Source organism: Tenrec ecaudatus, chromosome 11, assembly GCF_050624435.1.
Source record: "Tenrec ecaudatus isolate mTenEca1 chromosome 11, mTenEca1.hap1, whole genome shotgun sequence".
Taxonomy (NCBI): Eukaryota; Metazoa; Chordata; class Mammalia; order Afrosoricida; family Tenrecidae; genus Tenrec; species Tenrec ecaudatus.
Genome location: NC_134540.1, coordinates 13,447,499 through 13,519,587, shown reverse-complemented (window position 1 = coordinate 13,519,587; position 72,089 = coordinate 13,447,499). Strand labels below are relative to the sequence as shown.

Sequence of the window (72,089 nt, the reverse complement as noted above, 5' to 3'; positions counted from 1 at the left end):
TAAAGGTTCCCAAATAAGAATATGCTCAGACCTATCAGCAGAAACTATGAGGAAGAGGAGAGAGTGGAGTAACATATTCCAAAAATTGAAGGAAAACAACGCAAACCCAAGAATACTCTACCCAGTCAAATTATCGATCAAGATAGATAGAGATGTCAGAGTCTTCCCAGACAAGGAAAAACTCAAAGAATATGTTGGGAGAAACCCAGCCCTACAATAAATCCTTGCTGACCCAGTATGGGCAGAAGAACAACAGTCATACATCATAAATAAGAGACTGCCACATAGAACAACCCCACCCAAAGGACAACAAAGTGAAAATGCCCCCAAGATAGCATGGGTTTAAGGATGGAAAGAAGTCAAGAATGATGTGCGTACACCCCCCCCCCCCACATACGCAACACACTAATAAGGAAGGAAGGTAGGAAAATACCCAACACAAAAAGTATAAGATGACATCTCAGATCCCACAGATGGAGATAATAGCCCTGAATATCAATGGCCTGAACTCAGGCATTAAAAGAGTGAGTCTAGCAGACTGGCTTAGAAAACACAATCCTGGAGACCCAATTCCCATCTGTAGCCAATTGGACATCCCTTGCAGAGGGGTAGCGAGGAAGAGATGAGTCATTCAAGGTTCAGTGTAGCAATAATGAAACTCAAAACCTTCCTCTAGTTCTTAAAGGCTTCCTTCCCTACCCCCCACTATCATGATCCCAAGTTTACCATGCAAATCTTGTTAGACCAGAGGATGCACAGCAGTATAGATGGGAACTGGAAACACAGGGAAGCCAGGAGAGATGAACCCCTCAGGACTAGTGGTGAGAGTGGCGATACTTGGAGGGAAGAGGTGGGTAGAAAGGGGGAACTGATCACAAGGATCTACATATAACCTCCTCCCTGGGGGATAGGCAACAGAAAAGTGGGTGAAGGGAGACGCTGGGCAGTGTAAAATAAAATAATAACTTATAAATTATCAAGGGTTCATGATGGAGGGGGAGCAGGGAGGGAGGGAGAGGGGAAAAAAGAAAATGAGGAGCTGATTCCAGGAACCCAAGTGGAAAGCGAGTTTTGAGAATGATGAGGGTAAAAAAATAAAAAATAATAAAAGAGAATGATGAGGGCAACAAATGTATAAGTGTGCTTTACACAATTGATGTATGTGTGGATTGTGATGAGTTGTATGGGCCCCCAATAAAATGATTTTTTTTTAAAGAAAACACAATCCATCAATCTGCTGCCTATAGGAGACACATCTCAAGGCTACAGACAAAAATAGGCTGAGAATCAAAGGCTAGAAAAAGGCATACCAAGCAAACAGCAATGAAAAAAAAAGTAGGGGCTGCAATCCTAATGTCGAATAAAATTGACCTCAAAGTGTAAAACATAAAAAGAGATAAGGAGGGGCACTATATAATGCTCAAGGGAACGGTAGGCAAAGAACCATTAAGCATTTTGAACATATATTCCCAGAATGAGAGACCCACTAAATACGTCAACCAAACATTCCAAAAGATGAAAAAAAGAAATCACAGCCTCAACAATTATAGTGGGTGACTTCAATACACCACTCTCTGAGAAAGATAGATCACAGGGAAAGAAACTCAACAAGGAGGCAAGAGATCTAAATACTACAATTAGACAATTTGACCTCATAGATATTTACAGAGCTTTTCATCCAACTACAAAAAAAAACCCCACATTTTTTCAAGCCTGAATGGCACATATTCAAAGATAGACCTCGTACTGGGACATAAGGAGAAGCTACATAAATTTAAGCATATGATATGTATGATATCATACATACCTCTCTCTCTGACCACTGTGCCATAAGGCTGGAAATCAACAAAAGGAAGACGAAGAAAACAAAAGCAAACAATTGGCGGATGAATAATTATTGCAAAAGGAGTGCACACTGGCACAGATCAGAGATGAAATTAGGAAATTTCTAGAAACCAATGAGAATGAGAACACGTTGTACCAAAACTTATGGGACGCAGCAAAGGCAGTCATCAGAGGACGTTTCATAGCAATACATGCACACCTGAGAAAGCAAGAGAGGCTCATGACTGATATGCTGGCACAAAATTTACCACTAGAGCACAGTCAGCAGGACAATCCTACTAATAGGAAAAGAAAAGAAATAATAAAAACCAGGGATGCAATTCAGGAGAGGGAAAATAAGAAAACAATGGGGGAAAATTAATGCTGCTCAAAGTTGGTTCTTCAAAAGGATAACCAGAATCGACAGACTGGTTATCAAATTTCAATAGCAATAATGGGGATGAAAGAGGGGACATTACAACAGACCCTAATGAAATCAAAAGGCTAATTACAAAGTACCACCAAGGACTGTACTCCAAAGAATTCAACAACTTGGAAGACATGGATATATTATTGGGGGGAAAAAATCCCTCCCTAGACTGTTCCCAAAGGATGTCAAGACTCTCAACAGACCCATAGCAAGAGAAGGACGAGACAATGGTATCAAGAGATTATCAACAACAACAAAAATCCCCTAGACCAGATGGTTTTACAGGAGAATTATACCAAGCATTTAAGGAAGAATTAACACCAATCCTACACAAACTCTTCCAGATCATAGAAGAAGATGGCAAACTCCTGAAATCTTTCTATGAAGCTAGTATAACTCTGATACCTAAACTGGGCAAGGATCCCACAAGAATCGAGAACTACACACCAATATCCCTAATGAACATTGATGCAAAATTCCTTAACAAAATACTGGCCAATAGAATATAAAAGTATATAGAACAAATAATTCACCATGACCAAGTGAGACTCATACCAGGGATGCAGGGATGGTTCAACTTACGAAAGACCATCAATGTTATTCGCCACATTGACATGAAAAACTGTAAGAACCACATGATAATATCGATAGATGCAGAAAAAGCATTTGACAACATCCAACACCAATTCCTTTTTAAGACACTTGAGATGATAGGAATGGAAGGAAAGTTCCTCAAGAAAATACAAGCTATATATGAAAAACCAACAACCAACATGGTAGTCAATGGAGAAAAGACAACACAATCCCACTGAAAAGGGGGACCAGACAAGGATGCCCCTTGTCCCCTCTCTTACTCAATATCATGCTGGAGGTTTTAGCTAACTGCATAAGGCAAAGAAAAGACATCAAAGGTATTTGTCTGGGGAAGGAAGAGGTGAAACTATCATTATTTGCAGATGATATGATTTTATATATGGAAAATCCCAAAAGCTCCACAAGGGGAGTACTGAGGTGTCTTTAGCAATGACACACCAGACAAAGGCCTTATTACTAAAATCTACAATACTCTGCTAGCTTCCAAAAAGAAAAAACTAATTGCCCACTGAGGAGGTGGGCCAAGGACCCAAACAGAGATTTCACAGGGGCAGAAATCTGAATGGCCAATAAACATATGAGGAAATGTTCCCAATCTTTAGCCATAAAATGCAAATTAAAACAACAATGAGGTACCACCCAACACCCTCAAAGGTAGTCCAATTCAAAAAATCAGAAAGCAACAAGTGTTGGAGGGGCTGTGGAGAAACAGGAACTATCATCCACTGCTGGTGGACCTGTAAGTATGTACAGCCACTATGGAAATTGATCTAGCAATACCTAAAACAGATGGAAATTGAGTTACTATTTGACCCAGCAATCCACCTACTGGGCATATACCCAGAAGAGGCAAGAAACAAACCAAGGCCAGACATCTATGCTCCAATGTTAACTGCGGCACAATTCACAATTGCAAGTTGGAAACAAGCCAAATTTCCATCAACTGACGAGTGGATTAAAAAGCTATGGTACATACATATAATGGAGTACTACGCATCACTAAAAAGCAGCGATGGGCACATGAAGCACATTGCTGCATGGGAAGAACTGGAGGAAATCATGCTAAGCGAAGTAAATCAAGCACAAAAGGAGAGGTACAACAGGAGTCCACTGAAGTAAGCTTTAAAAACAAATGCAAAAGGGACATAGGGGAAAAGCTAATGTATACAAACATTCCTGGGGTGAGGACCAAGTAGTATGGCAGGGGCCAAACCAAATCCAGGGATACATACGGTAGGCAACTAAAAAGGAGGGAGGGGGAGGAAAAAATAAAATAACATAATAAAAAACAAAAAGGTAGTGGGGGCACAGGGCACTAACCCACCCAAGGGGAGGGTACTGTTTATATCTCCGCAGGGAAAGAAGGACCAGACTTCAAATGTGAATGCAACATGACAGAATGGATTAGGGAACCAGTGGAGAGGTCAGAGGGGCTGGCCTGAATCCCAACTACGTGGACACCTTCCCCTCCCCCCAGAAGAATTTGTTTTAGAAGACAGCACTGAATCTGCAGTTCCGGCAGAGGGACATGTGTGATCAGAGCACACGGGAGCAAATGAAGGGGGAGGAAGAGAGAGTGGAGCACATCCTGGCCCACCAAGCCTTGACGACGAGATTCCCGCTCAGAGCATTCAATTCACAGAAAAGACCATATGGCCGGTCCCACTATGAGACACGCCATCCCTCACTGACCCATAGTCCTACAGGGACAACACCGGAGACACAGTGCGGGAATTGCACCCGATCTGATCCCACAACGCAGAGGCAAAACACTAAGAGCTTGGAACAGAACAGCAAGGGGAATAGAGCAATGAAGTCCCCAGGGAATACCAAAAATAGACTTTGGGTCCAGGGCTTGACCAGACTTGACCAGAAAACACTCCTAAAGGGCAACAAACAGTCCTTGAACTAACTACAAGCTTTTCATTTTTGTTATGTTTTGTTTCATTTTGGTTTTTGTCATTGGATTATTGTGTTGTTTTATTTTGTTGCTTGGCTTTCCTCTGTCTTGTTTTTGAACATGTTATTGTCTCCTAGTTCTATCTAAATAAGATAGGGTGGATGAATAATCTGGAGGAGAAAACAACAGGACTGACAGTTCTGGAGGGACATGGGAGAGGGGGAGGTGGGGGAAAAGGTAGTGGTGTTAACAAACCCAGGGACACGGGAACAACAAGTAATGCAAATCAGTGGTGAGGAGGGTGTAGGAGGCCTGGTAGGGTGTGACCAAAGGTAATGTAACCGAGAGGAATTACTGAAACGCTAATGAGGGCTGAACATGATAGTGGGACAAGAGGAAAGTAAAAGGAAATGGAGGAGAGAACTAGTAGGCAAAGGGCATTTATAGAGGTCTAAATACAGGCATGTACATATGTACATATATTTATATATGATGATGTAGAAATAGATCTATGTGCATATATGTGTACATTTAGTATTAAGGTAGCAGATGGACAATCGGCCTCCACTCAAGAACTCCCTCAATGCAAGAATACTTTGTTCTATTAAACTGGCATTCCATGAAGCTCACCTTCCCGACACAATCGCTGAAGAAAAAGCAGGTGCATAAGCAAATGTGGTGAAGAAAGCTGATGGTGCCCGGCTATCAAAAGATATAATGTCTGGGTTCTTAAAGGCTTGAAGGTAAACAAGTGGCCACCTAGCTCAGAATCAACAAAGCCCACATGGAAGAAGCACACCAACCTTGCAATGGAAAGGTGTCGAAGGGATGAGGTATCAGGCATCATCAGAACGAAATATCATATCATTGTGAATTAGGGAAAGGGTGGAGTGAAGACCCAAAGCCCATCTCTAGGCAACTGGACATCCCCTTACGGAAGGGTCACAGGAAGGAGACAAGCCAGTCAGGGTGCAGTGTAGCAACCATGAAACATACAACTTTCCTCTAGTTTCTAAATGCCTCCTCCCCACCCCACTATCATGATCCCAATTCTATCCTACAAATCTGTCTAGACCAGAGGATGCACACTGGTACAGATAGGAACTGGAAACACAGGTCATCCAGGGCAGATGATCCCTTTAGGACCAGTAGTGGCGATACCTGGAGGGTAGAGCGAAGGCGGGGTACAGAGGGGGAACCGATTACCAGGATCATATATAACCTCTTCCCTGGGGGACAGACAACAGAAAAGTAGGTGAGGAGAATGCCAGTCGGTGCAAAATACGACAAAGTAATAATTTATAAATCATCAAGGGTTCATGAGGAAGGGGGAATGGTAAGGGAGGGGAAAAATTAGGACCTGATGCCAGATGCTTAAGTGGAGAGCAAATGTTTTGAGAATGATGAGGGCAATGAATGCACAAATGTGCTTTACACAATTGATGTATGTATGAATTGTGATAAGAGTTGTATGAGCCCCTAATAAAATGATTAAAAAAAAAACACATGCCAAGGCTTAAAAAAAAAAAAAAACAACAACTCACTAGTAATACCTTGATCGCCTTCCCGGTGGTAAGCAGAAATGCTTCAGGAGCCGATCAAGATGGAACACCTAAAGGTAGTGGCTTTTTCTAGAGAAGAGTTTCCTAAGAAGCTCGCTCACCACCTCGATCAGAGCATCCTCAATTAGGGCTTCCAGCTGCCCCTGAAGAAGCACATATACGAGGGGGTACCCCCAAAATAGACTTATATATATTTAAATGTTTTTAATCAAACAACCTTATCACCTTCAAAGTACTCTCCATTACACTTAATACATTTGTCAAATCTGAGAGTCCATTCTTGGAAACATTGTTCACTCATTTGTTAGGATGGCTGACAGCACCTCCTTCTTTTTTTCTTCACCGATTCTACGTCATCAGGTCGCTGTCCTTTCATGTCCCTCTTCACTCAAGGAAGCAAAAAGAAGACACACGGAGTGAGGTCAGGTGATTTAGGTGCATGGGGCAAGAGAGGCATGATGGTTTTTGCCAAAAGCTGGCAGACTGAGATGGCTGTGTGAGCACGTACATTGTCATGGCAGCAAAACTAGTCCCCTGTGTGCCACAAATCAGGCCTTTTTTTGGTCTCATGCTGTTACGCAATCTTTTCAGAACCTCTAGATAGAAAGCTTGATTAACAGTTTGACCTGGTGGAATGAACTCCAAATGCACTAGCCCCCTTACATGCAAAAAACAAATGAGCCTCATATTGATCTTTGATTTCACTATACGAGTTATTTTGGGGTGAGGTGATGATGGCATCTTCCACTGGCTTGATTGGTGTTTGATATCAGGATTGTAAGAATAGCACCAGCAATGACTTTGACGGGGGGGTCAAGGGAGTCTGTGTCAGTTCAGAGCTGTTCTTTCAAAGCACTGCATATAGACAAGCTCCTTTTCCTGGTCAGTCAGAACCCGAGGCACAAATTTCGCAGTGACCTTCTCATTCCCAAATCTTCCATTAAAATTCGCTAAACTGAGCTCCAAGAGAGGCCAGATAACTTCCCCATCTCAACGGTCCATTGTTGGTCTTCAAGCACAGGTGCACAAATTTTGTCAACATTTTGGTCTCTTTGATAAGTTGACGGATGTCCAGAAGGAGGTTCATCATCCATTGATACTTCACTTTTGAAATGAGAAAACCACTCATATACTTGAGTTTTTCCCTAGCACTGTCCCTGTAAGCTGTGTTCAACATCACAATAGTTACTATGGCACTTTTCCTGAGCAGGAAACAAACTTTTACAGCCACATGCTGTTCCTTTACGTCAGCCATCACAAAAAACAAGGTTTGAGTGTTTTTACGAAAAAAATTCACTGTGACCAGAGAAAAACTTCCCAGGCAATGCCACTGGGTGCACTAACTCAGAGCAAGTTGCTATATACGAGCCCAGTGGGAAGAATGCATACTGTGAAAGCTCTGCCCAGTAGAGCTTTTCCCCAGATATTTTTGGGTACCCCCTCGTATGCTATCACATTTTATTAGGGGCTCATACAACTCTTATCACAATCCATGCATATACATACATCAATTGTATAAAGCACATCTGTACATTCTTTGCCCTAATCATTTTCTTTTTTTTTCTTTTTTTACATTTTATTAGGGGCTCATACAACGCTTATCACAATCCACACATATACATACATCAATTGTATAAAGCACATCCGTACGTTCCTTGCCCTAATCACTCTCAAAGCATTTGCTCTCCACTTAAGCCCTCTGCATCAGGTTCTCATTTTTCCCCCCTCCCTTCCCACTCCCCCCTCCTCATGAGCCCTTGATAATCCACAGATTGTTATTTTGTCATATCTTGCCCTATCCGGAGTCACTCCCCCTTCTCTGCCGTCCATCTCCCATGGAGGAGGTCACATGTGGATCCTTGTAATCAGTTCCCCCTTTCCAACCCACTCACCCTCCACTCTCCCAGCATCGCCCCTCACATCCCTGGTCCTGAAGGTATCGTCCACCCTGGATTCCCTGTGCCTCCAGCTCCCGTATGCACCAGTGTACAACCTCTGCCCTATCCAGTCCTGCAAGGTAGAATTCGGATCATGGTAGTTGGGGGGAGGAAGCATCCAGGATCTAGGAGAAAGCTGTGTTCTTCATCGGTACTACATCGCACCCTGACTGACCCATCTCCTCTCCTAAACCCCTCTATAAGGGGATCTCAAGTGGTCGACACTTGGGCCTCAGGTCTCCACTCTGCACTTCCCCCTTCATATATATATATATATATATATATATATATATATATATACACACATATATATATATACATATATCCACACACATATATATTTTGCATGATGCCTTATACCTGGTCCCTTTGGCATAAATGAGGTGTTTTTAAGGAAATTATACATAGAGCAATATCCTTAATTGAGTTTTCCAAGCACATGTACAAATTCATTTGCACACAGATCACATTTAAAATGAAGAGACACATGTATTTCCCATTGCACTAATCAAGGCTGAGAATTATATTTAAAGTTCAGTAAGTTTGGGTCAGATCACTTACCTATTGTTATTTGAGTAATATCGAAGCCAGAAATATAATGAGTTCTTGTTTACTTTTTCCATGGTGTAGTCTTATGGTTGAATTTAATCTATACTTGATCTAAAAAGAAAAAAAACATAGATGCATTTAAATGCAATACGCTGAACACTGGTGGTACAGTGGGTACGTGCTCTTCTGGCTCACCAAATCTAAAGGAATAAATGGGATCAGAGCTTCAATTGTGAACACCTGTTTGCAGATGGCTCGGGATGACAGTGGAAGCCCAAAAATCCATTTGCAGGGTCCCCACGTGGATTGAGCCGCCCGTGATTCTCCCCTGATCATAGTGGAGAAGTGTGAATAGCCCTGTTATCAGACAGAAAGCTCTGCCAAATTCATTCTGGCAGACATATCCTTCTGCAAACCCGGTGCTCACAATGCAAGCCCAATATCTATCTGCAGAGTACCTATGCTGATGAAGTACCTGGTAACCAAAAGGTCCATGGGTTGAACCCACCAGCCACTCTTGGGGAGGGAGATATGTAGTCCGTGTAACAATTTATAGCCTTGGAAAAATCTAAGCAGCTATGAGTCAGAATCGACTCGATGACAGTGAGTTTATGCTTTTGTGGTGTTTAAAAATCCTTTGCTAGCCTCTAAAAGAAAGTCACACATAAAACATATGAGGTATGGATTAGTATTTCTCTGATTGGAGATGGATCAGTACTTCTAGAACCTTGAATCCAGAAACTTATTAAATCTACAATATTGTGCAATTTTATCAATCCTGTGAAACATGCATTCTGTACTCTGATATTCTAGCTGAGAGAGAAATCGAATGTTCAACAAAATTTAAATTGAGCTCAAGGGCCTTTGGAAGAGTACCTGTTTCTTTCATAGGGCCCAGAGACTGAAATAAAGCACCTCTGTGCCAGTTTTACATCATTATACAAAATATATTTTACCCGGGAAGAGTCCATAGATAATAAACCACAGAATGGAAGAGCAGAGCTGTGCTCCTCATTTCACGGAACCAGATTTATGCCACACAAGAGCACTGGAAGGCCCTGGAGAATAGGATGGCATCGCAAAGGACCTTGCTAAATTCAGAAGTAATAACGTGCTGTCTTCACTGTGGCTCTCACTGCCATTGAGTTGATGCTGACTCATACTGAGTTTCCGAGACAGTAACTCTTTTACAGGACAAGGAAGCCCCATCTATTTCCTTGAGAGCAGCTGGTGGTTTCGAACTCCTGACCTGGTGGTTATCAACCCAACTCGTAACCTCTATGCAAACACCTAGAAATGAGCCATGTTATTGCTGTTGTTAGGTGCTGTCAAACTTAGTCCTGCTCACAGCGACCCTACGGACAACAGGATGAAACACTCTGAGGTCCTGCACAAGCCTTGCAATTGTTGTCTTAGTTGGGGCCATCGTTGAAGCCACTTTTTTCCTGACTCCACTTTACCAAGCATAATGCCCTTCTCCAGGAACGAATCTCTCCTGGCAATATGTCCCAAGTGAGGCACAGTCTCCCCATCCTCCTTTCTAAGGAACTTTCTGGCTGTCCCTCCAAGACAAGATGTGTTTCTTCTTCTAGCTGCTCGTGGTACTTTCCATCTTCTTCGCCAACACTGTAATGCAAAGGCCTAAGTTCTTCTGTATCTCCCTCATTCATTGTCAGCCTTTCATGTGCACAAGAGGCAATTGAAAATACCACGGTTTTGGCCAGGGCACACCTTTAGACCTCAAAGTGACATCTTTGCTCTTTAACACTCTAACGAGGTCTTGGGCAGCAGATTTGTAATATAAAGTTTGATTTCTTTCTTTTTCTTAAAGATAATTTTAAGATCTTTAAGGGAAGTCTCTGCGCCTCTGGCCGGCGACTGTGTGTTGACCTGAAAGCACAGGAGCGGGGAGACGGGGAGGGATAGGGTGGAGCGTCACTTAGCCGCGCCCCTTCCCCCCACCCCACACGCCCCACCACGGCTGGGTCCTGGGCCAACCTTCCCACCTGGTGCCCCAGAGTCCGCTACCGCCACCGGCCAGTGTGGTCCTCAAACTGACCTTCCTTCCTTCCTCTGCGCTCTAGTCTGGGTTGTTGTTTGACCCCCAGACGAAGGTGGGAAGATGATGCTAGCCGACGGAGGCCTCCTTAGGGCTGGACACACCTAGCCCTAGCCTTTCACCTGGTGCTGGAAAGGAGCCATTATTGGAACTCCGTGTCCATGGCAACGCGCACAATGGCTTCCTGAAGACCGTGGCCCGAGACTACACCTCCACCTGAAAGGCACGGGCTCTTCTCAGTCCAGGTTGGTGGTGATGGGGCACGCGTTACCCCGATAAAGGCCGCGAATGTGACCTCACAGCAGAGACCTTCTGTAGGTAATGAAAGGGTGTTCCTTACGCGCGTTGTCTCCAGAGAAAGTTACATGGTGATCTCCAGGCTTCTTCGATCCATGAGAGAGAATGATCAGGGAGCCGGATGCTTTCTGATCCACATTATAGTTGACCAACAGTGAAGGTCATGTTGGCCCCAACGCAGGAAAACAAGGCAAAACCATCTACCCAGGCTATCGTTTCCTAAGGATGAGGAGGAAACGACCAACTATTTGTTGTAAATTAAAAACCCAACCATATTCCCAGTGGAGTAAGCCTGTCTGTCTGGGTGACAAACGCTTGGAAATAGATAGCAGTGAAGTGATGATTTCACAGAATAGGGATTCAAGCTAGCTTCAGAGGGGGGCATGGAATAAGAGATATCATTGCTACTGTCAGATGGATCTTGGGTAAAAGTAGAGATTACCAGAAAAAAATTTTACTGTTGTGTTAATGACTAGGCAAAGGAATTCAACTGTCTGGATCGACACACATTCTGGATAACACTGGAAAGAATGGGAATTCCAGAAAACTTCATTGGGTCCATAAGGAACCTGTACACAGATCAAGGCACTTGAATAAACCAAGGAACTAAATACTGCATAGGTTAAGATGAGGAAAGTGTGTGCCAAGGTTGTATCTTGTCTTTATATGTATTCAATCTGTATGCTGAGCAAATAGTCTAAGAAGGTGGATTATATAAGAACACAGCAACAGGATTGGAAGAGTGCTCATTAACAGCCTATATATGATAGGCAGATGAACCTTGCTTGCTGAAAGTAAAGAAAACTTGGAGCACTCTCTATTGAAGATCAAAGACTATAGTCCCCAGTTTGGATTAGATCTGAACATGAAGAAAACAGAAATCCTTACCTATGAACTAGTAAACAATATCAGGGTAAATGGAGAAAAGATTGAAGTTGCCAAGTTTTCATTTCACTTGGACCTACAACTAATCAATGCCCACAGAAGCAGAAGTCAAGACATCAAACTTTATATCGCATTGGCAATCTGCTTCAAAAGATTGCTTTAAATATTAAAATGCAAAGATATTACTTGGAAGGTTAAGGTGTGCCTGACCCAAACCATGGTATTTGTATCACTTCATATACATGTGAAATCTGGAGACTGAATTAGGAAGCTGAAAGAATTGGTGCATTTGAATGATGGTGTTGGTGAGGAATACTGACTGTCCAGGGCACTGCCAGAAGGGGAATCAAATTGGTCATGGAAGAAGTACAGCCAGAAAGCTCCTTAGACATGGGAATGGAGTAAAAGCCCTAGCTTTACCCCTTCAGACTGATTTTTTTGTTCCCTAACATCCAATATCATGGGAAAGAAACATGATGTCTATCCCTTGAGTAAGACAAATCTGCCATGTGACACGGTATCGATGGAAGAGGTAGGGCTGCCAAATCAGTTTCAGCTCATATCTGCCTTATGTACAACTGAGGAAGAGCTGCCTCCTCAAAGTAGAGTCAACCGTCATGACCTGGATGGAGTAAAGTCTGGAGACCTTCGTGTGCTGATGAGAGAGGCCTCAGCATAAGAAACAGCTACATGCGTTCCCTAGTCATCACAATGTGGCAGATACAAAGTATGGATTTGGGAAAATTGGAAAGATCGAAAATGAAATGGATTACATAAAGATCAATATCCGAAGCATTCATAAGCTGAAATGACTGTTATTGGCCACTTTGAACCAGACAAACATATAGTTTACTATACCAGGAATGACAGACTCAAGATAAATAGCATTGCATTCACCCTCACAAAGAATATTTCAAGATCGGTCTTGCAGTACAGTGTTGTAATGTGATAGGATAATATTTATACTCATAGAATGAAATTCAGCCAATACAACTGTGATTCAAATTTATACACCAACCACTAAAGCTAATTGACCAAATAGGCCATCAAAGTGCATTGATAATTACTGGTGATTAGAATTGGAAAATTGGAAACAAAGAGATCAGTAGTGGGGAAACATGCCCTTAGTAAGAGACATGAAGCTGGAGATCACATGACAGAATTCTGCATGATCACATGATAGACGTCCTCATTGAAAATCCCCCTTTTAATCAATATAAACAGTGACTATACATATGAATTCCCCACATAGAATACACAGGAATCAAATTTATTGTATCTGTGGGAAGAGAGAATAAAGAAGCGCAATATCATTAGCCAAAATAAGGCCAGGGGCTGTGACATAGACCATCAAGTGGTCATATACAAGTTTGGGTGGAACCAAAATAAATGAAAACAAGTCCAAGAGAGCTAGACTACAAGTTTGATTCGTCGCATACCACATACCAACTACTCTGATCGAGAAGGGGACCACTAGCACCACTTGGAAGCTGACTTGTGCTCTCTGCTAGTCACTTGCTCCTAAGACTATCCTGACTTAATCCTGACTTCTAATGGCATAATCATATATATCATAAATGTTCATCTCTAGAATTTATTAGTTGAATCACACAGTACTTATCCGTGTGTCTATCTTCTTTCATTCAGTATTGCAACTGTTGGATGCTGTCCACTTGGCTCCAAATCACAGTGACCATACAACACAAAGACACTTGGCCTGGCCTGATGCCACCTTCACTGTTTTTGTTCAGCTTGAGCCCACTGGTGCAGCCCCAGTGGCCATCCATCTCCTGGAGGCCCTTCCTCTTTATCGATGCTCATTCACTCAACCAAGCATGATGTCCTTTACCAAGAACTGGTCCCTCTTGCCATTCTTGCTTCTAAGAAGCAATGGGGGGGGAGGGGAGCCATCAAACTCTACTTCCTTCAAGGTAGGCTTGTTCTTTTGACAACCCAAGGTATTCTCAATATTCTTAGTCCCCACCACAACTCAAATGTGTCCATTTTCTGTGGGATTCCACACTCATTGTTCAACTTTCATGTGCACATAAGACAATTTAAAAAACCAAGGGTTGGGTCAGAAGTCCCTCGGTCCCCAAAGGGGCATCGTTGCTCTTTCGTAGTTTTCCACTCTCTTGCTCAGTGCAGCACATCCTTTGATTTCTGGACTGGTGTTTGCATGAGCACTGGCTCTGGATCTAACCAAGATGAAATCTTCTATTTTTTCCTCCCTTTATTAGGATGTTGTCTATTGATCCAGATGTGAGAATGCTAGCTTTTGTTACGCTGAATTGCAATCCATACTGCGGGCTGTACCCTTAAGTCTTCATCAGTAAATGCTCCGGTCCTCTTGTTTCATCCAGCAAGGCTGGGCCACCTGCATACCACAGCTTGTTAACAGGCCTTCCTTCCATCCTGATGCTGTGCACTTCTTCCTATAGTCCGGTTTCTCAGGTTTCTTGCTCAACATACAGACTGAATATGTATGGGGAAAGGATACAGCCCTGGGACATACCTTTCCTGATTGTAAGCATGCAGTATCCTCTTGTTCTGTTCAAACAATTGCCTCTTGGTCTTTGTACACTCATTCTCTGTTTCATTTTCCTGCTGACAAGACACATGGAGCTACGCTGATGGAGCCAGAGCCCTGGATCTTGAGGAGCCACATGGAGACCCCTGCCAGTGCTGAGATGCTTCCACTACCACTGGATCCACAAGACTTTCCACCCACTGGCCTGTGATCTTCCTGCATTCAGTGTCTTTGCATGTGTTGCGTGGGTGAAGAGGAATTTACTTATTGGTATCGGACATATGCGCTAATATAAGGCTTATAGACTTGATCTGGATGGGGCTGGGATATTTTCTTAATATACAATTACTCCTTATATAAGCTCTTTCTTATACACATCTGAGTGTCTACGGATTTGTATCTCTAGTCCACTTGGACCAGCACAATGATCATCACAATCAATTTTAGAACATTTATTTCTTGTATTCATTATCATCAGTTCCCCAACTCTCTCCAACCTCCCCACCATACCTCCAGGAACCCATCAATGTAGTCACCGTCTGTATAGCTCTACCCATCCTAGATGTCATACACAGAAAAACAGAAAAAACAAAAACCACTGCTCTCTGCATGATAGCAAGGTCATTCACATCCCTGGACTGCGGTCAGAGGGATTCACTAGGGAATTAACCCATGTGTGGACCGCGCGAGTGGATTTGGGGTTCCCACTGCCATCCATAGCCTTTTGCAAACCCATTCCTTCCTTCAGGTTTGAATTTCATCATTCGCAATCTTCTGTATGGGCCCCGTTGGTGCTTCACTCAGATGACGGCTTGCTCAAAGACAAGCCTTTTAAGAGCCCAGATACTGTTCTTTCTAATAGCCAGGCACCATTAGTTTCTTCGCCACACTTGGCTACAGCACCCGTATCTTCAATGATCTATTCTTAAAGGTGAGCTTCAAGTTCTATTACTATTGTGTTGAACATTTTTATCGGGAGTGGGTTTGGGATTTTATAAAATGCCCATCAATGTGATCTTGTGGGCCATGTTGCCCCTTCCTTTTATTTGTATAATGAATTACACATGGGGAAATAGTAAGTGTGCACTAGGGAAACCTGGCAGATACCATCTTTGCCAAGAATCATTCCCATTTGGCTGAGCTGCTTTAACAAATATTTAATCAAAAGGATATTTAATCTCCTAAAGGTATTTTTAAAGCAGCGGTTCTCAACCTGTGGGTCACAACCCCTTTGGGGGTCAAATGACCCTTTCACAGGGGTCCCCCGATTCATAACAGTAGCAAAATTACAGTTATGAAGTAGCAACGACAATAATTTTATGGTTGGTGGGGTCACCACATGAGGAACTGTATGAAAGGGTCGCGACATTAGGAAGGTTGACAACCACTGTGCTAAAGTAATGGGATTTTTTTTTCAGACTGGAAGAAAAACATGTAAAAATACAATATTATTTCCCAAAGAGTAGTAGAATTATGAGCAGTCATTTAGCCTCAAACGTTCTATAATGTCATAGTATATTTATCATGTAAAACATTTTTTGATAAAGACTTGCTTACCAAAGGGCATAGACTTTGGAGATTGACAAGTTGGGTGAGGGGGTGAGGGCAAGGGAAGGAAGATGAAACAATGGACCAGAGTGTTGACGGGGTTAACGGGTGACATGGAACGGAGTAGATCATAAGAGAAAAGAGAAACCAAGGGAGAGTAAAGGGCAAACTGTTGGGGGCTTTATGAGTACTTTAAACTGTTGAATACCAAGTTGATGAGCTGAAATATAAACCCCACCTATAGATAGATACATACCATAGATAGATATATATGTGGTTTCATGGAGTCTGGCAGGGGAGGTTGAGGGAAAATAGGGAGATAATAACAGAAGAAAATGTCCTAACATTGATTGTGGTGATGCTTGTACATCTCTGCTGATTGAACTATTGCATAATATGTGAATTAGATGCTATTGAAAGTGTTTTTAAAAGCTGACTAAAACAAAAGCTTATACTTATAACGAATAAACATGTTACTGAAAGTCATCACCTCTCTAAGCCTAGTAGCTAAGGCGGTGTCCCAGGAATGCTTTGGCAGGAAAACTAAATCAGCTTGGCAGTATTCGTTTCCCCTGATGGCTTCCCACACGCCCACACGTGCATTTCTCTTGCCCACTACCGGCATTCCATGTGCTCGACTTCCAGCAGGCTCTGCCTCCCTGTGCCCATTCTTCTGTGAGCCCTTCATCTCTGTAGACACAAGACATCTAATGACTCTAAGCTCCAGGACACAAAGCCTCAAACTGGGAGTGGGGGCAGAGGCATCCGTTCCAAGGTCAATGACTCTTTCTTTAGTTGTTGGCAATCAGAATCCTCTTCTCCCCACACTGCAGAGTTCTGCTCTGCACGGTTCTCCTTCCACATGGCAACCAAATGTTTTAAGTCAATGTCCCCACCCAGTACATTTTTCAAATACTATAGGAAGTTGAGGGGGTGGGTTGATTTGTTTGGGTTTTTTTTTTTTCAAGCTGACTGGAAATTTTCTCTAAACAAGCCTCTGGGTGGGGGTGGGGGTCTGTAGAAATTTTCCTAGAAAATCAGAAGTCTACTTAGAATGATTGCCTTAGAGAAGAACCACTTGGACATTCTCCACGGGAGTCTTCCATGGTGTTCACAACCTCAAGGAAAGTGCATACTTTCAATATTGCTTAGCATGGTTATACCAGTAAGTAAGCTATGTCCTGGCATGAATGGCATTAAGTCAGTACTGGGTATTAGATGATTCCCCCCAGTTGTCTGATGTTCCTCTCAGTTGTTTAATGTTTAATGAAGGAGATCAGTCAGGGGTGATCACTTTCTATGGGAAACCAAACTCACTGCCTTCGAGTCAATTACAACTCATGGCAACTTTATCGGACAGGGTAGAAGTGCCCCTGTGGGTTTCTGAGACTGTAACTCATCTTTCTCCTGCACAGCGGCTGGTGGTCTCAAACCTGCTGACCTTGTGGTTCAGCAACCCAATGCGTAACCACTCCACTATTAGTGGTTGCTGAACACCCTGTCAGGCGCACTTACTCTGCACACATAGTATGAGTCAGAGTGGATCAGCGACAACTAACCCCAGCATTTCACTACAGGGACTGGAATTTAGTCGGTAAAGTCATTCGTTTCCTTTCTTGTTCCTGGGGATATGATGGGAACTTTCCATGCTATAGGAGCGGAATGATTGTCCCCTTCGATTAGTTATAAATCCTTAGATTAGTTATAAGTAAAACCATGGCAAGTCTGCTTCGAATCTGGTCATTTCTAAACTTGCTCTCACGGAATTCAGGACTCTGTGACGCCAACTCAGCCAGTTCATACACAAGCCCAGGTCCTCTAAGAGGAACCGTGCTATGAAAACAAAGAAGGCGCACGGTGCTGCCTGTCGACTCGTAGAGGAGGTCCTTGCCACAGACTTCCGGCTCCAATTCTGCCTCTCCCTTTTTGTTTACTCGTTATCCCTCCCCTCATCTTATACTTGAGGACCCGAAGCCTGATGGGTCAAATGCCCCCACAAAGCCCAGTGAAAGGCCAAAGAAACTAGGACCCAGGCCTTTGACTGATAGACACGTCCCACCCCGCCCCGGCACCCTACCGCCATCACCAGTGGCCAGTCATTGAGTCCGTTCTGAGTCAAAGCGACCTTCTGGGAGTCAGAGTGGAACTGTGAGCCGTGAGATTTCCACGGTCTGACATTTTCGACGTCGATTTTCAGGCCTGCCTTTTCGTGATGCCTCTGAGTTAATTCCAACCTCCAAACATCCTGCTCCTGTCAACGGTTGCAGCTGAGCAACCCCAAAGGGCTTGTCTTCTAGGGTCACTGTGAGCTGGAATCGACTCGATGGATCCCTCTTCAGGCCCCACCCGCACTATCCCCAGCAAGCATTGTTGTTGTTGACATCAGGCTGAATCCATTCCCGTTTGTGGCAGTCCCACGTGTACAGAGTAGAACGTACATCACAGAGTTGCCAAGGCCATGCCCTTTCCGCCAGGACTGTCTTCCGTGGCAGCTCGAGGTGGGTTGGAACTGCCAACTAGAAGCTGGAAGTTGAACACAACTGTTGGCAACTCCCAGGGTCTCCCCAATAAGCCTAAATCCTAACAGGAATGGACTTTAGTACAAGCACACGGGGACTTTCCACCCACTGGATGCTTTGTGACTTGGGTGTGGCGCTTAATCTCCAAAGACTTGGTGCTCAGCGGATCTGAATTAAAAAAGAGAAAGGAGGAGTTGAGAATGACTTCCCATTTCTGGCCAGAGAGGCCTCTCCGGAAGAGGGAGGTGTGGGCATTCCCAAGGGTTTGAGAGTGATTTCCGAACCAAGACCTCAAAGAGAGCTTGCTGGAAATTGTGTGGACACACAGGGCTTTCTAATTTAACCATTAACAGAATAAGAATGTATTGAACCCCCAGCTATAAAGAGGAAAAAGGCTATTATGTCAATCTTTCAAATTTCTTCTAAAGGAAAAGTTATTTGGTAAATCTAAAGTTTATAAGTTTATTTGAACTTCCAAATTTGTATCCATCCACTTTTAATTACCACATGCTTTTGATGTGTTTTTGGCAGCAGTTGACAGCGAAGTTGATGAAAACGGTCTGGGGCAGCAGCCCTGGCAGCAGAGAGGTGGGCGTGAGGAGCCACTGCAGCTGGGAAAATGACACATGACACACGCCCAGGCAGGTGGTAAAGATGCGCCACCCAGGATCCCCAAGGTTGACAAGAAACCAGAATGGGTGTGGGGGGTGTGTGAAGTTCCAGTAATAACACCAGGCTCAATTCTAATAACACAGCTCACCAAACACATTTCCAGAATTAGAAATAAATGATCTCTAACGCTCCCCATTACTCTCTGGAGGGAGGATGATTATGCTTAATTTTCTGTTTTGTTTTTGATTGAAGGGGTGGGAGAGGCAAATACTACAAGAGGATTTATATAAAGTATTCTTTGTTTTATAGTTCACCCTCCTCCTTCCCACCTTTCTAGGACAACCACTGTAACCTCTCTGCTGGGAATCCGCCTGCCATTCGTACGCACACAATAGTCACATCACTATTTTTAGTTCTGTTCACTTTTGCAACTTTAACACTCTGAAAGCTTTGCTCTTAGTTCTTGTAAATATAAACAGGATCTCTTGCTTCTCTGTTTTGTAAGAGAAGGTGCTGGGACTTTTACTTCTTTTGTATGCTCCACCTGAGCCTCTACCTGCAATGTGTGATGATATCCATGTTGAGGACACCTGCATTCCATTCTGTACCCATAATTAGGTATGTTAAGTTTGTCCTTGGTTGAGTCTAACAGCAAGCAGCTCATAAGCACCATGAACATTATTACCTTTGTAAACGCTTTTGTTCACAATCAAGTCATGGCGTGACTAATTTCCCTTCTAAGAAATCACAGTGTCACGATTGCGTGCAACTCAATTGCTTTTCTGGTAAGATTTTGGCTTGTCTGGTTTGCCTGGCATTTTCTTTTCTTGTTGAGAGAGGAAATCTGTGCCACCACCCATCAGTCAGTCAGGCTGTGGTAGCTTACGGGTGACCCTGATACTGGACATTATGCACTGGGATTTTAAATAGCACCAACTTACCCATGATGGATAGGCTTCAGGGGAGCTCCAAGACAAAGACAGAGCAGGCAAGAAGGCCTGGCGAACGACTTCCAAAAATTAGTCAATGAAACCTGTATGGATCACAACAGGGCATTGTGCAATTCATTTGCTTTCTACAGATCCGTAGGAGGGATCAATTGCTAGAGGAGGGTATTGTGCTTCCTGGAGTGGAGTGGAAGAAAGCTCTGAGCGATGGATTGGCCCAACCACCAAGTCCATGGACTCGACCATGCTGGCAGTCATGAGGACAATGCAGGACTGGGCGATGTCTTGTCTTGTGCCTAAGATCCCTGGAGTCACAGTCTCTCCGTCTATCGATTGCTTGGACTCGTTTTTGCTTTCCTTCATCTTCTTCAAGCCTGTTGGTATTCTGTTCAAATGTGATGCTTGTTTGCATTATGACTCTCTTTTAGAGTCTTCAATTCCGGTTGTTTTTCTTGTTTTCATTCATACTTTGCCAGTAGTGTAGCCTCAGGTTCCTCAAAATCTATGTTCCTTTAAATTCCATTCTTTCCTAGCACGTCCACACATGTTCAAATGTGATCCGATGGGTACATTCCCCACCTAGCTGGCATTCCGGGTCACAGCTGGTATCTTGTGAACCCCACGTCTGCCTCGGTTTACTTGTTTTCTTAACAGAGTTCATACTCAAACAGCTTCTCAAGGGATGCTATGTGGCAAACATACTGTTTGCCTGTGCAGGTCTAATGGTGTCTTTGCTCCCAGATGTCACTTGATTGCTGCAGGTCTTCCAAGTTTGATGCTATGATTCTGTAAGGTCTCTCTCTCCGGCCTAAATTTCAGCCTCGGTCCTTGGCTCCGCACAAGAAAGATTTCACGCCGAAGCCGGGCTCGTGATCCAAGTGAATTTAATGAGAGTTAAAAGAAGCTTCAAGTTTTACGCGGCACCCATAGGATTCCTTTGACCATGCGGCCTGGCAGAGACTGCCCCAGGTCACGCAAGGATCTCTCTCCTCCCAAGAAGACGACCAGACCAGCAAGCAAGACAATCCAAGACCCCTCTCCCTTCAGGTCCCTGCCTTTTCAAGGGTTCCCGGGGGAGGCATGGTGAACGACCCCAGGTTGATCCCATTGGCTGAATTGCAATCACCTGGCCCAGGTGGGCTGCTCCAGGTGTAACGCCCATCCGACAGCTTTGTCCTATGCTGGCTCTCCTGGGCATGCGTAAATGGACCTCCCAATTCCCTAAGCTAAGCTACCTAACAATTCTGTTTGCGATTATTCTATTGCCTTCTGATGCAGCTGAGATGAAATCTGTCAGGGGAAGCCAGCCCCCAACACATCATTACGGGTCTGGTAGGCGCAATTGTACAGCGATAATAAGTAATGATCATAGTACAGTTATAGAGAGCATGAGAGATAGAAGTGAAGGATTGAAATAAATGGAGTCAGACACGATTCATAGTAGCATGCTCACCTCAGCCCCACTCGATGGTCCACATGGAGGGAGAGAGAGAGAGAGATTTAATGCTACACCAGGCCTTTTATATTCTCTAGGGACGTGCAAGCCCCCTAATTACAAGTGAGGACATAAGTCACTGGAAGGGGCTGTTCTATAGGTAATACAGTAATGAGGGGGGGGTTGTCTAGGGACATACACGCAATAGGAAGGGGAGGGATTGGGGTTATACATGTGACAAGATGGGCAGATCCTAGGTTTAGGATGGCGGCTTAATGTTGACCTATTCCCCAGATCTCCATAGGAACCATTATCAGTAGGGCGTAAACCCCACCTACTGGAACCAAATAGATGACTGCAGGCATCCATTGTCTCTAACAGCAGGGAGTGGGGCCTGCCATATAGTCTGGCAACTGATCTTGCTCTGGGGGGGATGTCTGAGCATCTGGCCTCCCCCCACAGAAATCTAGTGCCAGTATGATGATTGTTTCCTGCAAGAGAATATGCATTTATCCTCTTTTTTTGTACACTTGTTCTGAAACTTACAAATAATGTGTGCCTTTTCCATCCCTTCTATTAAACACTCCCTTTCTATTTGAAATTCACAGCTAGTTCTGGAAGTTTCCTTGTGTTATTTCCTTGGAATCACCCTCCCCTCTGTCTTCTCTGCTCTTCCTGGAATTCTTGGGTCTCCTCTAGATTGTGTGTGAGAGTGTGTGTGTGAGAGTGTGTGTGAGTGTGTGTGTGTGTGTGTGTGTGTGTCTATGTTCTCATATACTTTCCTCCAAGTTTTATTAGGAGAGGAATCCTTCTAACTTACATTACAATCATCTACTGAATATTTCACTTCCCATGGCTCAATCCCATTTTTTATTTTATTCTCCCTTTTCTGTAATGTTCTGTCCTTGCTTAATATAGAGACCTGTAATTTCATTGATGCTTACTGTGCAAGGTTTGATTAAACTTTTCTTTGGTTCCCTGTATAGATCTGTTTCTTCTGGAGTCAGTTCTCTACTTATCTTTCCTCATCATGTTGCGAGCTCTCCTCAAATGTTTGGTGAGTATTCGTTTCTAGGTCACGTTAACAATCAGACAGGAAGAGACTGACTAGACACTCTAGGCAGGAGTAGAGATTGTTGAGTGTCAGATTTCAGTGTGAGTATCAAAATCTCTGATCATTACACTGAGGCTACTCCGCAAATGCCAAAATGCAGATGGGCGGGTGCTGGGTACCAAAAATGAACCCACCTTTCCCAGATGAATCATTCAATGTCTGTAGAAAAGTATCTGCTAGGTCACTGGTTGGTTGGTTTGTTGGTTGGTTTGTTGGTTGACTGACTGACTGACTGGCTGGCTGGCTGGCTGGTTGGTTGGTTGGTTGGTTGGTTGGTTTTCTCTGCAGTTAAACACCTAGTTGCCCAGGATTCTTGGTTCCAGATTGAGCAGTAGTGTGGACAACTGCTTGCGTTAGTCCTCAAGACCTTTAAAGAGGTCTTGCGCAACAGATTTACCTAATGCAATGTGTAAAATCATAAATTAGCTGCTTTATATTTTGTGGGTCAGGTTGGAGTGGGAGAGAACTTGAGAGAGATTTGGTAGGAAGGGCGAAGGCCTGGCACATTGATTGTTCTCTGCTGCACCACACCCACTTTAAGTAGAAGCTGAATTGTGAGGGGTGGGCGGACTATGTAGGAAGACACCCAACTCTGAAAACCAAACCCACCTCCTTTGAGTTGATTCCAACCCACAGTGACCCTACAGGACAGGGTAGAACTGCCGCTGTGGGTTCTGAGACGAGCTCTTTATAGGAGTAGAAAGCCTCATCTTTTTCCTATGGATCAGCTCATGGTTTCCAACTGGTGACTTTGTGGTGAGCAGCCCAGGCATAATCACAAGCCAATGGAGCTCCTTAGGAAAGGAAGTCACTTCGCTACAATAGCAATCCCCTCAGAAGTACTGAAGGTAGATGAGAGAGTAGCCTCATATGTCTTCCTACTACCCTATCCATTTGGAGGCTGCTCTCATCTTTACGAACCGATTGTGTTGTAGTAAAATGTGTTCTTTTCTGTGACCTTTTGCCTCGGTTCTTTCGGAGAACAGCTGGAGAGATGCTTCCCAAGTCCCGAGGAGTGATCTTTGCCTTAGTCTCATACCCCAGGGTGAGGGGGGATGGGGAGGGTGCTACATTTCCTGGGTGAGCTCTGAACAACTTGGTTTGATACTTGTGTCTAGTCCTGGACCACAACCTTCCCTGTGATCGATAGGCACTGTGCAGAGATTGGTCAATAGATTATGCAAATGAAATGACTATAGGCTATACAAGTGACTTTACTATAGCCTACCATGCAGATGAAGGGGACTGGTTCATCCTTGACCTTGGTGAGAGGGCCATGCCTTGACATTGATGAGGTGTTTGTGTACATATGAGAGGACTGCAAAGATTGTGGGAACATTGAATTAAAAGATCCTTCTTCCATGAACTTTTTGAAGCCCTGCCCCCATTTGAAGCCCCCTCATAGGAAAAACCCCCACAGAAGTTTTTCAGACAGAAAGCAGGAAGCTATAGAAAGGAGGAAAGGCGAGAGAGATGCAGAGAGAAAGCGGCAAGGGTCCTTCTAAAAGAGTCCAGGGCTATCATGCAGAAGACAAGAAGAAGGGGTCCTGTCAGACAACAAGGGCCAAGTGAAGCCTGTATTGGAGAAACTAAAAAGAGCCTGTCGGGGGGGATCAAGAGGAGCACATCGTCAGAGAACTGAGCGAACCCCAGCTTCAGGGCGCTAAGAGAAGTCCTACATGACCAAGGGAAGTTGAGAGAGTCGTCTGACACTAAAGAAGGGGGACTTGGCCAACATACTTCCTGTTTCTAAGTTGTGGCGTGACTTCTGCAATACACGACTTACACGATAGTACAGTTGGTGAGTTCTGTGTGGCCATCTCAATGCATCATAGAACTCAGAAGATAATCGTAGAGTGCCAGGGAGGGGCAGCTGGTGTCAGCATAAGCAAAAAGGTTGGAGATTAGAGGTATGTCTGACCTTCACCTCAGGGGACTCAGCTTTAGGCTGATCCAGGCGATTACTTTCCTGGAAGTTACACAGATTTCCAACGCTCCTCCCCTCCTCTTTTACAGCTGGGTACCAGGCATTATGATGAGCTCAAGATCTTTTTACCTCCAGATTTCTGGGATAACATCTATCCCCCAAAGAGGATGTCTTCATGCGAACACCTCTAAAAATTAAAGCTGTACAATTTCTCAGAGACACACCCCACTTATGATTATTTAAGGTTGAACATATTACATAGACCCTTTTCTAGTTCAACTGTAAATATAGCTAGAGGGCTTTTAAATACTTGACTATTATTTATTTATTCAACAAAATTTTTATAGCTATTGGAATTTTATTTAAAAAATCAAAACACCTGTAGACATTCAAATTTGAATATTTCAAATTTGTCTAAAGCATGTGAGAGTATTTTACATATATAATCAATAATTTCATATAAAATATAATAACCATTAAGCATAACAATAATTTTAATAAGATAACATATAGTAAGTATAAATTTAGGGAACCAAATTAATGGCATTGGGGGGGGGGAAATCCTACACTCCTTAATAAAAAGAGTCAAAAAAGGATTATTATCTGGATACCAGGGAACATGGCGGCCACTTTTCAGAATTATTCGTACAGGATTTTGATGAGTTTAGCTACTATGTGCACGTGGAGACTGTTTCCAAGGAGGCGATAACACTGTTTCACTGTTACATTCTCTTGATATCCGAACTCTGGAGGAAATCCAAGGAGATTGGCTATCTCTTTAGGAGTGAAGTATGGCAGTTTAAGCATTAACAATTTTGTTGCCTTTTCTTCTTCTGACAAATTGTTGAGATTTTCAAACTGCACATCTTCTGAAGTTTGTAACACAGATCCTGTACCTTCTACAAAGCTTCCATAACTTTTAGTAAAGCACATAGAATTGCAACACCCATTTTTTCTCCTCCTCAGAGGCACAGGCCAAATAAACTTTGAAATAGAGAGATTGATTCTTGGTGAGATCAGTGGGTGAGATCAACTTGGGTAGGTAGATTGTGAACATGCTATATGCTGTTCACTGAATTACTAATGTATACAGAAAATGTTGTTAGGTACCAGGGAAGTGGCTCTGACTCACATCAGCGACTCAAGGTCAATTTTATGAGGTGAAGGTCAGACATGTCTCTCTCCTCCAACACAGTCTGATACTGCCTCATTCATGGTGTGCTCTACTTCTCTGCTGAGCTCAACAATTTGTGGCAAAGGCCAAGAAGAACTCTCAGGCCATACATGCAATTATGGGGGTTATTGGGGTGAGTTACAGGTTACAGTTCAGGCTCAGGTATGCTCAGAAGACCGTTCTTCAATTGTGACAGCCTCCTCCCAGCTGCACCTGCAGGCATGCCTCTCTCCGGCACTTCGTCTTTCACCCCGGTCGTTGCCTTCGCAGGGAAGTGCTACACTGCTCTTTTGGCTGTGCTGACGAGTGCTCAGAGGACCCTCCCTCTGCCACTAAATCGCAGTCCAAAGGTGCTCAACTCTAGCTCTGAGTTGGCAAACATAGCTCCACTAGGAAGCGCATACAGGTACCCCACTCGGCCAGCAAGCTTCCTGTCCGAAGGTACTCAGCTTTCTCGTGTTGTGGCCAGCAAGCTCACACTACTCTCTCTTGTGCTAGGTTCTACTCCCACTGTTTCTGTGCTGCTGCTGCTGCTGCTGCTGCTGCTGCTGACGGCTCAGCCCTGTATCTTCTGGATCAAGGAGGTTCAATATAGGGATCTTGGATTCAAAGGATACACTCCATCCTTACTTTTTCATGATAATGGACACACCCATTCCACCTCATTTGAAGCCTAATAGGATGGCAAAATGGGCCATTCCTCACATTCAGAATGCACATGCCTTCCTTGCATGGTCTTTCCCCACAGAGCCATCGTGTAGCTTATTGGCATTACTAGCAAGCCATGCAATCCCCTTGGTGGGCCCCAAGCACCTCACATCTGCATAGTCCTACTCATTTGGTAGAATTTATAAGGACAATGGCTAAATGAGCTATATTAGGAAAGTATCACTGCAGATTGGGGGGAACCCTAATTTCATAGAAAATCTCTCTGTTCGTAGCGTTTTTCCAATCCTCTTCCCTGTGTGCCCAGCAGTGTGAGTGTTAGTCTGCTGCTATAGGGACATTTACTGTGAAATCTGGAATGAGCAAGCATGTACTTTGTCTTTGTGTCCTCCTAAGTTGGCACACAAGTCTGTGAACTTGGAAAGAGCCCAAAGATTTCTAGGAGGATAAAGAGAGGGGGGAATCTAAAAGCCCAGTTTCCTCCTCTTTGCATCAGCACATACCATTTGTCAGACATCTCTGAATCATCTCCCCATCCTGTTCCTGAAAGGCAGATAACTATTATTAAAGTCCTTTCTGAAGGAAGTAGGTTTTCATTTTACAAATGAAACAAATATGAGGAAACCTTGAAAATGACACCATTTGATTTGTAATTTTAAAAACCGCCTAATGCCACATTCTCCAATGATTCCTCCCCAGCCATGAGGTTGACACTGTGATAAACTCAAAGGAAGGGCAGGGCTGGGCGGGAAGTCACAGGGAGGTCACGGTGGAAAAGGAAAGTGCAGCTACGCCTGTGCAGATAAGTAATTAGGTTCAAGGGCTGGAATGAAGGCAGGCAGAGTCTGCAGGCTCCACCCATTGGGTACCTGACGACAGATGCCCAGTGAAGGTTCCAAACTCTTAGGTCAGATTGTTGAGCCCTTCCTTCAAACAAAGCAGGTTGCAAGACCTGTCCTAGCATCTCATCAAGCAGCAGAAAGCTTTCTTTCTCTGTAAAAAAGCTAGAAGCTTCTCTGTCCACCCACTTATTGCAAAGGGGCCAGCTTTCTCCTGAGCACCTTTGCTTCTGCTGTTATTGCAGACTTCCTAACTGTGGGTGTGATCGGGTTTGGAAACAGGGGAGTCATTGTATGGGACTTAGAACAGACCCAAATGGGGTGGGTTCCAAATCTAATCACTCAAGAGCTATAAAGGAAGCAGATTAGACACACCAATTAGCACACAGGGAAAGATAGACTCCACATGGAGATCATCCATGAGCCACGGAATTCCCACAAGTGCCAAGGAGGGAAAAAGCACAGCTGAGCTCCCGATTTTGATTTTTAGCCTCCAGTTGGCAGGGATGATTTCCATCTCACAGTGGCCCTATGTTTGAACACTATATGAATGAAACGGTGCCTGGTCTCATGCTCTCCTCACAATTGTTCCTGCTTGAACCCGTGGCTCAAGGCACAATGTAATCCATTTCCTTGAAGGTCAACTTCTTTCTTGCAAACCATCTACTTCCCCAAGCATGATGTCCTTCAGGGACTGCTCCTTCCTCAAGTCACATCCAAAGTATGGCAAACAATGTCTTGACATCCTCACTTCATTTTCTTTTTTCCTTTTAAAAATCATTTTATTGGGGGCTCATACAGCTCTTATCACAATCCATCCATCCACCCATTGTGGAAAGCACATTTGTACATTTGTTGCCATCATCATTCTCAAAACATTTGCTTTCTACTTGAGCCCTTGGTATCAGCTCCTCAGCTTTTTCCCCTCCCTCCCTCCCTCCCTCCCTCCCCAACACTTGATAATTTATAATTATTATTTTGTCATGTCTGACACAGTCCGACGTCTACCTTCACCCACTTTTCTGTTGACTGTCCCCCAGGGAGGGGTGTTCCATGTAGTTCCTGGTGATTGGTTCCCCCTTTCTACCCCACCTTCCCTCCACCCTCCTGGTATTGCTACTCTCATAATTGGTCCTGAGGGGTTTATCTAACCTGGGTTCCCTGTTTCCCGTTCTTATCTGTACCAGTGTACATCCTCTGGTCTAGATGGATTTGTAAGGTAGAATTGGGATAATGGAAGTGGGGGGAGGGGAGGAAGCATTAAAGAACTAGAGGAAAGTTGTATGTCTCATCATTGCTATACTGCACCCTGACTGGCTTGTCGCCTCCTGAGACCCTTCTGTAAGGGGATGTCCAGTTGCCTACAGATGGGCTTTGGGTCTCCACTCCACATTTCCCCTCATTCACAATGATATGTTTTTTTGTTCTTTTATGTCTGATACCTGATCCCATCGATACCTCATGATCACACAAACTGGTGTGCTTCTTCCACGTGGGCTTGGTTGCTTCTCAGCTAGATGGACGCTTGTTTATCTTCAAGCCTTTAAGAACCCAGATGCTATATCTTTTGATAGCCGGGCACCATCAGCTTTCTTCACCACATTTGCTTATGCACCCACTTTGTCTTCAGCGATCATGTCAGAAGGTGAGCATCGAGGAATGCCAGTTTAATTGAGCAAAGTGCTCTTGCATTGAGGGAGTACTGGGTGGAGGTCCAATGTCCATCTGCTATCTTAATACTAAACCTATAAATATATGCACATAGATCTATTTCCCCATCATCTTATATAAACATATTTTCATATGTACATGCCTATATTTAGACCTCTATAAATGTCCTTTGCCTCCTAGTTCTTTCCTCTATTTCCTTTTACTTTCCTCTTGTCCCACTATCATGCTCAGCCTTCATTTGGGTTTTAGTAATTCCTCTCGGTTACATTGCCCTTGATCAAGTCCTACCAGTCCTCCTACACCCTCTTTGCCATTGATTTTGGATCACTTGTTCCCTTGTTCTTGGGTTTATTAACACCCACTTCCCTTCCCACACCTCCCTCTCTCCCATATCCCCCACCCAACCATCGGTCCCATTATTTTCTCCTCCAAATTGTTTATCCCACCTGTCTTATCTAGATAGACCTGCAGAGATAATAATATGCACACAAAAAAACAAGACAGAGCAAAACAAAGCAATAAAAGGAAACCAACAACAAAAAACCAATAACAAAAATAAGAAAAGTCTGGAAATAGTTCAAGGTCTGTTTGTTGACCTTTAGGAGTATTTTCCGGTTGAATCTGATGGGGTGCTATGACACCCTGGCCCAAAGTCTATTTTTGGTATTCCCTTGGGACTTTCTTGCTCTGCTCCCCTTGCTGTTCTGTTGCATGCCTTTAGTGTTTCTCCTCGGTGTGGTAGGGTTAGATCAGGCACAATTCCCACACTGTCTCCAGTGTTGTCCCCATAGGGCTATGGGTCAGTGAGGGATGTCATGTCTCATAGTGGGGCTGGTCCTATGGTCCTCTCTGTGCACTGGCTGCTCTGAGCAAGGTTATAGTCCTCAAGGCTTGTTGGGCTCCACTCTCTCTTCCTCCCCCTCCATTTGCTCCTGCGTGCTCTGACCATACATGTCCCTCTTCCTGAGCTGTAGCTTCAGTGCTGTCTTCTGAAGTAAATTATCCTGGGGGGAGGGGTCGTTGTCCACACAGTTGGGATTGGGGCCAGCCCCAACATCCTCACTTCTAAGGAAGCTTCTGAACGTGCTTCTACTAAGACAGATTTGTTCATTCTTCTGACAGCTCATGGTATATCAGACAATCTTTGTTAACACCATAACTCAAAGGCATAAATTTTTCTTTGGTTTTCCTTATTTATTGTTCAGCTTCCCTGTGCATATAAATCCATTGAAAATACCACAGACTTGAGTTGTTTTTGTTGTTATGTGTCATCTACTTGGTTCCCACGCGTAGCAACATTACGTACAACAGAATAAAGCACTGCCAGTCTTGGGCTATCTTCACTAATGTTCTTATATTTGAACCCCCTGTTACAGCCAGTTTGTTGGTTCATCTCATCTAGGGCCTTCCTCTTTTTCACTGCCCCTCTACCAAGCATGATGTCTTGCTTCAAAGACCAGTCTCTCTTGACAACATGTCCAAAGTATGTGAGACGAAATCTCACCATCTTTGCTTCTAAGGTGCATTCTGGCTGGACTTCTTCCAAAATAGATTTATTTGTTCTTTTGACAGTCATTGATACTTTCTTCACCAGCACCATAATTCAGATGTATTGATTCTTCTTTGGTCTTCCTCATTCAGTGTCCACTTTATATGTCTGTCTATAAGGTGATTTAAAATACCATGGGCTCAGGCAGGCATCACTTAGTTCTCAGAGTAGCATCCTTACTTTTCAACACGTTAAAGAGGTCTTATGCAGATTTATCCAATGCAAGGCATTGCTTTATCTCTTGACTGTTGCTTCCATGAGCTTTGATTGTGGACCCAACCAAGACAAAATCCTTGAGAACTTCAGCCTTACCTAGGGGTCCAGTTGTGAAGATTTTGGTTTTCTTCACATTGAGTTATAATCCATACCGAAGGCTACAGTCCTTGATCTTTTCAGTGAGAGCTTCGTCTCCTCCTCACTTTCTGCAAGAAAGGCTCTGTTATCTGCACACTGAAGGCAAATTATCCTTCCTCCAATCAATGTAACATTTGCCTTCATGTAACCCAGTTTCTCTGATTCCTTGGCTCACACCATTGACTTTATAAACACGGTGAAAGGATACTACCCTGATTCACACCTTTTCTGATTTTAGAGCCTGCAGTATTTCTTTGTTCTACTCACACAATTGTTTCTTGATCCATGTTCCCCAAGAGCAAGAGAATATTCTGGAATTCCCAGTCTTCTCCAGGCAGCCAGTTTGTCACAATGCACGCAGTTGAATGCCTTGGCAGAGTCAATAAAACATAAACATCTACTGGCATTATCTGCTTTCAGTCAAGATCCATTGGATGTCAGCAATATCTCTTGTTCCACATCCTCTTGTGAATCCAGCCTGAACCTTTAGTAGCCCTGTCAATGGGCTACTGCAACTGTTGATCTTCAGCAAAAACTTATTTGCATGTGATATTGTTTTATAAGTTGAACATTCTGTTGGATCACCTTCCTTTGGAATTTGAACAAATATGGATCTTTTCCAGTCAGCTGGCCAAGTAGCTGTCTTCCAAATTCCCTAGCATAGAGTGCTTCCACTGGTTCATCAGTTTGTCGAAACATTTTAATTGGTATTCCATCAATTGGAGCCTTGTTTTTGGTTATTGCTTTAGTGCCACTTGAACTTCTTCCTTCCAGACCACTGTTTCTTGCTTATATGCTGCCTCTTCATTAAATTAGGCACACCTCAATCTTCAAAGTGATGGCTTTGCTTTTAACACTTTAAAGAAGTCTTTTGCAGATTTGTCCAATGTAATATCATCTGATATCCTGACAGCTTTTGCCATGAGCATTTACCCAAGTAAAGTGACACCCCTGACAACTTCAATCTTAGCCTTTAGAACTGTTGAGAAAACATATCTCTGTTCTCCAGAGCCACCCTCTTTTGCTATTTGTGACAGCAACACTAGGAAACTAAAACAAACACTGTCCCAGTCTTAAATTTCTCATCTGTAAAATGTGGTAGAAAGATAACAAGAAATTCTCAACTTATAAAAATATCTTCTATTTCTTACCTTTTGCTTCCAATTAAGAAAAAAACTTTATAAAATCATAATCTGCTCTACCTACCTTCCATAGACCTGACACTAAGGCATGAATAAAATGATGGCACTGTCTTTAAACATGAACATGGTTCGGAGGGACACCACCCCAGGCTGGGTCTCCACTGGCAGCCTGGTTCAAGGGGAGCGATCTCGGCACCAAGGCCAGGCAGTCTCCCGGCCTGCACCTGCTGCCCATTTTCCACATACTTTTCTAAGCAGCTACCTTTCCAACATGTACTCGGAACAGCAATGAATGGAGATAGATCTGCATCAGACTCATTACCTGAATAATCAGTTTCTTGTGCCATTTCTCCAGGGAATAAGTCACATCCTTTTGTGCCAAGCTATTGGGTTCCTGGCTGCCCATGAGCTATGCCCATGAACTAAATCATGAACTATGCTTTCATCCAACTCTGGCCTGAATATTCTTCTGGATTTGCAAGCGATGTCACCATTTCATTGCAGCCTGATAAGGGTCATTAATCAGCCAAATAAGGAACCTGTAAAAGACGTTCTTTTGTCGTTATAATTAAAAGCATTTAAATTCATAAACAGATCTGTGCTCTGATGTTCATTACTAGGAGCCTCGGTGGCATTGTAGGTTACACGTTGGGCTGCTAACCATCAAGTCAGTAATTCAAACCCATTAGCCATTCCATTTATAGGAGCTTTCTGATCCCATAAAGATTTACAGACTAAGAAGTCTGGGGGGGCAGGGGGGGGCACTTCTACCCTGTCCTATAGAGTCAGTCTGAGTCAGAATTGATTCTGACAGTGGGTTTGGTTTTGGAATGTTCCATGCAGCAAAAATCACAGCAGCTAGAAGGGAGAAACAGATTAAATGCCCATCGGCATAAGAAAGAACAAAATATGATGCACACAATAGAGCATTGCCCAGAGAGAAAAATAAAGTTCTGATACATGCTGCAACATAGACGAGCCTTAAAAGCATTCAGCTAAGAGATGTTAGTTGTAGAATCTATTTGGAACATGCATATGTAAAGAGACCAAAACTTCTTAGTGACTATCTAAGGGTGGCTAAAAGGGAGTGAGAAAGTGGGTACTTCATGCTTAGGAGACCACTTAGCTTCTATTAAGGGTGATGGGAAAATCTGGAAATGGATAATGGTTGAATGTGAAAAGCATACTTAAGGTTGGTGAATTGTCCGTATGGAGTGTTTTGTTACACCCTTATTTCTCACACCCTTACTCAGGACTTGTGTTATCAAGTTAACTTTATTCCATATCCTACGGAGAGCGGAGTCATATTTCGCTTTCTATTTGGAAACTGCCAAGTGTTCAAAATATTTCAGTCACAAGTTGCAATGTATTATCTTCCATCCCTACATGCGAGACCAAGCCTTGTTTTACTTGTTTCAATTTTATTGTTATTAGTGATAAGCCAGTCAAAACTGAAGAAAGGGAGTCGCTCAGAGGACAAATAACTTCCTTTTCAGGAGCACACGCCCTCCTTTGTGAGGTACTTCCCCCCTATCTTCTGTCCCACTGTATAAAATTGTCAGGAGCCCTGGTGGTGTCCTGTTTTTATACCCTGGGCTGATAACCACAAGGTCAGCAGTTGGGACCCACCCGCTGCTCCTCGGGAGAAAGATGAGTTACAATCTCAGAAACCCACATGGGCAGTTCTACTCTGGTCTATAGAGTCAAGGGAGTCAGAATTGACTCGTTGGCAATGAGTTCTGGTATTCAGATAGTTATAAAAATAAAATAGTCCAGAGAACCAGAGGAGTCCTGGCTATTGCCCTCCCGGTGTGGCGCGTTTCCGGCGGTTTCTCGGCTCAGATGACCAGCTTCTCTACACTCAGTGTGCTGGTGGTTTCATCCTCTTCATTCGACCCAAAATACCCAGGGAGGTCAAGCATCCGCTGCTCTGCCTCCGTGAGGCCAAAGGAGGTGTTGTCGTAGAAGGCGAACTCGGGCTGTGCCGGGAAGCTCTGGCACTTGTCTTTCCTACCGGGCGGCGGCGGGCTCAGAGGGCTGGCCCTCTGGGAGCTCTCTTTGGGGGACGTGGGCGAAGGCTGTTTCCTGGAAACACTCCTGTGACTGGGGGACGGTCCCCTCCGAGCCCTGTGAGGCTCTGTTCTCTCCATTCCGGCCGGGCGATCCCCGAGCTCGGCTTTCCTCGTGGGCAGGGCCAGGGTGTGGGCCTTGGGGAAGGGGCCGCCGAGGCCACTCGTCCCGGCCGCGCCGTGGCAGAGCTCCGGTTTCTCGGGCCCCAGGTGCGGGCCTCGACTCGGGGCTCGGCCTCTGTGTCCGGCCGGCTCCCAGGGGCGCGCCCGGGAGCTGTAGGTGGGGGCCTGCTGCGGGGTCAGCGCCGACAGGCTCCTCTCCCGGAACGGCCGCGCCTGCTTGGTCTCGTGAAAACTCGCGGTCCTCCGGAAGTGGGAGCCCCTGGGGTGGCTCCGCTCCGACGGGCCCCCTCGGCTGCCCGCGTGCCTCAGCTGCGACTTCCGGATGAGCGTCTGGCTGGGGCTGATGGCGCAACCGGCCTGGGCGACGCTCAGATCCAGCCTGGTGAGGGCGCGGGCTCCAGGCGCGCCGCCCGCGGGCGGCTCCAGGAACGGAGCCTTGATCCGGAACTTGTTGGCCGCAGCCACAACCTCTTCCGGGTTCTCCGAGTCTAAGGGGGCGGGGCCGGCGGCGGGGGCGGGGCCGGCGGCGGCGTCGAGCGCCGTGTCCGTCAGGGGGCTCTGAGACACGTGGTACACCTTGGTGGTTTCCGTCAGGCCTTTCTTCTTCATCTCCTTCAGCTGCTGCTGGGCCAGGCGGTAGCTGAACAGCGGGGGGATGATCTTCTGCGCGCTGGACTGGAAGCTCTCGCTGCCGGAGGCGTCGTCCTCGGGGCCCGCGGGCCCGCCGCGCCGCGAGGTCAGGGGGATGCTCAGGTCGCCCGGGCTCCCGCAGGGCCCGTCGCCCGCGTCCGAGAAGCTGCCCCGCGGCTCGCTGGGCTCCTCGCAGATGTTCTCCTCGTCCGAGTTCTTGCGGGCGCCCGGGGAGTGGATGGAGCTGTGCCGCGCGGGCGCGCTGCACCGGGGAGCCCGGCCGAACTTCCTCCACAGCGTGACCAGCACGGTGGCCACGATGATGAACAAGCACAGGGAAATCCCCGTGACCGTCACCATGTTGTTGGGCTTCACGGGGCCCTGGGGCGGAAGAAGAGTTGGGCTGGATGGCTGCATGACTACCAACAAAATAAGAAGAAAGAAAAAGAACACAATTTATCATTTATCAAGGGGTCGCAGGGGTGGGGGGGGTGATACCAAGGGCTCAATAGAAAGTGTCTACAAAAGTGATGGCAATGTACGACGTACAAATATGCTTGATACAACTGACTATGGATTGTTACAAGAGTTGGAAGAGCCCCCATAAAATGACCTTTTAAATAACTCGGTAGGTACCATTTCCTCAGAGTGGCTGGTTCTCAGTAGCCAGCACAGAGGTCCCCAAACTTATTTGACCGACTGCCCTCTTTTCAGAAAATTTCACAGTACACCCTGATCCCCAGTGCACAACTCTGTGCTATCGCACAGAATCCAGGATCAAGTGTAGGTATCTGCTTTTGTAGCCCGCCCCCATCATTCCAGCGCGCCAACCCCCACCCCCAGCGAGGAGCGGTACCGCCCACCCTGGGAAACACTGGTTAGCAATTGGAAGGTTGGGCAAAGGAGGATGTCAGGACCGAAGTATGCCTCTCTGCTGGCGGCATACAGCCAAATGACGTTTCAGTGACGGGAAAACACCGCAGGACGTGAGGAGCCACATTCTCCACCATGGAGGGGGCTCTGGAGCTCACTAGCTCCTGCGGTCTCCCCCACTCGCCACCCCCACAGCATTGTCACTTGAGGAAATGTATCTCAGGGTTTCTACACGGAAGCTGCAGGCAGAGCCGTTCAAGATAAAAATGAAGACTTTGACCTTGGATCATTTAACCTGGACTAGGACTAGTTGAAAGGAGTCCAGTCCTGGTGGCATGGCAGGTGACTGGTGGCCTGCTATAAAAGGTCAGTGTTGGAGCCCGCCAGCTGCTGCATGGGAGGAAACATGAGCCTTTCTGCTCCCCTAAGGTGTTACAGCCTGCCTGTGAAACCACTGTGGCAGCTGGTAGTTCTGCCCTGCCCTAGGGGTTGCCATGAGTCAGAATCAACTCCACGGTAGTGAGTGAATGAATGTGTACTAGTTAAAGGCGCCCTGGTAGTGCTGTGGGTTAGGCATTGGGTTGCTAACCTCCAAGCCGGCAGTTCAAACCTATCAACTGCTCCATGGGCGAAAGATAAGGCTGTCTGCTCCCATAAAGATTTACAGGCTCAGAAACGCTATAGCAGCAGTTCTCAACCTGTGGGTCGTGACCCCTTTGGGGGGGGGTTAAATGACCTTTTCACATCCGTCTCCAGGCAGGTCTGCCCACATGCAGAAACGCCCATATATGAGGTCACCACATGAGGAACTGTATTAAAGAGTCCTGGCATTAGAAAGGTTGAGAACCACTGCTCCATAGGGTCGTTATGATTCCAAATAGACTCTATGGCAGTGGGTCTGTTTTTTACTGATTAATGGTTAAATGTACCTTGAAATGCACCTTCTGAAATTCTTAATAGGTGAAAAACTTGAAATGTCTAAATGTATGCATATCAAGAGGTAACAACCAATGAAAACTACGACTTTGGGCAATATAATGCATGCAGCTCATTTCCTCCTTATATCCAAAAACTACCTATGCTCCATGTTGAAGCCTGGGCTTGCTCAGTCTTCCTGATGCGATCTGAGCCCCTTCCTACCTTTCTGTCCTATTGTGTGTTACTTTGTCTTTTCTGCTTTCCTGCTCTCTCAAAGTGTTTCAAGATACAACACCACCTGGGCCTCAGCCTATTGGGGCCCCCAAACATCTGGAAATCTTAAATTAATCCTGCCACATGTTCCCTCTTCCCTCCTTGGTCGCTGTCCAGACTTCAAGGTCTTCGAGTCACTTGCCTGATCTCTTTGTCCCCTACTGGCTTTCACTACCCACTCTGCTTCACCTGGGCCCATCCTCCTCAGCTCCTGCTCCCTTTACCTGCCTGCTCCTGATGGGACACGAAATAACCAAATTCAACATCCTTCATCTGGGCCTGGAAGTGCCCTTCGACTCAGCTTTCCTTCCACCTCCTTTGGTGGAAGCCCTGTTCCACATGCTCCATTCAAACATAAACAGGGTCTGCAATCTCTTCATCCCTGAGTGCCATTCCAACCAGAATACCTTGGCCTTCAAGTTGAACTTCTACTGTCTACTGCCTGAAACACACTCTGTCACCTTTCAACACTATCCTCTACCAAGCGCCAGACAGTCTGTCAATCATTGTAGCAGCCGCATCCTACCAGGCCTCCTCACTACCCCAACCGGGGGAACTTGAGAGTTCAGCAGGCTGGTGCACACGACCTATGAAACCCTCCCACTGTGGGCAGCTGAGCCTCTTCGGCAATCTTAAAACTTCAACTGCCAGTTGGATTTTTGTCTCTCACTCACTTTTTCCTGCCGCCTTATCTTCTGCCAGCCAAGCTGATAAAAAGGAGTCATATATTTAGGGACTCTCGCCGACTCCCTAAGAACCATGGCTGGAGAAAAGCTCCGAACGGCTGGCCTCATCCATTTCAGCCTCATCCTGTCTCTTCGCTCCTTCACCTACAAGCAGGGGTGGGGGAACCTTTTTCCTTCCAAAGGTCATTCCGATACTGATCACATCATTTGTGGGCCATACAAAATTAGCCTGCGATATTTGGTCAATTAACTCACCCTACTGTGATGGCTGGAACTGCTTCTCTTGGGTGAGGCTATGACGTTCGCTGGTCTGGTTAGGTAGCTAGAGTTAGGGACAAGTGGGGTTGTCTCCCCAGTGCCTGCAAAGGCCCACATAGAAGGGTTGGGAAGAAATCAGGCAGCCATTGGACACCTATGGTGAAACCCAGAACTGAGCATGCTCAGACACAAGCCCACTGGATCCAGGTAAAACCAATACCTTGGGCACACCTGACAGGTACATCACACAGGTGGGCCCAAACTCAGCTAATGGAATCGACCAATGCCTTCAACCACGCCTCTCCCAGACAGGAGGCAGGATGTAGAATAAAGGCAGGGGATGCGTGCCAATACATTCTCTTGTTCTCTTGGTGCCGGGATTCCCCAGTTCCGCAAGTGTGGGTGTTCTTTTCTGTGTGCGTGTGCGTGTGTGTGTGTGCACGCGCGCAGCTTCCGCACAGCTTGGCACACTTTCCAGAAATAGCTGTACCCTTTTGCGATTATAAAACCTGAAGCTTGTCCTTCCCTTCATAAAAACTCACTTGGATTACAAAACGTGCTTCGTGGTGAATTCTTTCATTGTGTCAAGCAAAAAACCGAGGTACAACCCACTCCAGAAACCTAACAGTGTTAGTGATTTTGAGGGCCGTTTTACTGCCTGAGGGCCCACCATACCCGGCCCTGAGCTACAGCAGTAGGAACCCTGGGGGTGAAGTGTTCATGAGCGGGGCTGCAGTCCACAGTTGAAACCACCAGCCTCTCCGAGGGAGTAAAACAGGGTTTTCTACTCCAGGAAACAGGCGAGAGTACCCTGCCCAATAGGGACGCTGTGATTTTTTTTACTTTTGACCTGCAGGGAAGGAGACTCCCTTCCTAGTGCTCAGCAGCCTGCAAACAGATATTTGCATTACCAAGAAGTGGAAACGCGGTTGGGTGGGATGAAGTGAACCCTTGTGAGGGATTTTCACTGTATTTCTGAGACCATTTTGGCGACAAGTAAAGATGTCTGTAAAGCAGCCTGCTTGCGAATGTATCATGTAAACGTTTCTAGTTCCCACAAAATATCCAAAACTCAGATGCCCAAACTATCATATTTCCCATGAATAATTGCTAATTCCAGGACGCTGATCCTTCTAGAACGCCAGAATGGCCTGAACTTAAAGGCAAAGTATTTAAGCTAAAAGTTTCACGTGGAGTCATTTCTAAGTTAGAAAAACAAAACAAAGTCAAACTCAACTGCCATTCAGTTAATTCTGACTCATAGCAACTCTATAGAGCAGGGTAGAACTGCCCCTGTGGGTTTTTGAGACTGTAACTCTTTACAGGAGTAGAAAGCCTCATCTTCTCCCACAGAGTATTTCTAGGTAAGCTCCCTGCTAACTAGCTAAATGATCTTGGGCAGGTCACTTAAGCTTTCTGTGTCCCACTTAGAAAAATGCCTGCCATAATGGGAATGAGAAAAAGATCTATAAACTGACCCCAAACACTCTATGTATACATAGTTAGCTACACTAAATGCATCTGCTGGGTTTCAACCCTTTCTGGTCTATGAAAAATAACAGTTTTATTTGGTTCATTGTGAGACATATTGTTAAGTTCAGTGAGTAAGATATAAAAATGTCCAGAAAAATAAATTTAAAAAATTTTTAAGAAAAATGCTTCTCTCAAAGGGAGAACCGATCACAATGGTCTACATATAACCCTCTCCCAGGGGGACAGGCAACAGAAAAGTAGGTGACGGGAGACATCACTCAGTGTAAGACATGAAAAAATATTAATGATTTATAAATTATCAAGAGTTTATGAAGGGGGGAAATGGGGGAAGGGGGGAGGGAGAAAAATGAGGAGCTGATACCAAAGGCTCAAAGAAGGAAAATGTTTTGAAAATGATGGCAACAAATGTACAAATGTGTTTTTCACAATGGATAGATGGGTGGATTGTGATGAGTTGTCTGAGCGCCCAATAAAGTGATTTTAAAAAAGAAAGAGCAGAAAAATACTTCCCTCAAGATCTCAGGCCAGCATAACAGTAACTGTCTGGTAGAGTTACTGTGAAGCTTAAATGAGGTGATGCCTTTAAAGTGCTGGCACAGAGCAATTCATTAATTTTTGTCACTTTTAAAAGAACAGTACAGAAGAATTTTTTCCCTGGTTCTTGGGAGAAAGTTTTTCCTCGTAAAGCCTAAGGAATTACATTATTGTATATAGCCATGTATAAGCCAAGTTTTCGGCCCATTTTTTAAGGCAGTTTTTGTGGTAAAATAAGGTGCCTCGACTGATATTCGGGTTGGCTTACACTCGGGTATATACGGTACCTTTGCTCTAAAAGGAACACAAACGCGTAGTACAAGGAAGTGGCAGTTGCTTTGTAAATTCATTGCGTACTATGGCACTTGAGAGAGAACACCGGAATGTAATGTGGGAAGGAGAAGACAAGGCATGTTTGAAGGAAGTGATACACAAGAAAGGAAGTAGAGAAAGGGGATGGAGAAAGAAAATGAAAGGGATGTCAATAATGGTTGTACAACATGAAGAGTATAATCAATGGCACTGAATGATACAGGTAGAGGTGGTTGAATTGGCGAATGTTCTGTTGTGCATATTTTTGCCAGCATTGAAAAAATAATAACTGCACAAATAATGAGTCCAAGGAAGAAGAACCTGTTCTAGAATGGATCCTGGTGGTAACTGTATAACTCTTCTTGAGATGATTGCATGATTGAATTGCATGACGCGTGGATGAAGTGCCAACAGAACTGTTGAAAGAAAAAAATGAGGGGACTTCTTTAAAAGGAAAAAAATCAGACAGAAGAAAGTATTAGAAAACAGTGCAAGATAGAATTGAAGAAAGAATGGATGTAGGGTCAGGCCAGCAGGGTGAGGCCCCCAGGGAGTCAGCCATGGGTTTGACACAAGAAGAAAAACAGGAGAGAGAAGGGTCCTCACAGATGTCAGGCCAGTGCTGGCGTGGAGGGCACAAGGCCTGGCACTGGTTGAAAAAAGGAGATACCTAAAGGGGCTGTTGAGGCAGAGGTGGGGGCTGAGCTGAGATGCTGCCACCTGCTTGGGGATGTGGCTAGCAGGCGCTCTGAGAGCCAGCACCAGCCAAGTGTCCCAAATCCTCCAGGGCCAAAGGGATGAATGACTCATGCCTTTTTTAAACCTAGAATTAGACAGTGGGTGAAGGCTGGACTTGGAAAAGAACTTGGAAGGTCAGCACCAGAGCAAAGGCCCGCGAACTACTGAGGAGCTGCGTGGTGCAGCAGGAGGTGGGTCGAAGTGTGAGGGAGTACAAAGATGACTCGCCATCACCTAAGGAAACGAATGGGAGGAGCTTCGTCAACGGAAACAGACCTGACGGCCCATGGTCAGGACCCAGAACATCAAAGACTCCCTATTTTTTAATATCTACGAATGTTTGTCTTGAAGAGGCCTTGAGGATGATGGCAAAGGCAGCCCTGGGGATGGCAAAAAGCAATCTCCGCACGGGGCCCTTTCCGGTGTACAGAGGGGAGGAGAGGGTGCAGGAAAGCCTAAACCTCAGGTCACCCACAGCATAAGATAGGGTATCTTGACCTACTTGACAAATCATGTGGTACCTCAGACTGCTTTGGACTGATGGGGAGAATATCCAGAAAAATCTTTGAATGTATTTATTGAATTACTTAGTTTTGGTGACAGGAAAGTAAAGGAAGAAGAAATAACAGAGGGAAAAAGTCATGGGCAAACAATAACCTCATTTTTAAATGTATTTTTTAAAAAAACTGGTGTCTAGATCTTTCATACAAAACTCTACATAAGCATTTATTTCCTGTCCCCACTGCCTACTTCCACTGTCTACTTTCCCTGTCACCACCATGGTGTTCTCCCCAGTGGCATCCAGTCTGAGACACACTGCACGAGCCCAAATACGGCCAACAGCACCAGCAGGTGGGTCTGAGTCTGTTTCTGACATCTGACAGGCCCAGGCCTGCTGGTCCCTCGGCTGGAGCCTCTGAGGCAGGGCTCCTGAAGGAAGGGAGAATACGTACCATGACAGTCCTCCAGGGAGCAAAGGGAGGTCTCTGAGGACATTCCAGGGCAGCCAGGTCTGGAGGGGAAGGACGTAAGACACGTGCGGCGACGCTCTCTGACACCGTCCCCACAGGAGGTGCTGCACTGGCTCCACGGCTGCCACAGCCCCCAGGTTTCTGCAAGGACATAATCATACTTTTACCGGGAACTCACTGGAGAATCAGTATTTTTAACTGCACCCAAATGTGGAAGCAGGGCGCAAACCTGAAGAGTCAGGCAAAACGGTGGAAAGCTGGACAAGAATGCTACTCCCCAGCATGTAGTGGAGAGGAATTACTAAGAGGCAGATGAAGGGTGAGCATGAGGGTGGGAAAGGAGGAAGGTAAAAGGAAACAGAGGAAAGACCTAGGAAAAAAAGCTATGGCTAGAGATGCAAACATAGATGTGCACTTATGTAAATATATTAATTCATAAAAAGAGGTATTGGCATAGGCACATATTTATATGGCAATACACTGAGGAAGTGGATAGACTTTGGGCCTCTGTTCAAGCCCTCCCTCAAAGCAAGAACACTTTGTTGTATCAACCCAGCATTCTGTGAACAATGACTGAAGACAAAATGGGTGCACAAGCAAAAGTGGTGACGAAAGTTGGTGGTACCGGGCTATCAAAAGATATAGCGTCTGGGGTCTTAAAGTTAAACAAGTGGCCATCTAGCAAAGAAGCAACAAGCCCACATGGAAGAAGCACACCAGCCTATGCGATCATAAAGTGTCAACAGGATCAGGTAACAGGCATCAGAAGATTCCAAATAAACAAAAAAGCATATTGTTGAGAATAAGGGTGGGTCAGCAGAGACCCAAAGCCCATCTGTAGACAATGGGACATCCCCTCACAGAAGGGTCGCAAGGAAGGGATGGGTCAACCACAGCACAGTATGGCACCAATGAAACACAGAATATTCCTCTAGTTCCCTGAGGCATCCTCACCCCCCACTATGTACACAGGTCCAGATAAGAGCTCATGACACATGGCATCCAGGTCAGATAAACCCCTCAGGAATAGAAATGGGAGTAGAGATACCAGGAGGGTAGAGGGAATGTGGGGAGAGGAGGTGGGGAAGAAACTGTGGGGGAAGGGAGACAGCAGTCAGTGTAAAATATGAAAGTAATAATAATTTATTATTTACCACAGGGTCACGAGGGTGGGAGGGGGAGAGAAGGAAAAAAGAGCTGATAGCAAGGGCTCAAATAGAAAGTAAATATTTAGAAAATGTTGGGAATGTATCTACAAATATGCTTGATACAATTGATGTATGGATTGTTATAAGAGTTGTAAGAGCCTCTGATAAAATGGTCTTTTAAAAAGGAGAATGCTGCTCCAACCTTTCCACAAGAAAAGGTTGAGTGCTGTGTAAAATCTTATTCTTTCTAGAGCCCCTCAGAATGCTGAGGGCCTACCACCTAACAAGGAAAGGCAGTTTCTCGAAGGAAAGACAGGGCTCAGGCACTTACTGCCAAATTCCGAACAATTCGATTCCGGCTCATAGCATTTATAACTCAGTGGTATAACAAGATGTCTAGCTTGCAACCAAAAATTATCAGGCCTTCAAAAGAAAAGAAAAAAAATTATTTTCAAGATACAAAGTAATCAAGAGATATGATCCGGATAGCAGAACTATCCTATGTAGAATTTTAAATAGCTGTGATGAAAATGTATTCCTGGAAAAGCACATCATGCGTGGTAAAGTAGGCGGTCAGTTAAAAAGAGAAAGATCGCCTGAGACGGATGGACACAGTGGCCGCAACAATGGGCTCAAGCGTAACAGCTGTGAGGCTGGCATTGGTGGCAGAGCTTTGTTCTGTTGTACAAAAGGCCACACTATGAGTCAGAAACAGCTCAAGGGCACCCAACAACAACAGCAACCACTGTGTTAAAGACTTGAATGGAAAAGAAGACCAACAGGCATGAACACATGCAAAATCCAAGAGAGATTCAGAGCCTAAAGAAAATCTAGTAGAAATGTTAGAAAAGGGCCAGGTGACAAAGATGAAGCATACCTTCCATTGAGTCAATAAACAATTCAACTGAGAAAAACAAAAACCAGTAAGTTTGAATCCAAGTCAACAGAAGTCACCCAAACTGAAAACCAACAAGAAAAAACATGAGTGTATAAAGTAGAACAGACACCAAATATATATACATATGTATATACATATATATACATATGTATAAAAGCTGTATATAATATATATATATAAGAGCTGTAGTATAATATCAGTCTATCATTCTTGTAACTGAAATGTGAGAAAATAGGACAAAAAATATTTGAAGAGTGGCCAAACATTTTCCAAAATTAATGAAAAACACCACAATACTCAGGAAACACTAAGCAGAAAAATGCGGACAAACAATAACCAGGAACTGAGGTAAACCACATTCAAACTGCTAAAATCCCACAACTAACAGAAAATCTTGCAGGTGGAGTGGAGAAGTGGGGATAAAAACACATCACATACAGATGAAGACTAGAATTTCAGCAGACTTCTTGTCAGCAAGTATGCAATCCAGAAGACAATTGAGTGATATTGCCAAAGTCGGAGGGGGGGAGGTGGGGAGAGCACACAACAAAAAATTGTCAATCCCAAATTCTGCCATCAATGAAAATATCTTTCAAAAATGAAGAGGAATCCAAGGATGACAAATAACAAAATCCAAATATGACGACGGGAAGAGGATCCGAGCTTAAAAGGTGAACACCCAATTTCTAGAAGGCTGTGAAGAAGATCGGGAGCCCAAACTCCTCCTGCAGAGCACCTGTTCAGACGAGCTCTCTGACCACAACCAAGGGACACGAGCAGCTTTCATGTCGGACGGAGGTGATTGTAAACTTGATTATGGTGGATGGACTGATGGTAATGTGATACCTGGTCCGCTGATTGCCCTTTAACCCGTCCTGAATTTGCTCTAGGTTTAAGTATTTCTCCCTTGTTCCAAGACAGAAATCTTCTCTCTGGCTTCTCATATTTCTCCCCACCCCCCTTTTTCCTGTTTTGTTTTCATTATTTGTTTCTGCTCTGTTTCCCAGTTTATAAAGCACAGGAAGAGTGGATGCGAAGAGCTACTCTTTGATGTAATATCTTATCGGGGATTGGGGAAGTGGGTGGGGGGTGGTTTGAAGGGAACTGAGAAGCAAATAAAGAAGATGGGGAGGGGGCACGTGCATTAGAACTGATTGTGTTGATGTACACACACTCTTTTGTAAAGCAACTTAACTATGGAAGGATATGACATATATATATATATATATATTTATCCATAAAACTATTAGAAAAAAGAAGAAGGAAAATACTTCAGAAAAACAAAAACTGAAGGGGCCTTTACTGCAAGAAAATTTACAAAAACTTCAGGGAGAAGGAATATGAAACAAGATAAAAACTTGGACTACACAAAGAAATGAAGAGTGCTGGAAATGGCAGATAGCAAGGGAAATATCAAATTCACGTTTAAAAATAATATGTTCTTGTGGACATTTATTCTTATTCAGTTTCTTCTCAAGGTGAAGATAACTCTTTATAAATGTCCGAGAGAAATACAGTAGCTTTCTGTTCACCCTTTGCAAGTACAAAGGATGGACCATTTCACTACTGACACTTCCCCATATATATGATATATGTATATATATACATAAATATATACATAGATATTCTTAATAAATGAGAGTAACTAAAGTTAGTTGTACATCGTGAACTCTAGGACAACCACTAAAAAATTGATGGTGTAAATAATAAACCAATAGTGCAGTTAAGCTAATGCTTAATTCATTTGAAAGAGGCAGGAAAAAGAAAAAGGAAACTAAGAGCAAGTGGAAAAAATATGGAACTAGCCCGATAATTGATTTCAATGCAGTCAGATAAGAAGTACATTAAATATGCATAATCTAACACACTAAGGTCAAACTATATGCAGCTTAAAATAAATCCACTTCAATATAAAAATATAAGTTAAAGGAAAAGAAAGGAAGGATATATACCTTGCAACATTCATCACAAGCAAGCTAGAGTAGCTACATTAAGATCAGACAAAACAGACTGGAGAAGGAATCTTATGAAGGGTAAAGAGGGACATCGGACAAGGGGTCAATTCAAGGAGACCTGACACCCTTAAATGGAGATGCATCTGACACTAGAACAATATCCAATATGGATCGACTAATGCAAACTTCTCTTCCAAGTAGCTATAGAACCACCACCACGTGGAATAAATTAATAGTCTTCTATCAAGACTTATTTAGGTCTCTTCTCTCTAAGCACTCATCAACCCCAAGACCCATCAGGTCAGACTAATCCCAGGCAGCAAAACATTCTCTGCATAAAAGTTATCTCCTCATCTTCTATGGGCAAAAACTCACAGTGTAGTCAAAGGAAGACAAACCTAAGGGGAATGCGTAAGGCAGAAACATTCTCGAGCGAGCCAAGTGGTGCAATCTCTGGGGTGACTCATGGAATATGAGTTCTTGTCAGCAATTAAAAATCTCTGGGGATTTTCTCAAGCGTGGAAGCATTACAAACGAGTATCCTGGAACAACATCAAATGAGGTGTGGTAATTATGTTCCATCCAGAAGTCCAACTGAACACAATATTGGTTCTGTGTCTCCCGGATCACACACTGCAGCTTTGCCCATCCGAGAACAAAGAATCAGCTTTGTCCTCAAGACTCCTCGTCTCTGCAGACACTAAGCCCCCAGTGTGTACAAAGCTCTGGGAATCTCATCTTAAAGTCGAGTTAGAGTGCTATGACTTCTTTTCGAAAAATCAACTGAGAATCCTACTCCTGTGAAATGGACAAGGAAAACGAAGTCAGCATCCAGTTTATCCTTCCTCTGCGCTCCTATTGTAGACCACAAAGAAGCAGAATGACCAAAGAGTAAGAAGCCTTTTGTCATTTCTTCTTAACTCGTACATTACATGGTATAAATAAAAATTATAACAAATATAACTTTTGTCATAAATGAGGAAAAAATCCGTTCATGGGGCCAGAAATTTTTAAAAAAACGTTTTGAAAAACGCATGAATCTAAATGTCAAAAATCTCATTTTTAAATGTTAAGCGTCTGTTTCCTCTTGCAAGCAAACTCGTGGATTGACGGATAATCAACAATTAACAAAATAAAATCATCCCTTGAGCTAAAATGTTATGCCTCTTCATTTAGAAATCGATCAATTCCACGTTACAGGGAGCCACTTACATAAAGCAACGGGCCAATTTACTCAGGCAAGTCAGGAAACAACAACGCTTAAGTGTCGACGTGCTCCCGGGAGAGCTCTGCTAAGAACTTGGAAGAACATACTTGGCAACACTGGCAACTCCTAAGATAACCGCAACGCAGAGCAAGATCATCAATGAAGAGCAAGATCATCGATAAGCCCGATGCTCTTACTTCATGAAGAAAGGGGCTGTGTGTTTCCTTGGCCCTGTTGGGGCGATCCAAGGACATAAGGAACGTGTTTGGTTGGGCTCAATGCCAACACAAAATCCAAACTCACTGCCATTGAGTCGATTCTGGCTCAGAGCAGCCTTGAGCACTGAGCAGAACTGCCCCCTGTAGGTTTCCGAGACTGTCAATCATTGCGAGCATAGAAAGCCTCACCTGGCATAGATTCAAAAGACCAGCCTGACACTTAGCAGCCCACCGTGGCACCCGCTACAACCCCAGGGAATGGGCATTAGTCTGAGTGAGCAAACTTCGCCTGGGACTTGAAAAGGGCCATTTGTTTCTAAGACCCTGGGCTACAAAATACTTAACTCTGCCAGACAATTTGCTCAAAAGACAAGGTAATTAAACACAACTGGCTCATGAGCAAATTCTCAAGACATGAGCAGATGTGTATGTGGAGCAGTTGGAGCAAAGGCAGTCGGAATAAAACGTTCAGATTGCACACACACACACACACACACACACACACACACACACAGAAGTAGGTGCTCTTAAACTGACACCGTGCAGCAGTCTGAAGTTCATCAAGCCTGCAATCAAAAGGCACTGATGACTGGCTAGCAAAGGTGAACATCAAGAAGGACCAGCAGTTGGGAAATACGGCATTGGGGATGGAATCATCCAGAGATCAGATGAAAGACAATCTTAAAGACCAATGACCTACTCGTTGAATATATCTTTTTTCAGAACATAAATAGAGACGATATGCATGGACCTCCAACTACGTCTGTGGAACGAGAAGCATCAGTGGGAACAAGGCCCAGGGTCAAGCGTGGCACAGATCACCAATTACTCATGTGCAAGCGCAAGTTGAAGCTAAAGAAAATTAAAACAACTCCCACGTCTGCAAGAGCCAAGAGACAGCCTTGAACATATCCCCCTTGAAGGTGGCGATCGTCTAAAGAATAGATTTAACACACAGAACACTAATAACTGAAGACCAGACACGCTGTGGAAGGATATCAAGGTTATCTATGGGACATGAAGAAAGCTATAGGTCATTAAGAAGAAATGAATGGCAAGGACCCAAGTGGATGTCGGGGGAGAATCTGAAGCTTGAATGTAGAGTAGCTAAAGTCAATGGAAGAAATGATGACATAAACATGCCAAACAGGTGATTTTTCAAAGGGTGCCTCAGAAAACAAAGTAAAGAATTCTAAAGAAGTCTGAAAACACCTGGAGTTAGAAACCCAAAGGGGAGGTAGACGTTTGGCAGTTCTCACGCTGAAAGAACAGAAAATTCAAGTGTCAAGTTATAGAGCTGCAGGCTTTTATGGGAAAGTATTAAATGATGCAGAAAGCATCAAACGAAGATAGAAGGAAACCCCAAAGATGCTGTACCAAAAAGAATTGGCAGATATGCAACGATTTCAGGAGGTAGCATCTCATCAAGGACGGATGGTACTGAAGGAAGAAGTCCAAGCTGGACTGAAAACAAGGCTCCAGGGATTGACAGAATGCCACTAGAGATGTTTCAACAAGCAGCTGCAGTGACTGAGGTGCTTCCCCGTCCTTGCCAGGAAACTTGGAAGATAGCTACCTGACTGACTGGAAGACATCCCCATCTATGCCCATTCCAAATAAAGGTAATCCAACAGAATGCAGAAATTACCAACAATATCATGAATCCACGAAGGAGTAAAATGTCGCTTCTTTTAGATCACTTTTAAACAATTGTAGTCGTGGGTTACCAGGGAACTTCTAGACACTCAGTTCAGCATCAGAAGGGGAGGAATGAGGAAGATCTCTGCTGACTCACATGGATCTTGGCATGTGAAAAGAGAGTACCAGAAAGATGCTCACCTATGGTTTATTGGCTACATGGAGGCATCCGACTGTGCGGATCAGGACAAGTTAAGGAGAGTACGGTAAAGAATGAGAATTCTACAACACTTCATTTGGCTTGTGTGAAACCTGTGAACAGACCAAGAGGGAGTCGGTCAAACATGACAAGGGGACATCACGTGACTTAACATCAGGTAAGGTGTGTAAGGTTGTAACCTTTCAACCTACTTATTCAACCTGTATGCCGAGTCCATAATCCCCCAAACGGGACTACCCAAAGAATGAAACATCACAATTGGAAGAAGCTCTGATTCATTAAGAGCCTCTGATAGGCAGATGACACAAGCTTACTTGCTGAGAGTGAAGAGAACTTGAAGCAGTTACTGAAAAAGACCAATGGGCGCCACAAGAGTCGGTCCCAAAGTATCGCTCCTGGGAATTGCAGTTCCTACATGCATGGATTTATTCCACACAAAATGTGCTTCAATATATCTCTGTGATCAGGGGATGGCTGCAGACAAGTTCTCTCAGTCATATACCTGTCTTGGCCTTCCTGGGGTGCCTTCAGGAAAAAGGGGATACCTTCTGGGCCGTGAGCAATAAAGCTTTCGAGATCGGGGCTCCAATCAAATTATTAACAAAGCTCAAGTGAGCATCTACCCAAATTGCTGAAGCTTTACCAGTTTCCAGGAACGTGGTCCCACATCAAACCAATTTCAGATGACTCCAGCTGTGAAGGAAGGCTAGGGAGACCTCAAGGAGGATGACTCAAGAGAACGAACGCTGTCAACCTCAGCCAACTAGCTGAGATCCAGCACTGGTGGAGGAAGACCGTGGAAGTACCACTGACGTCCTAGCTCCTGAAGGTGGGATCCCACGTGGTCCAGCAGTTTCCATTTTAAGGGAATAACAGCCTCGGCAAGCTTTGGGCTCAGTGGGTGCCAACAGAGGTTCCACAAAGATCAACTGGCTCAAACAGCTGTGCTTTCCATCTGCCTTTTAAGCAAGGTGGAAGTTAATGAAGATGATGTTAAGGAATGACGCAAAGCTCAGCATGAATCCTGGATGGACCAGGCTGGACCAGAGAGCAAGGTCCGGCCTGGAATCAGTTCAATTCAAGGCAGAGAGGTCCGCTCAGAAGGGTCTGACAAGTATCCTTTGGAAATGACCGAGGAATACTCTGGACCGATCTTCTTGCAGGATGCAGGAAGATCACGCAATCTTTTTATGAACGTTTGGGAAAATTGAAAGTAGCATAGGTGAAAAACAAGCCATGAAGGTTGTGAGGAGGAATTTTGCCCCCACAATGAATCTGCTCATTTTGCAAGGGTAGCCAGGGCTGTCCGAGGTGAGAATTTTATATATTCCTCATCTTGCTGTTTCAGAATATGTTTCATCCCCAAAATTCACAAAAATATGCCAAAGGAACACAGTGTGAGTTACTCAAACTGCTGTGTAAATCAAAAAGCACAGATATTTTTTCAGGCAACAGTGAGATAAATGGAAACGCCGCCTTCCAAAGTAGATAGACTTAGACGGCGATTATGACAAGAAAGAACAGCTTCATCACAGGGGCCTGGCTGTACCTTAGGGTTGGTTCTCTGTCCCTGGTGTTTGGTCACCATTGTAATGAATTTAGTGAGCCAGGTCAATGCAATTACGATTTTTACAAGATTGAGTGGGAGGGAGGGAAATCCCTTCATACTTGAACATTTTCTAACTGCTTATTTGTTATATTCTGTGGTATAGCGTAAGAACAGAGAAGCCACCACCTCAGCTGGCAGTTAGGAAGTTTGTTTTTTAACTCGACATCATAATTCCTTTAAAAACATGTTTCCACCATTCCCAGGTAGGCCAAGATCTCCTACAGAAAAGCCTTGGGTTCGCCCTCCAGAGGGTCTGCTGGTGGTAACAGAAGGGAAGGCAGCTGGGCAGCTGGCCACAGCGAGGCGCATGTGGCTGGGTGGTACAGAGAAGCCAGTTCGTTCACATGCACACGCCCACTCCACGACTGCTTGTCCTAAGCAGAAGGCGCCTTCCAGGATCTCCTGTTGAAGGTTTATTATGTATGTCTGGTTCTCAATTCCAACAGTTTAATGAAGATCTAAATAAAATGCTGGATTCTTAAAAAAAAAAAAGAAAGAAAAAACTGCTTCACATTTTGATAATTTTTAAATGTAGGTTTCTATAATTTTGTAACAATACTTTTTTTTAAGCTTACTTTCCTAGCCCTCAGTGTGGATTACTCCTGAACATAACGAAACCCAACCCCTCTCATCTGGCCCAGCAGACCACTTCGTGATAAACGGAGAGAAAATTGAAGCTGCCAAGGATTGTGTCCTTAATCCACTATCAATGCCCATGGGAGCAGCCGTCAGGAAATCAGACAATGTGCAGCATTGGACAAATCTGCTGCCCAAGACCACTTTCAAGTGTTAAAGAGAAAAAGATGCCACTTTGTGGACTAAGCTGTACCTGGCCCGAGCCATGGTATTTCCATGGTCTCATCTGCATGCTCCAGCTAAGCCATGCACAAGGAAGAACTGACACCTGTCCATTGTGGTGTTGACCAATACTGAATGTACCTCGTCTGCCAGATGGACACACACATCGGTCAGGGAAGAAGGAGAGCCAACAAATTCCTTAGAAGCCAGGAATGCAAGGCTTCATCTTACAGTCTTTGGGCATGATATCAGGAAGGATCCGTGTCTGGAGACGGGCACCATGAAAAAGAGGAGGCGCCTCCAACCAGAAGGCTGACAAAGTGGCGGCAGCAACAGGCTCAAAGAGAGCAGCGATCAGGAGGCTGGCTGGGGCACCACAGTGTCCATTCTGCTGTACACAGGGCCACTGCTAGTCAGACCCGACTCACTGGGCCTAACAGTGATACTTTAAAAGATCATGCGTTCATCTGGGCTAACCAGTTAGGGGTCTTCCTAGAGAGGTGGGATGGATGGAACACTGTGAGAAGGGAGGAAAGAGACGCTGTGAAAAAAAAAAAAATCGCCTTTAGACACTGAGTGGAAAATCTATGGAAAGTCCTGCAGCTTAGAGAACCAGTATGGAGACCTCTGTCCCTAATATCTCTAATCAAGTAGCCCGAATCCCCTCACCCCCATTAAATTAAATTGGTGCTTATTTTGTTTTTTTTCTCTTCTGTGATAATTTATAAATTATCAAGGGAGTGGGAGGGAGGGGAAAATGACGAGCTGATACCAAGGGCTCAAGTAGAAAGAAAATGTTTTGAGAATGATGATGGCAACAAATGTACAAATGTGCTTGACACAATGGATGGATGGACGGATTGTGATAAGAGCTGTACGAGCCCCAATAAAATGATTTAAAACAGAAATCTGTTGCAAGTAAAGAAAGAGACTTACACTGAGAGAGATCTGTCAGTGGAATCGAAGAAAGATATCCTCACACAGAAGAGTGGAAACTTCCAGACCTTGTGATTTGCTGGTGGCTTCTTATAATGATTTAGTATTGATCGAAGGTGAAAGGGGTCTGAACAAGGTGGTGGGTTCACACGCTGAAGAGCAGGGTTAGGAGGAGGCGAGGTGAGAAGCCCTGGTGACGTAGCGGTTATGGACTAGGCTGCTAACTGCAAGGTCGGCAGTTTAAAACTGCTCCTCAGGGGAAAGCCTTTCTACTCTCAAAAAGGGCCTTTCTACTCTTGTACAGAGTTACAGTCTTGGGAACCCACAGAGGCAATCCAACCCTGTGGTGTAAGGCCATTGGGAGTCAGCATCACTCGGAAAGAGTGAGCTTTGAGGGATGAGGAGTCTAGTCCTGCGTATGTTATGTTTGAGGGCTGGGAGATGGCTTAGAGGCGGCCGCGATCAACAACCCTTGCTTGCAGGGGAAGGACTGGTGAGAGAGGCTGACCTGGAACCGCCAGCATCCAGATCGCACCAGAAGCCCGGGGTGTAAATGACATCCCCCAGCAAGCGTGTGAAGAACAGACAGCGACCAGCACTGCAGGGCAGAGACCAAGAGGGAGAGCTGCCAGGTCAAAGGGCCGTGAGGGGACATCCCGAGGCCGACAGTGGGTGCCAGGTGGGTGGGGCCACAGAGCCCAGGCGTGACTGTGTCTGCAGGAAGTGCTGAGGGCTGACCAGTGGCTGTTCTGGTGAGAGCATTTTCAGGAGAAGGGTGGGAGGTAGAAGCCCGTTTGGAGTGGGTTGAGAAGTGAACCTTGGTTTAAGACAAGAACATGAATCAGTGGCTCCCAAAGTGGGCAATGCCACCTCTAGGAGTTGGGCGGGGGGGGGGGGGTGCTGGCAGATACAGGGGTGTCTGCAGAAGCAGATGTTGTTGTTGGGTGCCATCAAGTCGGTTCTGACTTAGTGACCATATGGGCAACAGTAGAACACATCGCCCAGTCCTGTGCCAGTCTCACACTGTCCCCATGTTCGAGCCCACTGTGTCCATCCATCTGGTCAAGGTCTTCTTTTTCACTCTCCCTCGGCTTCACCAAGCAGCAAAAGCAGATGCCTACACTTCGTCCTGGGCAATAGGCTATGTCCAAACTGTCTTTAATCATCAGAGGGATGCTGAATACTGTGATTTTTTTTTCTGAAAAGGGGCATTTCCGCCAAGTAAGCCTGGGAGCCTAAGATATAAACACCTCTTCCAGGAAACGGGGCTGTAAAAGAGGGTGACATCAGGAGAGAATGTGGAGCAGAGGGAGGGTGCATGACTTGTTTTTAGATAGTGTGAGTACATTTCAACATTGATGGGAACGTCCCCATATAGAAGGGGCAGTTAAGGACCAGAGAGAAGATAACGATTAAGAGCAGGCTCCTGAAATGAGGGGAGAGGGTAGAAGGCACAGTGCAGAGAAAAGGGTGACCTTATGTTGGAGGAACTGAGCATCTCCCATGATATCAAGAAAGAAGATGGTCCGTCCGATGCCTGTCAAAAACAAAAACCTCAATGCCATCCAGTCAGCTCCAACTCTCAGTGGCCTTCTATCAGACAGGCTGGAGCTGCCACTGTGGGTTTCCAAGACTACAACTCTTTACCATAACTGAAAACCTCGCTTTCTCCCACAGAACAGCGGGGAGCTTCAAACCACTGACCATGGGGTTAGCAGCCCAACTCCAACCACACTAGGCAACCAAGGCTCCTCCTGCTGCCCGGAGAAGTGCAGATACAGTAGTTTGATGGGAGGGAGGCTGAGGGCACTGCCACCTGGTGGCTTCCGGCTGCTGTGTGGCAGCCAGCGAGGTTGCCTGTGGGAGTCAAATGGCAGGCCAGGGCTGGCTGAGGAGAAGCGGGATCTCAAAGAACTTTGTGGAGAAGGGAGCAGGAGCCGGCCAGGGAGTGTGGAGGGCTCAGCTGAGGGTGCAGGCCTGCTGCAGCCACAGTGGTGCCAGTCTACTTGGGTGTGCCCTTCTCCTGTTGCCTGGGCTGCTGGGGTGGTGGTGGAATGCAGGCAGAGCCGAGGGTCTGGCGAGTCAGATGCATCAGGAACACAACAGAGCAGAGTCTTTGGGGATACTAGTAGGGGAGTGACCCCACAGTGACGTCACAAACTCTAAGCTGGATAGGGAAGCGAAGACAACAAAGCAACCGGCGGAAGGATCAAGTGACTTTTAAGGAGGAAAAGTAGGAAAATTGTGAATCCAAGAGCAGGCAGAGGTAGTCAGAGGCAACAGAGGGCATGAGACTTGCTGGGGACGAGGGCAGGGCAGTGGAGGATGAGAACAACATGTCAGAGAACCAGACAGTGTCTGCCAAATGGGACCTCTTCTTGCACCCAGGCCTGAACCCAGATCGATGGAAAGACGCACTGAGGAGAGTGTGGGGAGGGATGGCATCATTGTACTCCTTTGTGATGGGCGTCACCAGCTCCCACCCGTGGGGTGACCCCTACGTGTGTCAAGAGCAGAGCTGCATGCCATGGAGCTTTCGATGGCTGATTTGGGGGACCTGGGGGGAGGCGCCGATCGCCTGGTCTTTCTTCTGAGGCACATCTGAGTAGACCTCCAAGCGTTTTCATTAGGCAAGCCAATAGCTAATGAACCGGGTGCTTCTCTTTTGGTTAGGTAGAGCACTGCCCAAAGAAGGCAGAGGAGTTTGAAGAAGTTTCTAGAAATCTTTCCAAGCACGCCAAACTTCAATTTGGGAATCAGCTCTGGATTCTGATCAGAGCTTCTGTGGACTTGCCACGTGGTGTCATGAGAACGTGTGACAGTGTCGCATCACGTGGTGTCATGAGACAATGTGTGACAATGTCGTTCGTGTGTCACGTCTTCACGGCTCCCTATTCCCGAGTGGAGTGCTTCCTCGGGACCAGGCACGATGCTAAACAATTCATGCGCGTAAAAAGTAAATACAGTAAACAAATGAAATGAAACCTTCACACACATTATTTTAGGCGATTCTCTCTGAGGGAGGAGGTACTGTTACCATGCCCACTTTAGTGATGGGACAACTGAGACCTGGAGAGGTGACCTGTGTGGTGAGCTAGGTCTCCTTAGGTGTGCAATAAAAGGATGACGACGCCAGCTGGGACATTTCGTGGTGTGACCCAAAAACTAAAGGTCCAGACCTCAGAAAATTAGGTCCATCGAATTCCTAAATGGCACTTTTGATTGCATGATGGCACCAACCCGATTATTAAAAACAACAAACCCAAACACCCATCTCCATACCCACCTACGTTTCTCTGGATTAGCACGCACTCCTTGGTGGGAAGGCGACTTCTGCTGGCAAAGCTGAAGTCGAAGCAGTATTTATTCTTGCCCACGTCAAAGAGCGTGCAGTTGAAGGCTGTCCTGCGCTCGCCCGGGCCCAGGCTGTGCTGAGCCAGCCGGACAGCCCCTTCCCCGGGGCGCCTGGGGGCCTCCCGGGACACGGCCACCACGCCCTGCGCCAGGACGCAAGGCGGCGGCACCAGCGTCACCTCCACCGCAGACTCGCACGTCCCTTCTGGCCCGGTCACCAGCGTGTAGCCGAATTTCTGGGCCAGGTCGATGGGTCCCGTTGAGGTCATGACCGAGTCTCGGCCCCGCAGCTTCAGGACCACGGTGACGTAGGCCTGCGGCCCCACGGGGACACAGCCAAACTGCACCCACTGGCCCTGGCGCAGCGCCGTGCTCCGGCTGGTCCTGCTCTCCAGGGGCCGTCCCGTGCTCGACCTGGCCTCGGGCAGCCGGTCGGTGACCACGACATCCACCAGGATGTGGGGCTGGGCCCCCGGGAATGGGCACAGCGGCTGGGCGGTGAAAAGGCCCACCTGGAAGGTGCCTTCTGCTGCGTCCGGTGTCCGGTTCACATCCACGCGGAAGACCGGCCACTCCACCTTCAGCAGGGCGCTCGGGCTGCGCCCCGGGGCCACGGGGCCCTTGTCCAGGGCGCGCGGGGTCATCTGGAACCAGTAGTCGCCGGCCTCCTGGAAGTGGAAACACTCGAACTCCAGGGTTCCCTGGGACTGGTTGGTCAGCAGGTGTTTGGTGGTGACAGTCCGGTTGGTGGTGGCCTCCAACAGCAGGACAGACACATTCCTCAGGGTCCCATTGCCACGGTCAAGGTCCCGAAAATCCACAGACACCGTGTGGTTGCTCAGCGCTACATGGCCCGGCTCTCCCAAGAGGAGATATTCCGCTTCCCCGAGAACTGAAATGGAAAGGTCACAATTGGCTTTGAACAGGAGTGACTGAGCGACCCTGCTGGGGACATGGAGCAGCTCACCTCCGGCTGGGCGGGTCAAACACCCCCAGTGGCTCTGCGGAGCAAAGACCCGGCCACCTTACAGCGACAACCAAGAACACCCTACGTCTTCTTTTTTTTCCAATGGAATTCCATTTATTTATTTAATCGTTTTATTAGGGGCTCATACAATTCTTATCACAATCCATACATGCATCAATTGTGTAAAGCACATCTGTACATTCATTGCCCTTATCGTTCTCAAAACATTTGCTCTCTACTGAGGCCTTTGGCATCAGGTCCTCATTTTTTCCCCTCCCTCCCTACTGCCCGCTCCCTCATGAGCTCTTGATGATTTAGACATTATTATTTTGTCATATCTTACCCTGTCCAGCGTCTCCCTTCACCCACTTTTCTATTGTCCGTCCCCCAGGGAGGAGGTCACATGTAGATCTTTGTAATCTGTTCCCTCTTTCCAACCCACTCACCCTCTACGCTCCCAGTATCGCCACTCACACCGCTGGGCCTGAAGGGATCATCCGCCCTGGATTCCCTGTGTTTCCAGTTCCTATCTGTACCAGTGGAACACCCTACGTCTTACAGAGCTCTGCTCTGCAACCCGGGGGTCACCAGTTGGAGGTTGACTCTCTGGCAGCCAAGGACAGCTAACGGATGAAAACAGCATCTTCGACAGAAGAGGCATTTGCATGACGTAATGACCTAAAACAAGGCAGAGTGCCGTTTCTACACTTCCCATGCTAAAACGGCCTGCTCCTTCATCACCACCTTCCACGGTGAAGTTTAAAACAATTGGCTGTACGATAATAATCATCAGCTATAAGAATAAGGGTTCCCGAGTTCAAGAAGAAAATGTTTTGAAAAAGATGGTGGCAGCAATTGTACCTTTACGCTCAATTTAATTGAAATAGGGATTGTTATAATATTTGTAAGAGCCCCCCAATAAAATGATTGAATAAAAAAATTCGTTATAAGCACTCTCTGTTCCCAAGATTCAGCAGGGTCATGTGAAATTCATAAAGCAAGCACCACATCTGGCTGCTGTCAGGTACCCAGCACCACACATTTCTCCCTCGACTCCTACTTGGGTCTGAAGGCATTTAGGGATAATGGGTATACAGTGCGAAAAGGGGAGGATGGATTGAAACGCTACAGCGCTGACTGTGCTAGGCTGCTTAATATTGCAAGGCCTGGCCTTGACTGCAAAGTTGTTCGCTTCTGATACTTAAGACAAAGACTTGGGAATCTCTATCAGAGAAGGACAGCCTGGCGCCTGCGTATAAGGAAGGAATTTTGTGAAGACAGGCCATGCTGATACCTCGTTCTACATGGATCAGTCCAAGGACAGGGCAGTAACTCTTGCAAAGTGAGTGTTTATGAACTAATTAGTTTTGTCCTGGGCAATTGTAATGACATTTCCACCACGGATCTTTGCCTTTATGCACCAAACATATCAAACTCACTCACTGCCATTGAGTCAATTCCAACTCTACAGCAACCCTAGAGGGCAGAGTAGAACTGCCCCTTTGGGTTTCTAAGGTCCCCAATCCTGATGGGAGCAGGACGCCTCATCTTTCTCAGGAGGACCGGCTGGTGTGTTCGAACTGCTGACTTTGTGGTTAGCAATTGAACACGTAACCCTGCACGCCACCAATGCTCCATTTGCTTCTGTAGGCTTCATGAATACTAGTCTCTTGAGTATCATTCAGTTGAGATGAAATACATCTTAAAAAAAAAAAAAGACCCATCAGCCTAGCTAAGTAAATAGTAGCAAGAATATATTTTGAGACCTATCCAATCTTCAAAGGAAGTAGAATTCAGCAATGTATTAGCATCCCACAGCTCAGATCAGAAACAATTCAAAATATAGGGCGCTACAATGCCCTATTGGTTTGAGAAACAGTGTGTCTTTGTGCATGAGAGGGACTTCAAAGAGCTGGTGGGAAAATGAAATAAAAATAATGGCGGTGTTCATGAACTCTGTAAAGGCCGCGCATGCATCCGTACATGCATCCAATCAATGATTGTCGGAATCGGCATGTAAGTGCTTCATATATTGGCACATAGAGGTATTTTCTCTAAGTAGCTCCACACTTCACCTCATTTCCTATTTAAGACGCAGTGAAATGAAATATGTGAAACTTGGGTAGATCTAATTCTTGATGACCACTTTAGACAGACAGAATTTAGGATAGACACCTTTGTAGGCTGAGAGAGGGGGACAGCTTGTGTGCAGGTTCAGAGACCTGGTTCCCCTTTGGTGAACTCGTGGCTAAAGAGACTGCAGCCAGGGAAAGGACTTGGGACTGGGGATAATGACCACACACATTTCCTTCGGGCAGGGCAGGCAGGAGGGCGCTGTGATGCATTTTGACACCACATAGTGAACTAATGAGAGTCTATTGATTGAGAAGACAGGATTGCCAACAAGACAGATTAGATTCTGATTTGACAGGCAGCCAAACAACAGAAGAGACACTCAGCACCCAGTTGGAACCAGAGAACAAAGTTACAATTGATGAGTTCCACAGACAGCCTTCGATAGGAGTCTACCGAAAAGGGAACTGGCTACATGACTCTGGAAGGCTTGTTCCTACAGGTAAGAGCACATTCTGATCTAGAAAGCTGTAACTTGGGTCCATTACATCCTGACTTCTACAGTTTAGTTTCTATTTCCTCTCTCCCCAAGCCTTTCTTGAGTCAACTATGATTCACAGCAACCTCTGCAGGTTTCCATGACTGTAACTCTTTACAGGAAAAGTCTCGGCTCTCTCCCATATTTAAAGCAAGTAATATCTGTATATAAGGAGGATAAAAAAAAACCTGTGAGCATACCTTTTCCACTAGTGATGTGTGTGTTCTATTCTCAGTCAACCTTTATTTTTCAGATTCCGGTGAGAAATTTTTCTCTCAGCAACAACAAATCACACATGAGAATTGTGGGTGGTGTTATGTATCGCTGTGAAACCAGCGCATTTTCTAAGTTTCTGCCCAAGGCTGTTAAAACATACAGTGATCTGTCTTTACGTTGTGTCCTAATGTCACTGAGTTGATTCTGACCCTCTCTACTGTTTCCAAAACTGTAAATGACTGCCGGAGGACACAGCCTGACCTTTCTCCATGGGGAGAGAGGCTGGTGAGTTTGAACTACCAACCTTGCAGTTAGGACCTGGATACTTCTCATACAGAACCACCAGATCCTTGGGCGATTTTTATGCCCTATTTTTGAAGTCATCTGATAGATATTGATTTTGATTCAATATCTGTCTGAGGTGGAACAGCAAACTCTCAGCAGGGCGAACCAAAATGAAATGTTTCAAAGCTCTGCTTTACAAGAAACAAGTTCCACATTGGCTTTCCTTAAGTCAACTGTCTTTCTAAGTAAACCTCTTCTTAAAAGAGAAAAATAACTGGAAGTGAGCCCATTTCTACAGTAAAAAACAACAACAACAACAAATCAACCATTTAAGATCAAAAGGGCAGCATTTACCCAAGGTCAAAGTTCAGAGGGCTAGAACAGGAGAGGAATGGAAACAGGAAACACAGGGAGAAAGCAGGATAAGCGAGGGTGCATCGAGGGGACTGCAGTGGATGCAGTGGAACAAAATGTGTATAAATTGTTGGCTATAAAACTTTCAACTATTGAATCGTATGATTTGTGCCAATCAAGCTGTATTAAAACAAAACTGATGATCTGCTCTATAAACCACCTAATTCACCATAAAAAGTTAAAAGAGACATGAGCATTGCCTAAATGTTAAAAAAAGGGGGGGGGGGTAAACAAAAACAATGAATGAGGCAGGTGATCTACTAGGCAAAATGAACACTAAAAAGCCTGGCTCACTTAACTGGCTGCACTGGAAGTCGGGATTACGGACATCTTAAATCACAGTGTCCTCATCCCATTTGAAAACAACATCCACTTCTAAGACGGTCTGCATTTGAACAACACCAAAGGAAAAAAAGGCAGGCAACTTTATGTCATCTTCTTGAATCGATTAGTTCAGAAGTTGCGTAAAACCCTCTAAATAAGAAACTGAATCCCTGGTGGAAACAAATTCAAGAAACCTTAGGCACCGCACTTATGTGCTAAGGTGCTCTGACTTGCACGTGTGGGTGGTAGAAATAGTGAGGCTCTTGGCGGCCAGCCAAAAGGTCACTCACTAGGAGTCTTAGTCAACTCAACACCAACAGATTTCGAATGTGCTCAGGCATTCAAGGTGCCTCACATTCTTGATTTTGTTTGATAACAACCCTATGATAGTTACATAATCTCCTGTCAACTTCGGAAGGGGTGGAGACTAGCCTGTCAATCAGGTCGCAGCTTGATGACCTCTTTTGGGGGTGCCACGGAGATAAATAGCTCACTGGAGGAGAGAGACATTCATGTTGACAAGCCAAATGGAGCTATGCTGATGTCGGCCAGAGCCTTGGAGCTGGAGAAGCCATATGGAGACTCACTCTACCACTGGATCCACAAGACTTTCCACCTACTGGCCTGTGATCTTCCTGCATTCAGCATCATTGCATGGCTGTGTGAATCTAAAGAGGAATTTATGGACTAGTATCAATATATGGGCTAATATCAGACTTATGGACTTGACCTGGACTGGGCTGGGATGTTTCTTAATATACAATTGCTCTTTGATATCAAGTTCTCTCTTACGCATATGAGTGTCTCTAGATTTGTTTCTCTAGTCTCCTCAGATTAACACAAACCCTGTGAAGTCCATATTATTCTGAGGTGGGAAAAAATTAAGCCACTCACCGAAGGACACACAAGGTATGAAATTCTAACTGGTTCCAATGATGCTCTAGCAACAAAACTCTTGTTAAGTGAAACCTAATGCAGAGTGCCAATATATAAGACAACATTTTATCTGTGAATGTGTGTGAAGTTAAAATGAATTAAACAAAAGTACTGGGAAATCAATAAAAGAGAACTCGGGGTAACGTGCTGGGCTCCAGCTTTTTATTTCTCTTCTTAATGCGCTAAAATTTGAATCAAGGATGCAGAATCCCTGAGGAACCTTCAAAGAGCACGGTGTTGCAATGATCACAGTGGCAAAGGAACTCACTGTAGACCAGCGGTTCTCAACCTGTGGGTCGGGACCCCTTTGAAGGTCAAACGACCTTTTCACAGGGGTCACCAAACACCATTGGAAACACTTAAATATTTCACAATATATCATTATATATTGTTTTGTGATTAATCACTATGCTTTAATTATGCTCAATTTGTAGCGATGAAAATACATCCTGCCTATCAAAGTCATGTTACGATTCATAACAGTAGCAAAATTACAGTTATGAAGTAGCAAGGAAAATAATTTTATGGTTGGGTATCACCACAACATAAGGAACTGTATTAAAGGGTCATGGCATTAGGAAGGTTGAGAACCACTGCTCTGGCCCCTCTCCTACCTCCTTCAAGAATGGTCATCAGCATCAATACATTTCTAAGTCTCACACTTAAGCTTCGTTAGGGCTCTGGTGCTGTGGGGTAAGAGTTGCCCTGCTAACCCTCAAGGCTGGCAGTTCAAATCCATCACCCCTCCTTAGGGGAAGCAGGAAGCTGTCCTGTAAAGATGGGACCCTGGGGAGCAGCTGTCCTATTTAGGGTTGCTGTGAGCTTGAATATATTACACGGGAGTGGATTTGGTTTGTTGTTCACTTGGTATGTTTTTTTTTTCATGGGCTCAGACACAGCCACAACTCTGAGGCAGGACAAGGCAGCGTTCTGATCTGTTATACATACACATGAGTCCGAACAACTCAACTGCACCTAACAACAACAACATTGATCCCTATAGGTTTCCTCCCTCGCTGCCACTGAATCCATTCCAACTCATAGTGGCCCTATAAGACAGAGTACGACTGCCCTGTGTGTTTCCGAGACTGTCACTCAATTGCAGCAGAAAGCCTCGTGTTTCTCCCTTGGAGCAGTTGGTGGATTTGAACTGCTGACCCTGGGGTTAGGAATGTGTAACTCACTTAGCCATCAGGGCTCCTAAGGACACCTGATTTCATCTCCTCTGAGCAGAAGCTCCTATAGGTTCCCTAGGTGCCATCCAACTGCTAATCTAATGGCTATTTTAACCCTGCCAGTAGTACTACGATGGAAGCTGCCCAGGAGATCTGCTTCTGGTATGTTTAGAGGCAAGAAAGCCCTATAGAGTGGGTCTCCTGCGGACCGCCGTGAGTTGAAAAGGGTTTGATGGAAACAAACAACAACAACATCGCTGCCGTAAATATTCTCAGCGTACTCACCATAGTCACAAAGCACCACCAACAATAGATTTGAAAAGTCTTTCAACATTCCTTCCATTCTGATCAGCAAAATCCCAGGTCTTTGATCTCCACATGTCCTTTTTCACATCCAAATAACAAGTTTTCTCCAAGAACACCTGAAATTAGAAACACTGAAAATGATGACTTTGTTCGGTGCTATTCATAAAACAGCACAAAGGAAATGACAAAACCTTTCTGACAAATCTACATTTTCCAGGGTATAACTCTCTGTCATCAAGACGATTCTGACTCATGGAGACGCTGCAGGAACAGCGTAGAACTCCCTCTGTGTGTTTCTGAGACCCTACATCTTTACAGGAATAGAAAGTCTCATCTTTCTCCCACAGAGTGGCAGGTGGTTTCAAACTGCTGACCTTATGGTTAGCAGCCCAGTGCAAGACCCCCTACATCACCAAGGCTCCAAGGGTATACTGAGAGGAAAATGGGAGGGCACAATTTTTCCTGTGGAAATGATCTGTAATTACACACACCACTTTTGGTCCATGAAAGTACACTTGTTAAGAACAAGCGAGAAGCAAGCCCCATGCCTCTGCAAACCACCGAGCTTCATAGTCCTGCCTAGAGCAGCTGTTATTTGCTTAATGATATCGAAGTTAATACTCCATTTAGAGCACACATTTTCACATTACTTGAGTCTGTCATTTCACACTGATAAATTCACTAAATTATGCTGTCTAGCCCCAAACTCTCCCTGCCTTGCTTCCACCTCCCGACCTATCACACGAAGTCTTCCCTGAAAGCTTGGTGTATTCTCAGGATGGCTTCAATCATTTCAGGAGGCCATCACCAAAATGGTGACGTCCTTTTAAGATACAAAAACACCCAGAGTACTACATGTGAATGCCATGTGGCTCTGGTTGCTTCTCTCTGGAGCAACCTAAAGAGAAGACAGATAAAGAAGAAGTATCAGCTGTAAGAGCCCCCAAGCAAATGATTTTTTTAAAGAAAAGAATATATATCATTTTTTGCCAGTCATCCAATACCTGTTGCTACTGGCGTGCATAGAAAGATAGATGATTCATTCGGCAATCTGCTCAGACCACCTAGGAGGACAGGCAAGGCCGACCTTGGCGGCCTGTGGTTTGGTGATTTGTAGCAATGGGCATTTCATTGATAGAAACAGTCCATGAGACTGTAGAGTAAGAGACAGGGCATTTAAGCCAGCTTTTTTCACATCAGACTCTAGTAGACGACAATCTACTAAACACAACCGAATAGGTGTCTTCTTAACGTTCCGATTTCCATTATCCAGAGTTCATGTCTTTTTAGCAAGCCTGCCTATTACTTTCGACATATATGTAGGTCACATCCCTTCCGCCGAGAACAGGAATTAAGGGCATTAGGAGGACTGATTGAAATAATCCAAAATTCAAGGAAAAGGAAACTGGTGCTTCTCTATTAGCTTTCTTTCAACAAGAGCTCATACAACAAAGGAAATGCACTACTTCCTTGAGGGGAAGCTGGGATTTGAAGCACAATTATGTAGATCAAGGGTGGGAAGCGTCCGGCCAGCTGGCCATATAAATCATCAATAGCAGCTAGCATCCCATGGCTCACCAAGGAGAAGCCCTTCCAGCCAGGGCATTAAACCAGAAAACCAAACTCACGGCATGGCATCCAACTCAGAGCCACCCCTAGGGGGAGGTAATGAAATGTCTGACCAAAGATAGCAGGCTGATTTCTAAGGTGGTAAATGTGCATGGCCCAACAATGATGTTATAAATCTCCAAATGGCCCTTGGCAGAAACAAGGTTCTTCTCCGCCCATGCTGATGACTGGTACTTGATGTTCTCTCTCTCTCTCTCTCCTCTCTCTCTCTCTCTCTCTCTCTCTCTCTCTCTCTCTCTCTCTCTCTCTCTCTCTCACACACACACACACACACACACACACACACACACACTTGCACACCCGAGAGCGATTTCACACACACTCAGCTTTGTTGGAATTAGCTAGAGTTGACTCAGTTCTTTCTGGAGCATGTACAGGGGCACTGGGACAATGACTTGGGTACATACATAAGAGGCCCTTACAGAAAACCTGACCATATCTCTGGGCTAAGTGTGCAAACTCAGAGCAATTAAAATGCTTCCACTGATACACAATAGTGAGAGTGCAGAAAAGCAGCAAGAGGTGGGAATTCTCCAAAGCAGGCCTGCCTTCTTCCCAAACTGACTGCTGTCCCGGGATCACCACTTTGTAAGGAAGTCCCTAACCATAACTGATGGTCACCTATTTTCTTTCCAGAGGCAAATGGCCAGCGGAAAACAGAATTGTGTGATGCCCTAATGTTACCATACGTTATAAAGCTGAACGCAAATAGAATTATAAAACAAACCATTTGCTACCTGTAAAGAAATACATGTTTTACAAAGCGTTCTCAAGCCTTCAAACGTTTACTCATTCAAGCGCAATTCTGAAGGTTAGCAGAACACACCCAGGATGGAATAAAGTCCTGGATAAATTCGTTGTCTTCCATTTTTAATCTCTTTTAAGCTTGTAGCATCACTCCTCGTTCATTTGCTTTCCTTCCAAATCATTTTTTGATGCCACAACAGGGCAGATATGCTTCCTCTTTCTCTTAAGAAAAGGGGAATTTGCATATAGTTTGTCCTAACATTTAAACAACCTTCAATATTCCTGTGCATGTTTAGGGAGAATTTATAGAACAATCCCAAATGTATCCGCTGAAAACCTGGAGGGACGTAGTGACCAGTCAGTCGTTGGTGGCCAACTGAATCTCTGCGGGCGCAGGTCCCACGCTTTGAGTGAAACCAGACGAGGTAAAGGCTTCCAAACGCCCCACCCGACCCCAGGAGACCGACCCATCACCGACTTCTCAAAAGGGCCACCGTGACCATCGGGTGCTTCTGTCCCTTCCCACAAGCGAGTCCATGCTCCAGTGCGTAGACGCAGAACTGAGGTCGGCTGCGGGTACATACAGATGCCCCGCGGCCTCTATTCCGACGCCCCGTCGGGGCCCGGGCTGCAGCCGCTCCCGTGGGAAGCCGAGCGCGCCGGCTGCGGGCTGCAAACCCCGCGTTTTCCGGAAAGGCTCAGCACCCCAGGGCGCGGGGTTCCGAGCACCCCAGCCATTCCCCCCACGCCAGCCTCGGCCCCGCGGCCAAGCCTGCGCCAGGGCTCGGCCACGGGGACGCCGACAACTTTTTTAAGCCTGTCGGCTCGGGTACGGGTGGGGGGGGGGCACCGCCACCCTCCCCCGGCGCCCGCGGGTGCGCAGCGTTCTCCTTACCTCTCGGGAGCGGCGCGCCGGGAGCGGGAGGAGCGCGCGGCGCGGCGCGGAGGCCTCAGGGCGGCGAGGAAGCGCGCGGGCATCGCCGCCCCGCCCGGGCCCGCCCCCGGCCGCGCGCAGGGCGGGGGGCACCGCGGCTCCGGGCCAGGCCGTCCGCCCCTTCTGGGCAGCGCATCCTCTCCAGCCGGCCCGGGACTGGGCAGGAAGCCGGCAGGAAGCGCGCGCGACCCGGGAGACCGCGGGGAGCGCGGACCCTCCCAGAGCGCGTGCACACAGCCCGGTACCCGGGGCTTTAAAGGGGGGCGCCAACAGTCATCATTTCAAATACAATCTCTTTTCACCACCACCCCACCCCCCACCCCCAAGAAAACCCACCAAAAAGCAGTCATTGAAGTGGCATGCTATGGGCTGCAGACATGGTTCCTCAAAGGTCCTTTCCGACTTTGGAAGGAAAGGAAATGTTGGTGCTGACCATAGCAACCCTATGCCCAACAGACGGAATCACGACTCGGGCCTGCGCCATCTCCACAAGTGTCCCTATGCCCGAGCCCATTGCTGCAGCCATTGAGTGACGGGGGCATCTTCAGTTTTCCTGTCCCAGAACCCCGTAAGGGTCACTGTGAGTCAGAAGGGAGCCCTGGGGCGCAGTGGATACACGTCGTCGGGCTGATCCCTGCAAAGCGGGCAGTTGGAAACCACCAGTTGCTCGATGGGAGAAAGAGGCGGCTTTCTAATTCTCTCAAGACTCACAGTCTCAGAAATACACCGGGGTAGTTCTACTCTGTCCTACACAGTCACTACGAGTTGGAATCCTGTGGACAGCGGTGAATTTGAATTTGGTGTAAGATATTATGTAATGAAATTTAAAACACTTTATTGGGAGTTGCCTATGAGTCAATGAGGACTCGTGGCCACCCCACGTGTTCAGAACGGAACCGCTCCCTGTTTTCTAGGCTGTGATCTCAATGCCCCAATCTTCCAAGGTGCCTTAGGGTGTGTTCAAAGGCCACCCTTCCCTCTGGCACGTCACCATTTGTGCCTTGCAGGCACCCTCACAGCCCTAAAAACAGAAAAATTAAACATTTTGAGAACTATCCCTTGTAAGCCTTGAAGTTGTCTGATGTGTGACGCTTGGTTTTGAGCACGCTATGATGTAGTTTACCATTTGCTTTTGCTTTTCATCCAGGGACCATTGAACCGACACAACTGATTTATAAATCAAAAATTGAAAAGGAAAGAAACTGCCATCAAGTTGATATCTACACATGGGGACCCTGTAGGGTCCCATGTAACTGCCCTTGTGGGTTTCCAAGATGGCCATCTTTGTTTTGCTATAATAGTCAGGTGCCATTGAGTCTGTTCTCACAGGGACCCTGAGTCCAACAGCCAGGAAAATCACTCAGTCCTTCCCCAGCCTCACAGTGGGTCTTAGGGTTGAGCCTATTGGCGTCCTTTTCCAGGGACTCTGTCTCCTGATCAGCATGTCCAAAGTACATGCTGGCCACTCTGAGGTGATGGAGCTCTCTGCCTTGTTTGCACCGACCGTGAATCCACACACCAGCCTGCGATCTTGCATTCTGCATCACTGCATGTGGCTGTGTGAGTCTGAAGAGGGACTTACAGACCAGAATCCGACTTATGGACTTGAGATGGACTGAGGAGGGATTGTTTTCTTGATGTATAAATTACTCCATGATAGAAAGCTCTTTCAGACACGAGTGTCACTGGATGTGTTTTAGTCAACCCGGCCTGACCGAGTTAGATATTCTGAGTTTAAATCTCGCCCTGACTCTATATCCAAGGGTAAATTCTCAGCATCTACTCGATGGCCGCGAGCTGGGTTTGGGGGTTTTGGTCTCTTCACTGTGAGCCTTGGTGGCACAGGTTATGTGTTGGACTGCTGAGTGCGAGGTCAGTGGTTCAAACCTATCAGCTGCTCCTCAGGAGACAGGTGAGGCCCTGGTAGGAAGATTTACAACCCTGGAAACTCAAAAGGGCGGTTCTGCTCTGTACTGTAGGCTGGGTAAGTGTCAGCATTGGCTTGATGGTAGTAACGATTCCATTATTAAAAAGGTATCAATTTAATCCTTCATACAGTTCTGCCCAGGAAGCCCCTCTTGAGAGCTGGCAGGACTTAAAACCAGGCAAAAAAAGGAATGAATCAGCATGCTTTGTCAGTTTTTGAAGTACAGCTTTATTGAGATGCTTGGTCATTTTTGTCTAAATAGAAGTGCTTGTCAAACTGCAATCCTATGTTGTCATTAAGATACAGCCTCTTTTCTCGGGGACCCTTTAAGAAGAAAAACATTTCCAGTGGTACCTTGGTTACATGTGGCCTTGTCCATATGCAACTAAAACTAAGCTGGGTAAGTGTCTGGTGCGGCTATCCTGTGTGAAACTCACACATTGTCTCAATGATCCCCATTTCTCAAATGGGGAGTTGATAAGTAAAAAACTGACTCATGAGTATTAAGAGTCCAAGGAAGAACATGATTGACCCAATTTTCACACTGTAATAACAGCTTTTAGTAATAGGATCTTGTGTGTAACCTGACTTTGCTGGAGGTGCTTCCGACCTCATGGACATCATGGAAATTGCATACAGACAGCGTGGATCTCTGAGCTGGACCCACGAGGTCTGGCTCCAGAAACCTTGGAAGAGGGTAATGGACAGCTGGTGTGCCTGGTCAATTCGTGACATCATGGCTTTCTGCCTACTGACAGTCTATTGGTCCTTGAGTCTAGCTTACAAGGCTCTCTCACATCGCCTTTCCAGATCCCCCCGTGATCTCCCTCTGCCCTCCACGTCACTCATATCCCTTCTGTGCTGTGTCTCTCTCCCCAAATGGCTCCCTTCCTGTCAAGGGCATAAGCTTATCTTCATTACCTTCAGAGTTCACCAATCGCCCACACAGTTCCTCACATGAAGTCTACGGATCTTAAAAATATCATAGGATTTGGATGAGAGTTCATTCAATAGACACTTCCTGAAGGCCAGTGTGTGCCAGGCCCTGTGCCAGGCTCTGAGGATCTATTCATGTCCAACCTGGATAAAACCTGCTGCCCACCCCGCCCCAGAGCTTACATTCTAGACCCAGCCGAAGGGATGGGTTAGCTAAGAATTTACACACTTTCATTTGGACCTATGGGGAGTGGAGGGTGGAATATATATATATATATATATATATATATAGTTTAATTATGAATGTTATAAAAGTCTACTTGGTAAGTAGTTGTCAGGATATTCATACCTGCATTACACTCCACCACAGGCAGTGATCATCACAAGACTACATACATTGAGCTTTGTTGGCAATTTTTAAAACTTTTCAAAGATCATTTTGAACCTGGACTTAATCCTGAGGCACTGGCTTTGTACCCTGGCCACGCTGTAAGTTGTGACGCACCACTGTACCAAATAGAGTGTTGGGTGAAGGGGAACCTAATTAAGCATGAGAATGCTGCTCAATGATGAATCCAAATTCTGGGGTGAGCTGGCTGGTAGCAAATGGGGGACAAGAGACAGGACATCTACACATATGGCCCCCTGTGGTCAACCAACAGTGGGGTTTCACGTCAAGAATTTTAAAAGTGGTCGTGAACCAGCTTCTGTTCTTTCCAGGTAACTATAACTGCATGAACTTGATTATCAGGTACATTCTTGATTAGCAAGTCTTTAAGACAACCTCTTTGCATACTGGCCCATTCTCACTTTGAGATTGTTAGTTCCTATGTTTTAATGGAACTTTTAGAAAGAATACCAGGAAGAATCATGTTCAATTTTATGTTTACTATATATTCAGGGCTAAGTCAAAAGGTATTGCTACAAAAGTGTCAGAACTTTTATTAAACAGAAATCTAAACAAGGTCTGGTTTCTGGACATCTCTCCTCCATCTGGGTCTACACATTTCTGAAAGTGGTGGTCTGTCCCCAAAAGAATCTGCGCTCTGCAACTTACACCACATTGAAACACTTCCGGCCTTCGCAAGGCATGCAAATTGTGTTCCTTTGAAATTCTGAGTTTTCAGAACAAAATGAAATCTGAAGGGGCAAGGATCAGGGTTGTAGAGTGGATTGGTGAGGTTTCCCTATGAAACTCTCAAAGGCCAGCCTGGCTACTTCAAAAGAGCAGGCACCGTGCTGGATGGGACAGGATTTCTCAGCACCAACTCTGCTGGCCTTTCTCTCACCAATGCAGCTTTCCATTTGCGTACCACTTCTTCATAAAAAGCCCGTATAGTCTTCCTGTAACCTTTAAGAAAACCTACCAAGAATAACCCTCTGGAGTCTTGGAAAACAGTTGCCCTAGCCTTCTCAGCTGACCTCTCTGCTTGGAACTGAAATGGCCCGCCAGATCCCCTTGGAAACCACTGTTCTGAGGGGATCTTTTGTTGCTAGGCACCCTAACAGGACTAAGACATGTGGATCGCAGAGGGAACCTGTCTCTGGCCAGCCAGCCACTGCTGGCAGAGCCACGTTTAAACAGTACGTCTTTGCCCCATGCATAACGCAAACTGGAACTCCCGTGCCAACCCTCTTGGAGTTCCCCTCACATACGATGGGACTTATCACAATTATTGGAAAAATTCTATCTTTTAATTCCATGATTCTATGAACTTATTGAAGGCCCCTCATCCATACATGTGCACATACATACATACCAGCTGTTTCACTCGGAAAACAATCTTTCCTTACACAATGCGGAAACTTTTTTCTTGACAGGAAGTACTATATACATGCTCCGTTACCATGAGGTAAAAATAGACATCTGCGCAGAGTTGCGAAGACAGAAGAGTGGGAGGGAAAATCACACCAGCAATAAGCACCAGGACAGAACTTTCTTCTTTTTGTTTTTTTTCACTGATTGGGCTTCAACATAACCTCTATCAAAGTATCTTCTTGGGGAAGTGAGGGAAGTCTAAAATAGACAGAGGCTTGGAAACAGTGGAGAATGTTTAACATAAAACAGCACATATACAATAAAAAAACACGTAGTTGATTTTATTTAATGAAAGACCTTTTCAAATGATGTTCCTGTCCCTCCTCTTCTTCTGTGGTTCACGTTACACAATCAGGCTGGCGCCATTTCTGTTCATCTGTTTGCACACTAACGTAAATCGCGACAAAAACATTCTGTGTATTTGCTGTAATGAATCCAAACCAACAGAGCTAGCTCCAGTGGCTCAAACGGCTCTACTTGAAATCCATTCCCACAGATGGGACAGATTCCTTATCTTTGTCATGGTTTGAAGCCTGAGCCGGAGGGGAAAACCGTTTGTGTACATGTGTGCTTAAGAGAGGGAGAAATGCCCAGAAGAGGAGTGACACACACAAGCTTACACAATGGCCCAACTAAGAGGTAGGCGGGGAGACGCTGAGTTCCCCCAAAACAAACTTGAGGCTCTGCCCTGGGGTATCTGTTACCACCAGGAAGCATCAGGGACAGGTTTGACCAATGGCCAAGCGTTCCTGCTGCCACAGGGAGACGCGAAGCCGCACCTTTCTCGGTGAGAGTCAGGGAAGGTCTTGGACTACACTGGGAGGGGTTCCGTGGGCCTGCAGCAGAGGATCCTGGGAACGTCCTGAGAGCGTCTGTAGCAGCCTCTGCTGGTACCCCTCCACCTCACTTAGGCCTGAACCCAGGGGTCCTTCACCCCGA

General features: G+C 45.5%; 1 protein-coding gene, 1 non-coding gene and 1 pseudogene across 2 annotated transcripts; 1 reads left to right on the top strand and 2 right to left on the bottom strand.

The window, feature by feature from the left end:
* LOC142461593 (peptide chain release factor 1, mitochondrial pseudogene) overlaps positions 1–8,870 on the bottom strand; it is a 17,544-nt pseudogene extending 8,674 nt beyond the window's left edge.
* Positions 8,871–29,644: 20,774 nt separating this feature from the next.
* On the bottom strand, positions 29,645–66,570 carry THSD1 (thrombospondin type 1 domain containing 1). The gene is made up of 5 exons (XM_075562886.1): positions 66,430–66,570; positions 63,138–63,274; positions 55,857–56,816; positions 41,926–42,084; positions 29,645–35,305 (listed from the first exon to the last, which is right to left on the bottom strand). The coding sequence occupies exons 2-5, from the start codon at positions 63,193–63,195 to the stop codon at positions 33,903–33,905; spliced, it is 2,580 nt and encodes an 859-aa protein (XP_075419001.1). The 5' UTR covers positions 63,196–63,274; positions 66,430–66,570; the 3' UTR covers positions 29,645–33,902.
* LOC142462042 (small Cajal body-specific RNA 24) lies at positions 45,435–45,564 on the top strand. Its single transcript, XR_012787188.1, has one exon.
* Positions 66,571–72,089: the final 5,519 nt, after the last annotated feature.

What these genes read in the sequence shown, in the direction of transcription:
- THSD1 (XM_075562886.1), bottom strand. Translation starts at nt 63,195, where the DNA reads ATGGAAGGAATGTTGAAAGACTTTTCAAATCTATTGTTGGTGGTGCTT. An exon ending in GGTGGTGCTTTGTGACTATG is followed by an intron (nt 56,817 to 63,137) that starts GTGAGTACGCTG and finishes TTTCCATTTCAG; the next exon opens with TTCTCGGGGAAGCGGAATAT. An exon ending in CTCCCTGGAGGACTGTCATG is followed by an intron (nt 35,306 to 41,925) that starts GTACGTATTCTC and finishes TTTTGTTGGTAG; the next exon opens with TCATGCAGCCATCCAGCCCA.